The sequence below is a fragment of the Dermochelys coriacea genome, chromosome 5 (assembly GCF_009764565.3).
Source record: "Dermochelys coriacea isolate rDerCor1 chromosome 5, rDerCor1.pri.v4, whole genome shotgun sequence".
Lineage (NCBI taxonomy): Eukaryota > Metazoa > Chordata > Testudines > Dermochelyidae > Dermochelys > Dermochelys coriacea.
In genome coordinates, this window is record NC_050072.1 from 34,316,692 (window position 1) to 34,386,706 (window position 70,015).

Consider the following 70,015-nt stretch of genomic DNA (forward strand, 5'->3'; position numbering starts at 1 on the left):
TACCAGCAATTCAAACATGGGCCTGAAAATGCAGATAGCTTACATTCGCAGGAGGGGGACCACCCTTCTGAAACTTCACTGTTAATAGTCTCAAAACACAGGTATAGATTTTCAGAAGAGTGCATGACTGTCCTGTACTCTGAAGAGAGATTGTGCCCACCATTGCAGTAACAGCCTGTGCAAATGCCTCATTAAACATTCCTTTGGTCATTGGCATACTCAGTCATGATGTGAAATTTTCTAAAAATCCAGGCCATAAACATGGTTGTCAGAACATACCTCTTTTGTGCGAAAACACCAGAATTTTAGCACAATTGTTTTACCTGTTTTTTTTATCTAAATTTAAGAAACTATATAAATAGAACCTAAAACCAAAGGGCCTCCATATATTGACTAAGAAACCAAAATTATAGTCAGTAGGACTTAAAGAATGCTATGCATAATGAACGGTACAATATACTTAACAAAGCACCAGAATATAGTCCATGCCGTGATATAAAAAATCACCCTACATCATTATGCTACAAACATTTCCTATACACATTCATAAAGATATAAAGCTGTTAGTAGAATGGAAGCTATTTGAGGCTTGTAAAAGAAAACATGGTGGATTATTTTCATTCTGAACATATTTTTTTACTTAACCCAATATGACTGGTTTATATTAAAACATTCAAATATAGAAAAAGGTTCTAGGTTACAGACTGATAGTAATTGCATAAAAGCAAATTATTTTTTCATTACTTTTTAATGTAATTAAACATGTGAAAACAAATGTTTTGTGTAATATTCATTGTGTTCGAAAATACTGCTGGAGGTTGGTAATTCCTATGGACTTGATGTTTTTGTGGGTTTGAATCTGGTGTGGTTTTTTTTAATACCAATGTAAAATGTTCCTCAGTATTTTTCTGCTACTTTTTTAATTAAAATTCTGCACTGGCTTTTATTGTCTTAATTAGTGTTTATTGTATAGAGGTAACTTCTGAGAAGTTATTGTAGACACAAGCTTTCAGACACTAAAGTACATGGCTTTACTATGTTAGCTATCTTAGGCTACTGCTAGAGGGATAAATTCTAATATTATAGTTGCCCATAAAGAAGGAGTGATTTGTAGATGCACCACCCCAGAGGCTGTCCATAGAGGTGACAGTGACTTCTCTGTGGAGAAGTAAGTTACTGTCCCTGATCAAATATCCATTGAACTCAATAGGAATCTTTTATTTGACTTCATTGGCTAGCCAATGGATCAGATCTCTACCAGTAACAGACTACTTCTCCCTCCACCTTGCTCAGCTGCACTGGCCAGTGCATTCTGAGGCTAGAGCAAGTCCTGCCTGCTACCTACCTATATGCATGGGAGGGAAGCAGAAGCCCCAAAGACACTGCTCTATTCCTTTTGCTGTGACCCTCTGGTACTCCCTAACTTTCCTGTGTGCTGTAGTATGGGCAGGTGACTAATCTGCCATCAGAATTTATAATCCTTACAAAATAAACATACTCATCTCTCTTGGTTCAAATGTCTTTGAAAACATCTCTCTTCACCCATTAATTTCTCTCTCCCTTTGCCATAAATTTCTTAATTTCTCTCTCCCTTTGCCATTATTGGATGCATAAAAGCATTTTGGATACACTTCACTATGTCTCTCATCACTAGAGCTCTCAATCTCTATGCCACCGTCAGCTCCTGTTTCTCCACCCCCCATAGGCAGACTCTTGCTCTGGCCTATTGATTCTTTCTCTGTAACCTTACCTAAAATATCATCTTTTCCTTCCTGCATCTAAAACCCCATCTGCCATATAGTCATCTCTGCCTGGCTTCCCTGAACTTCATCTTGTTTGCCTTCACTCCACTGAAAGGGCATATGCCAAAATCTTCTTCCTTTGCTCACCAAATCCTTTCATTGTTTTCTCCTTACTCTCTACATCCAATTAAACTTCTCTCCTGCAATTTCAGGGCTTTACAAGCCCCCCTATATCTACATCTTTGCTCTTCCTTCTCCCTTCATGCCTACTTCCATGTCCATAGAAAACCAGACTGGGACTTAGGAGATCTGAGTTGTATTTCTGGCTCTGCAGTTGACCTGCTGGGTGACCTTGGGCAAGTCACTTCATCTCCCTGTGTCTCACTTTACTAATCTGTAAAATGGGGATAAGGATACTGACATCCCTTGTAAAGTGCTTTGAGATCTACTGATGAAAAGCACTGATAAAAGCTAGGTATTATTATAATTATTATTATAACTATATAAAAGTTCCTCCAAATTGTCCCATTTGGATTCTTTTTGTGATCTCATCTGCATCCCTTCTTCCATGATATTTCTTATATCTAAAATCTTCCTGTCTCACTGTCTTAGTTTCAAAGTATTCATACCATGCTAATCATCTAAGAGGTCAAGTTTCTGTTCTCTGACATCACTGCTGTGCTTTTCATTGATTCTTCCAGGAACTTCCTTATATGTAAGATCACACAGGAGACAGCAAGGTCAGCTACAGATACCTCACTTTACAAGGGCCCATAGGCAAATATTTAAGTATTATTACAACTTTTGACTAGACCAGGTTCTTACAACATAGGTCTTTGAGTTGTGATGAGCCCAATTACAATGTAGTTATCTTTGATTTTATTGTATGCTTGTAACATAAGCGGCTGTTTTTACTTTGTGAAATATTGTTTCATTAGGAAAAAATAGTTAGGAAAGAAATGACATATACATATTAGTGGACTTCTGTATTTTTAAACAAAATGTTCATTATCCAAGTTGGTTTCTGTTTTAAAACCCACTTTTTTTTTCTTTTTTTCTTTTTTTTCTTTTTTTTGCTATGCTACTCTCCAGAAATTCACCGGGCAGTGAATTCAAACTTTAAACAAGAATTTAAATAATTAAATCCAACGAGTTTATGAGACAGCTACAGGGGGTAAAAAAAAAAGAGAAAAGGAAATAGGCAAAAGAGGAGAGGTTTGGTTTGCAGAATTGATTTGACTTCAACCCCAAAGACAGCTGTAGTGTAACTATACAATACAGTTAAATGAACAGATGTGTGCACTATACCATACGTTCATAAAATAAATGGTAGTCTTTTTATATGCATGCCTGCTAAAGGAATAAGAATAGAAAATAACACATTTCCAGTCCAGGAAGGAATAAAATATCCAACCCATGCAGAGGGGTTGGTCTATAGATCTCCTTGTTTATTACTAGAGGTGAGAAAGTACAATTAATCAGCATCCAACAGTATGATCCTTAAATATAAAAGAGTAGTGGTTTGATAAAAAGATGGCTGTTGAACAACAATTTAACCAACTGTTCCTATTTTATATAAACAATAGTCTACCTTTTTAAAGATGTCTGACTTACATTTGGCAAGTTCCTACTGTGCTGGAATTGCACATACAAATGGTATGAATCATGAGAGAAATGGCACAAGAATGTTATTCTTCATGTATTGTGATAAGATGCTATTGCCACACTATAAGAAGATTGATGGCATCATACAGAAACATTGTCTGAAGAAGAAACACTACCCTGGCAAGAGGAGTTTTTCCCCTTCAAGACAGTTCTTTAGGGAAGATAATACTCCAAGATCCACACCTAGAAGACATGAAAATCTTTTAAAGAAGACCTCAACTCCCACTCCTTCTCTACACTCAGGGATAGAACCCTGAAATGACACACTCAGGCACTATGGAAATCTTACAAAGGGTGATGTCTTCCTTTATAACATAGGGATCTTTGAACTGGAACATGATACTGATATGGAAATCGTCCAAATGAGACCCACAACTTCATTAACATGAAGGGAATACCCTCTCATCAACAACAGGAAAAGTTTCAAAGAGGAACAAAATCTCCAAAGACATAAACATGTTTGAAGGGGATGTTTCAACAGTGATGGGGAGCTTTTGAAGGAGAAAGCAATGGCAAGCACTGTGAACTCTTGAAAAGGGGTCACCACTTAGCCATGTGCAGCCTTTGAAGAAGGCCCCAGACACATTGTGTAAAGCCTTTCAAGTGTTGCTACAGGTACAGTTAGAATTATAGACAGATATTGTGAAGGCTGGAAATGTTACTGTGTTTAGCTCTTGATTGGCCTACAAATACATGGCTGAGACAAGGGGCCAGTCCAGATCATCAGTTGATGCAAATTGGCATAACTTTGTTGAAGCCAATGAGGATCTGGCTATTGGGGAGAATCAGAGCCCAGAAAAACTAAAGTAGATTTTTAACTAAATCTATCTATAAAATACATCCTTCCTCCATTTCTCACCACTGAGATGTAGAGCAGAATCTTCTACTGAGACCATATTCAGCTGGTGTTATTGAGGCTGATTCCCTCCTTAGTTATAGCAATGTGATTAAGGAATAATTTCACTGAAGTAATTACTGCTATACCAAGGTAGGTGAGAGTAGAATCAGGAAAATCAGATGAACCAGATTAGTTTAAATCTAAATTAAAGACTCATTTTTTTGTATGTTATAGCACGTCTCCCATGCCAAATGCCTAGCAACCCTAGTCCCAGCACTCGGGCTGCAACCCAAGTCTGAATGTTTTCGTTGCAATTAAACAGCCCCTTAGCCCAAGCCACAGGTGTCTAATTGCAGCATAGACCTACCCACAGTGGTCTTGTAGCTGAAACACTCTCCCTCTCCCTCTAAGCACACAGGAAAGAGAAAAATCCACCACCACCATCTTGGGAGCAAAAGAATAATTAAATGGTCTGTCCCTCCAAGGTGGCAAAGAGGATAAAGGACCCTGCCTGATTTGCCCACTCTTTCTGAGCCTCAGCATCCTGTTGCAGGGGAGTGGGGATGACAGCAGGAGAGAAGTCCTGGTCCATTGAGCCTCAGTGTCAGTGGGTGACTGACTCCAAGGGAGGGTGGGAGGTTTTGCTGATTGCCTCAGCCATTCTCCCTTCCTAGCTACTTTGCACTTTTACAACCATGCCCCCAATGGAGTTTCTACTAAAGAAAAATAAATGGAAAAAAAACCCACTTTGGCCAAGGTAATATTCCTTCCTACTTGTTTTATATTACACAACCAAGTGTGTTAATGCTAAAACACCACACCATGCATGTAGAAGTATGAGTTAAAACAGCTGTAGCCACAGTGCAAGTGTTCTTGAACACTGAATTTTTCCAGTGTATCACAATTACAGAAACACCTGTGCCAAACAGCTTTCTTCTGATCCTCTATAAAAGTTCACACAAAACCCTCAAACTTTCTCATTTTGTACAGGTCTGTTGCCTGGAAGCCAGCTCAGTGCTTCTCAATATGGAATCTGGAGAACTGTTCGTTTTCATGCCTCAAAGAGAAAATGTGCAGGTGCAGTAGTAGGCATGTGATTTCATCAGTTGCTCACTTGCTTGTCCAAGGGCACTGCATAAGATTCTGTGGCTAAGATAATTTTTACAGTAAAACACTTTGGTACATAAATGTCTCTTGCAACAAAATACAAAAATAAAAAGCAGAAATATTGTGACAACAAATGCTATGGTATTTGCAGAAATATGTGTCCTAAATTCCTGGGGATATAACCTCTTCCACAAATATTTTCTATCTTATGTTTTGCTATGTATTATGTTTCTCTGTGCATATGACACTTATATGCCATGGCAAAAGCCTTGAGCATGAATAAGTTTGGATTGGTTTTTCCACCAAATGTATCCGATGAAGTGAGCTGTAGCTCACGAAAGCTTATGCTCTAATAAATTTGTTAGTCTCTAAGGTGCCACAAGTACTCCTTTTCCTTTTGCAAATACAGACTAACACAGCTGCTACTCTGAAACCTTTGGATTGGTTGTTATTCCACAAACGATAGTGCTTCGTGACCCTTAGGAACTGCTGGCCAAAGTCATTTAGATTATTTACAGGTAAAACTACCCAAAGTGTCTGTTTAAACAAGGTCAAAAGACAGTCTTCCCTTAGTGGACACTGCAGAAAGCATCGCTAACTATCTTTCAGACAGGGCTCCAAAAAAGGGAAAGGGAAAATTCAGAATTCAGCTTACAAGCTTAAGTGTTTGTCCCATAATTGGAGTCTGAAGATAAGCATGAAAGCTGAGGAGTATGTAATAATTATGCAGCCTCTCAAGACTCGGTTTTCCATAGCCATTTCTTGGTCTATGGAAATTTCTCCATAGCCAAAGTTGACAAAAGAACATTTTAATAATACAGTATATAATACTTAAAAGGGTCCAGATGTCTGATGTCTTAAAATGAGGAAAGCCTTCCACCATCTTTACTTACAAAGACCAGTGGAGAAAATCACTGAGTTGTTTCATTTTTTCCTACTGTTTGCTTAGCAGATAATAAATAATAGTACTGTAATAATATGGTAAGTAATGTACATAGGACATGCAATCTGGACTACTCAGACACACTCAGTAGTTACCACTTAAGGAAAATACCTAGTTGTCATTGTAGACATCACAGTAAAAACATCTGCTTCAATTGCATTGGTAGTCAAAAAAGTAAAGAAGATGTTAGATTATATCACAAAAGTGATAAAGAATAATACTGAAAATATCATAATGCCATTATGCAAATGAGTGGCATGCCCTTATGTTGAATATTGTGTTGTATTCTGGTTACGCCATCTCAGAAAGGATTTAGCAGAAATAGAAGGGCTCCAGAGACAGGTGACAAAACTGATTAGAAGCAGGGGAAGACTTCTGTCATTTAAAAAAATTAGGACTTTTTAGTTTAGCAATAAATAAAACCAGCCGTGATAACGCACATACAGTAAAATAATGAATGGTATAAAAGAGGTGAATTGGATGCTACTATTTGGCATGTGTGTTCGATCCCTTTCCCATACGATTTGTCTGCCTTATCTATTTAAACTGTAAGATCTTTGGGGCAGGGACTGTCTATTACTCCAAACTTGTAAAGTGACCAGAACAATGAGACCCTGATCTAGATTGGTCAGTAGGCACTACCATAACAAACATAATCAATAATAATAATTACTTTTCCCTGATACAAAACAAGGAGATAATTAAATTAAATTAAAAGGAAATACATTTAAAATTGTTAAAAGGAAACCGTTTTGTACCTAACACACTGTTAACCTGTGAATGTCACTATCACACAATGATATTGAGGCAAGGAGTTGAGTATGTTTTAAAAAAGATTTGAAATGTACTTTATTTTATGTTATAGGGTTTCTTGCACCATCCTCAGAGGCATCTGACAGTGGCCATCTGACAGTCTGAGGTAGGATTCTTTCTTGACTTCTCTATGCTGCCCCTGTGGAGCTCAAGAACAAAGAATGTGCTATCTGGTTATGAACTCCCCTGTTTATCATCTTGATGGTGGATGGATGCACTTGACATCTTCAGATGATGCTGCCATGATAGAGTGGCTACATCACTTACCCAATCCTCTAACTCGTTTGTGTCATCAGAAGCTGTATTCCAGAAAATGACTTAGACGATGGCTACACTATCCCACAGGGGTGTGAACAGCAGTGCACATCAAAGTGCTGTGCTGTAATTCACCTGTGTGGAGTCGGCAGTTGTGAGTGAAAAGGTGCCTAGTTTGTAATAATGTAGTCCTGTTTAAAGAGAATTACATTAATGCGAACTAGGAACTTTTTAGTTTGTGCCTATAGCCTGCACACAGGGGAGTTATAATGCAGCATTGTGGTGTGCACTGCTATTCACACCCCTGTAGTCCGAACTGTGAACTGCCAGACCATGTAAATAAGCCCTTAGAAGCATCTGGTACTGGTCAATGTCAGAGACAGATACTGGCTTTGCAGTGATACTGATAAGACCCAGTATAGCAATTTCTGTGTTCCTGTATATATAAATAAGATTCCCCCCCCCACCCCCCCAATTTTAATTATTTTAATCAGGGAAACAAGGGAAGGGAGCAGAAAAAAAGTCACAACTGGAAATACAGAGGATTTTAAATGTGTACATTTTGAAGTAGGCCTAATACAACCCAAACATCTGAGATGGGATGTCAATGGTGTGGTTTACCCACTGAGATCAAAGATTATACAAGCATCTTCCAGCTGTAGTATTTATGGTTCCAGTTTTAGTAGATAGAAAATATATTCCAACATCATAATCTTACATGCATTTGTTGTCTATTTCAAGTACTGGCACTTACTTTAGTATGTATATTGTGGCTACAGTGTGTGAATACATGTTGGCACTGATTCCCTACCAGACACAGAAAACCTGCCTCCAAGCTAATTTATAATCTGCACCTATGTCCATGATCTTTTTTATTAGTTTATTGAAAAATATCTTTATACGGCACATAGGAAAGATTCTGTGCTACTCTGTTCTTTCCCCTCCTGTTCTCCATAAGTTTGGCATTAACAAGTTGCATTTCATGTTCAGCTGTATGTGGTAATGAAATATAAAGATACTTCATATATCAGATGATAGGTCAAATCTTTCTCACTTTCCTCATGCAAGTAGTCCCATTGCTTTTATTTACACTTCTAGTATAAGGAAGGCAAGTAGGATTTACTCTCTGTGTAAAATTATTCTGCAGTATTGTAAAGCATCTCTCATCACAACAATATATGATACTCCATTAGCTCTGAAGTTGTTCATTTGTTCAAACTAAACCATGCAAAATGGTATCTTTTGTTTATACATGTGTATGTATAAAAGAAATCTGATTATGCAGCAGGTTTCATTGACTCCTACTTTGTATGATTCATTACTGCCAAACATCTCCTGCTCTTTAGATTTTCTGTGTTTAATGTATCCCACATCATTCTATCTAGTAAGGATTATGAAAATCCAGTTAACCACAATTTCCTTGACAATATTCTCCTCCCTTGTTTATAAATTATTGTGGAACACAGTTCTGTAAATGAATCACTGCTTTCAAGAACAGTCTACTCAGCTAACATAATCTTGGTCCTTGTGGTAGGCTTAGGTGGGTTGTTTTTGTATAATTATCACACAAGTATTCAGGAACCGGAATCTCTTAGAATGTTTATAAATATCATGAAGAATCATTATCAGAACTTGGAAAAATACTTTACACAGTCTGGAAAAGGTTTAGGCTGTGATATTTCTCCACCGTCTTCCATAGGAAAGGAAAGAATCTGTGTAATTAGAGATAGGTGTAAGCCACATAGTTCAGATCCAGGTCTGGGTACAAGTCTGAGGAGGTTCGGATTTAGAATTTGGGTTTGAGTCCATTTCTGCTTAAAATAATACAACCGACTAAAGAGTAAGGTTTGCATTGTTTGCAAGGTTTGGCACAAAGTGTGCAATTTTATTGTGAATCAATAGATGGTATTATTATAGATCACTTTACAAGTTCAGCTGGAGCAGAGAGGGAGTTAGTTCTTGGCTAAACGCTAGTTGTGTTGTAGTTCTGTTCAGAAGCTGTTGCATATCATCAGTCAAGTTTGTCCATTGCCCCAGTCTCTCTCATTTCTTAGGCGCTGGGATGCTGCTACCAGGATGCCCACAAAAATTTAAAAACATACATTGTGTCAGAAACACTGTAAGTGCAAAGTAGCCTAAGAAAGCACAGCTGATAGGTATATAGAGTTTACCAGAATCCAAATTCCCTAGGATGAACTAGGAAAGCATTATTCTTCCTGAAGATTGGAATATATTTAAGCAACACACAGTTACAGACCTTTATAATGCTGGGATTGGTGTGTCAGTAGAAGATTAAAGAGAGCTGAGGACATATAACAATAGATTCGAGGCTGGTCCTGCACAGGGAAATAAAAGGAATAACATCAACACACACGCACTCCTGCATGGCTGCATTGTACCTTGGCTTCAGGAACAGTCGGAAAGGGAGGTGTCATGCTGTTGCTAACTCCTTCAACAAGCAAGTGGATGAGGGAATGGTTATGGAGGAGTAAGGCGTAGGCAGAACCTTGACTGCGCCTCCCAAAACACAGCCAGCAGAGCTGGAAGGGTGTGGGAGGGATATAATCTGCACCAGGTAAAGATCTGGCACACATTTCTTCTTCCCCTTTGGAGTCGTAGTTCCTTTTCTGGGCTCCTCCTGTGGTGGCACATCTATATGGCTTCCTCTAATGAAGGTAATGAAGAAGGGCTCAATGAGACCAATGGTGAATATGTAACCCCCAAAAGCTAACCCAATATGTGCATGCTATACACTTTGGGGCAGACTTTCCAAAAAGGTCAGGGCCAGATTTTCAAGGGCTCAGTGCTCACAGTCAGGGCCAGATTTTTAAAACAGCTTTCAAAATACTTGACAATTTCATAGCACCTTGATGAAGACATCAATGAACACCACTGAATTTGGCCTCAAAACACAACTATGCTGTAAGATAAGTATTATTTTAGTGCACTTACAGAGAGGTAAATTGAGACAAGGAAAAATGAGGGGACTTGCTCAAAGTGGCTTGAAGTGACTTTGCTCAAGATGACACAAGCAATAGCAATCATGATTTTCTAATTCCCAGGCTATGCCTTAACATAGTTCCATCCTTTCCCTTGAGAATAAAGTCTAGAAATACAGTACAGGCTCTTTTATAGCAGTATTTTACCTATTAGTCTTCTTATAGCTGTATATTACCCATTGACAATAGATTCTTGAACAGATTCTCAAAGGGATTCTTGCAAGCTTTGTACAATTTATACTGTGCATTCATACAAATCAATATGTTGTATCTGTAGGTTTGGGGGAGAGAAATCCTTGTTCCTTGGTTTCATATTTCTGCATGACATCTGTATCCCCTTAAATCCAGCAGCAACTATGATGCCTAATGACTAGTAACAGGTATTTCCAGAAAGTGGCTGATCTGCGTACCTCAGGTTCCATCTTTCCTTGGATCAGGCTGGGAAAAGGAAACTACTGCAGGAAAGAAATGACCAATTGTAAGGTCTTCTGATAAAATAGTAGGAGGTGGAGCCAAAGAAATATTTGAATATGCTAATGTCAGCAAATGCAGTTTAAAGAAGGAATCAGCCCCAAGATCCTTAATATGATAGGAGTCACCATTGCCCAGCTTCCTATGGCCAAAAAACAGCAGAGAGATTCAATCCTAAATTATCTGTCAACCCTACAGTCCCTAAACCTGATTTTTCTTTGCTTACTTTACATCTTAGGATACAACTAAGTTAAATAATGCCATATTGCCTTCTGAGTGTTTTCTCAGGAAAATGGAACACACTTGATTCTCTCTCTCTATCAGCTTCAGACCCCAACTAAAACCTCTCCAGCGCATCATCAAAGATTTATAACCTATCCTGAAAAATGATCCCTCACTCTCATAGATCTTGGGAGACAGACCAATCCTTGCTTACAGACAGCCCCCCAACCTGAAGCAAATATTCACCAGCAACCACATACCACACAACAAAAACACTAATCCAGGAACCTATCCTTACAACAAAGCCCAATGCCAACTCTATCCATGTATTTATTCAAGTGACACCATCATAGGACCTAATCACATTAGACACGCCATCAGGGGCTCGTTCACCTGCACATCTACCAATGTGATATATGCCATCATGTGCCAGCAATGGCCCTCTGCTATGTACATTGGCCAAACCGGACAGTCTCTATGCAAAAGAATAAATGGACACAAATCTGACATCATGAATCATAACATTCAAAAACCAGTAGGAGAACACTTCAACCTCTCTGGCCACTCAGTAAAAGATGTAAGGGTGGCAATTTTGCAACAGAAAAGCTTAAAAAACAGACTCCAGCGAGAAACTGCTGAGCTTGAATTAATATGCAAACTAGATACCATTAAAAGAGACTGGGAGTGGCTGGATCATTACACATATTGAATCTATTTCCTTAAGTTAAGTATCCTCACCCTTCTTGTCAATTGTCTAAATGGGCCATCTTGATTATCACTACAAAAGTTTTTTTTCTCCTGCTGATAATAGCTCGTCTTAATTAATTAGCCTTTCACAGTTTGTATGGTAACTTCCAAGTTATCTGTATGTATATACATATATATATATGTTCCATTCTATGCATCCAATGAAGTGGGCTGTAGCCCACGAAAGCTTATGCTCTAATAAATTTCTTAGTCGCTAAGGTGCCACAAATACTCCTGTTCTTTTTGCGGATACAGACTTACATGGCTGCTACTCTGAAATCTCTCTAGACAGCCAGCAGAACTCAGGCTGCAGCAGCAGAAAGTCTGCCCAGAGAAGTTGTACACCATTAGTGGGCCAGCTAATGAAGCCCAGAAAGTGGTAGGCACTAACTAGGCTGGGGCAGGCCAAGTCACCTAAGAGATGCACCAGTTCAGCACATCTCTCTCAAAGTCTCAGCCATTGGGGTTCCTATGGACCCTAGCTGATTATAAAACTGTTCCTCTCTAACAAAACCCACAGGATATACATTACTGCCACCTGCCCACCACCTTTGTGAATTGCCTTTCTGGGGCAGGTATTTAATAAACAACAAAGGGTACGTCTACACTGCAATTGAAAACCTGCAGATAACTATTGTAAAGCACTTTGGATAAAAGCACCATAAAAAAAAAACAATAATCATTCACCTTTTTTTGTTCTACAAATAAAAGCACACAACTCATATTTTAATATCAGTAGTCTTACCTTTCTAATTCAATGGATGTGCCCTCCCTCCCCTGCCACGGCAGCCCCCAAGCTGGGGCTGGAAAGGAGGAGTTCTCTCCCTCTCTCTCCTGCCGTAGCAGGCCCTGAGCTGTGCCTGAGAAGGAGGTCCATCTCTCCCCAGCAGCCGCAGCCCTGGAGCTGGGGAAAGTCGCCTCTTTCTCTGGCCACCACAGCCCTGCACATCCCAAATTCCTCCCACCCACTCTTCTAACCCTACTGCCCCCTCCCACCTAGCCCCTATTCTCCCCAAGGCCACCACCTCGCTTACATGTGCATCTTCTCCAGGGTCCAGGCACCTAATTAGTAGAGCCACGCTTGCACTTCATTCTCTCGTGTGCAGCCACCCAGGTGCGCACCTTAGAGGGAACTATCCACGGACCACCTGAATGGAGCTTGTGGTCCACTGCTGGTCCACGGACCACAGTTTGAGAACTTCTGGACTAGACCATAATTAAACAGCCTCTTAACCCAAGCCCTGTGAGACTGAGTCAGCTGGCACGGGCCAGCCGCGGATTTTTAATTGTAGTGTTGACATACCCATAAGAGCCTCAGAGCTCTTACATCCTCCAACAGACATTTGTGGAAGCCAATGATGTACTAATAGCTGCTTTTACACAATGAGAGTATAAACACAGAGAATGAAATCCTATGTAATTCCACTATAGAACAGACCTGTAGTGACAGTCCTAGACCAGTTTGCATTGTTTAAACCTCATCTGTGATTTTCATTTTCCAAAACTGTGGGCATAATGCCAACTTCAAACCCTTTCCCTTAGGTTTTTAAACTCAGTAGTACTTGGTGCATGTACTATTTATGAGGCATGAAAATGATAAATGTTGCATCTTCCCTAATTCAAATCTCTGGTATTTTTTTCCTCCAATTTTTCCTAATTTTGGTGCCTGTGGAACAAGAAAGCACATTGGACTGATACATCAAGAAAATAAAACTACTAAGTGAGATCTTATTTGGAAGTGTCAGTGTTTCTGATTGATCCCCTTCTTAATGATAAAATATTTACTACACTAAAAAAGGATTTAGAAATATTTAGTTCAATAGCAGGCAGTGTAGGATTAGTGCTTAGATGCCCAGGAGACGGATGCCCTCATAATACCTAAAAGCGAGAGATTAGATTTGAAGATATTCTTTTCTCAGCTCTCTAGCTGGACACTGGTGCAGACATACAACACTCAGCCTTGCCAGTTTAACTAAAACAAATTTAGATTAAAAAGAGAGGAACTAGGACAATGTTTCCTCGCCAAATACAAATAACCACGTAGTTTTATACAGTACTGTGTAACTCTCCCTCAGAATCCCACTCCTGCCCATGCCTGTTATCATTCCTCCCTGTGTCAGTTGTATCTCTTCTAACATGGGGTTTGATCCTGGCCAGGGTTGGACTCCTAGATTTTAAGATCATCAGTGTAGGAAAAAGGATTTTGTTCCCTCTGTTTATGGTTCTATATAATTAATAAATAAAATCAGCATCATGCAATTATAATTATAATGCAATTCCACTCAAAGACTACAATATCACCCAGGTTATGTCCTGTGATAGAGTAACAAGAGATGTAGCTTTAAACAAAACAGGTTAAAAATGAGATTTATTTAATTTTAAGCAGTCCCAGGAGTTCCAGATTATTTTGTTGGTAAACTATTGTTTTCCTCAGAAGAACAAGGCACTTCACTTTCAGGACACAGTATTCCAAAGCTAACCATGTGTTTTTCAGGCATTAAATTTTGAGCCAAATAGCATGCTGAGTTTGACATTAAAATGTCTCGCGTACATATGGCCTAGATTTGTTACTTCTTCATCTTTGAATTATTACTTGCCTTTAAAACTGAAGAATGACATGTTTTAAAGATTTGTATTTTATTAGTGTAATGTATTAATAAAGTGTCCTTAAAGGTTTTGCTGAAATATTAGGCCTTAATTTCAGATCATTCCTTTGGTTTCAGACATTTTTCTGCTTTGTTCCAAATTTATGCCTGTGAAATGTAAGTGGAGATCTTCATTTGTGAATAAAGTCTTTTTAGAAAACAGGAAAGAATAGGTCATTTACACATCCCATTATGCTGTTCTTCTTTGTTTCTTGGTAAGCAAGCAAAATATAAATTGAAGATGTATAAAGAGAAGGATGTGATCTGATAGAATTCATTCTTGGTCCTCAAGAGGTCGCTCATTTTATGAATTCCCAGCAGATACAAAGAAGCTACTCATGGCTGTTAATATTACTTCAATAAACATATTTTCCAGATTTCCCCACACTTTCCCAGTACTTGTCTTGTTGCTCTTCATTGCCTCACAATGTATAATTGTTGAATTACTTTCTCAACTTTGCTCAGCTTCCCTCTTATAATTTGATCATCACCAACAGTATCTGGACAGTACCACTTTGTTTTGATTCCTGTTCTCATGCAGTATTTTACTGAGATCTAATTGTTCAGCTATTTCTTCTTCTTTTCCTTTTCCCAGCTAACTGGGGTTGGGTCACCCGATAGGCCTTTTCCAAGGACCATTGCTGGTCCAATGCTTGTTCCATATCCACTCCATTCCTCCATACACAGTCTATTCAATGTTTTCTTGGCCATCCTCTTGTCTTCCATCCATGAACTCTAGTCACAAATGCCTCCCTAACAGGATTCCTTTCATTCATCCTTTGTACATATCAGCTTTCTCTCTTGCAGTTTCTCCCTGAAACCACAGACCTCGGTCTCACTCCTGAGGACATCATTCCACTTGTGGTCCAGCATGTCTCTCAAGCAACTCATTTCAGTGGCTTTAAGTCTTTTCCAGTGCCTCTCTTTAGTTGCTTGTGTCTCTTATCTGTACAGTAGAGCTGGTTTTACTATAGTTTAGTATAGTTGTCCCTTAAGTAGTCTGGGCATTCGTTTATCGTAAATCATTCCACTTATCTTGCACCAGACTTCACCCATACTCAGTAGCCTTGCTTGCAATTCTCTGTAGATTTCTCCATTTGCCACTTACCTGCCCCCAAGGTACTTAAATACAGAAACCTAATTGTTCAGCTACCTGCCCTTGCAATTTCCTCTCTGAGAGAAAAAAAGTGCTTCAGTTTACATAGATGAAAATTAGACATGGAGAAAAGTTTTCTTGTCTCATCTGCACTGTAGATCACATTTCCACAAACTGGGCCTCTATTGCACATTCTGTTCTGATTCTATATGAAGCAGAGACCTGCAAAGACCTCACAGGATTAAGGCCTAGTTCAGGGTTGCCAACTGTCAAGATTTTATTATAAGTCTTATGATGTTTAGAGTTTTTCTTAAAACCCTCAGCTGCTAAAATCAAGAAATTGCATAAGAATCTCAGATTTTGGTTTAAAAAAAGGAAGTCTCTAGCCCTCCTAATTGTGCAGAATACATGACCTAAGTGCACCCTGGAGTCTCAGAAACCAGAAGGCAAGCAAAAAGAATGCAAAATGTATTATTTTTAAAATTCTCATGATTTTTAAGCCAGTCTCATAATTATGTGCATTCATGAATTATGAACACTTGGTGTTGACATTACTGAAGGGCCTTAAGGAAAGAGACCATTGCTAATGAGAGCAAATGTCTCAAGTCAGGTACTTAGTTATTTCCCTCACAAGGGAATTAGTGTGAATTAAAGAGCTGCCTTCTAGACAATAGTTATTACTATTGTTCTTATAATATTGGATCCTGATCTTGCCAAATATTACACAGCTATGTTGTCTTTGTTCATGCAAGTAGTCCCACTGAATGGCATTGTTAGTGTAAGCACATTCACCCAAGTGAAAGTGTGCAAGATTTAGCCTTTAATTTATTAATATTGGGTTATATTGTGACCTTTTCGTGCACAAACTGATGGTGCCCTCTGCGTCATGCTCTCCCCTGCTGTAGGGATTCTTCCATTATAGTGGGACCTGCAGGCAAAAAATGGGAAATATACAGGACTTGGGGCCAGTACCTTTCCCAGACCTGAAGATGAGCTCTGTGTAAGCTCAAAAGCTTGTCTTTCTCACAAACAGAAGCTGGTCCAATAAGAAATATGATCTCACCCATCTCGTCTCTCAATACAAAACTGTCTTTTTGACCCCAAAATAATGCATAGCAGGCTTGTTTCAGGAGCTTCTCAGATCACCATCACTGTACACCTCAGTACCAAGGTTACCTTCTGTGCCACTTAGCTAATATAATATAATCTCCTTGATTTGCGATGACAAATTCATTTCCTAAATGTAAATTACTGCTGTTTATGCAACAGCACTGATTTTTTAAAAAATAAGTTGTAGTCAAAATGCTGATGAACCACAAAGTTGTGTAATACATGAGTGATGATGCAGTAAATGTTGAAATAAAAATGTATTTCAAAACTTGGTGCATTATAAACAATTAATTTCAATACAAAGAAATTAGGAAATGAAAGAAAGATTCAAGATAGTTATGAGCTATCCTTTTTCAGGATATGAAATATAAAAGCTTACCTTAACAAGGTTACAGTTGTAAACACTCAAAAGATATGTTCATTAAACTTTGTCCATTGACACATTATCAACAATAGGAATGCATCATATTCAGTTCTCCCTACTGGAAATTCCATTTAAAACTGTTAAATCAGTTACTAGTGGTTCCACTGACAACTGGTTTTGGAACAGACCAATGGGTCTATTGATGTACAGGTTCTGAAGCTATTGATTCATAGGATTAGGTTGAAGGAATCAGTAGCTTCAGCATCTAAAGGCCAACAGAACCAGTGATGGAGTCTGTTGGAATTTTGGTTGGGTCTACCAAATCTAGGCCTAACACCAGAATGAAAGAGTAAGGAAATCTAAAGACTTCATGGTTGTTCTGCTTCACCAAAACTTTCTCGGTAAACTCCCTAAAAAATGAAAGATTTAAGACCAGGTGATAACTGTCAAGATTATCAGTATCAAGAGTTGATTTCTTCCCCTGAGTCTAACAATGCTTCAGAACCCAACGGGAGGAATTTATAATCTCCACCAACAACCAATCTAATGCCACCCCACTAGATTTTACCAAGCAAGAAGGGCATGAGTCTAAATCACAGGTAATAGTTCAAAACTCCTTAAACACCTCCAGGACTACCATGAACAAGTGCAGTCAAAACAGAAGTGGAGAAAAGATTGCATTTACCTTCCTCCCCTCCACACACACATATACACACCTGTGTACGTATCTGCAAGCATGAAGACTCAATCCAGTCTAAATCAAAGCAGCCTTGTCCGCAAAGTAGATGGAAACCCATAATTCTGTGTGCAAGCAGACAAACCAGGCTGTCCATCACCTGATTTTTTCTTCATAAATGCCACAGTGGAGAAGACACTTTTATTTGCCTCCATCACAACCATTACCTTAACATTTCAACAATTCTTTGGCACAATCAGTCTGATTCAAACCATAATGTCTGTTCTAGCCTCTTTCCGTCCCACTTCTTCTGTCACAGGTTTGTCTGTTCACCAAGATGATGTTTAAGAAAAATGAAAGAGAAGGTGGCATTTAGGCACTATCACATACACAATTCAGGACAATAGATGATGATAATGTCCCACTAAACTATCACTGGCTAAACAGCATTCTGAAATGCATCTGGTTCCATTAATCTCTAAAAGTAAACCATTATAATTAGTCCTATTCATGGATGGGAGCAAAAGTGAACTCAAACCTCACAATGAAATCCATCACAAGGCTGTAGTTCTCAAATAAACATACACCTCCAATCCAGTTGAAAAACAAGAGATTGTCACTCTGTTTATGCACTGAGACAGAAATAGTCCCATGGTTGCCATTATGACTATAACTTCATGAACTAGCCTAGAAAAATCATCATCTGGTTGGACATTGCTATCACCCAAGACAACCTGTGTCAGTAGTTGCAAACTATATTGGACAAGTCATTCAGTCCAACCAGTTTCACCAAGATGCAGTTCTGCAGTCTGTACACCAGTCAAATCCCCATTTTAACCTCATTCCAGAATCCACAGTGAAATGAACTGGAGTAGAAAATGATGTGTCTCCACAAATCCAATTAATCAGATATGCATTTTACATTGATTTAGACTACCAAGAAGAAAAAATAAGTAACAGCAAAAATTAGTTGAAATTTCACAGTAGTTATTTGTAAACTAATCCCGCACCACTTTAATCTTGGGTTGAGTTTCCAGCCCAGCTCCAGCAGCAATTGGCTGCCAACTGACAAATCTTTTGAAGTCTGCCACACAAAATGTTCCAGACCTTAAAAGTACAATACTCCCATGCAGCCCTCACAATTCTTAAAGCTCAATACATCAGGCTTGCTTGTCTGTAATTTTAAAATGATAAATTTGGGATTGTATCCCCATCTGAGGCCAAGCTCTGCTTGGCAGAGTTAAGAAGAGAATGGCAGATCCCCAATCCTAGAGCTGGGTGGGGGCCCTTTTGGATCCAACATAACTTAACCTGAGGGCAGCTCTAAATTACACTTGTTGGAATAGGTTTCAGAGTAGCAGCCGTGTTAGTCTGTATTCGCAAAAAGAAAAGGAGTACTTGTGGCACCTTAGAGACTAACAAATTTATTAGAGCATAAGCTTTCGTGAGCTACAGCTCACTTCATCGGATGCATTTGGTGGAAAAAAAACAGAGGAGAGATTTATATACACACACACAGAGAACATGAAACAATGTGGTTTATCATACACACTGTAAGGAGAGTGATCACTTAAGATAAGCCATCACCAACAGCAGGGGGGGGAAGGAGGAAAACCTTTCATGGTGACAAGCAGGTAGGCTAATTCCAGCAGTTAACAAGAATATCAGAGGAACAGTGGGGGGTGGGGTGGGAGGGAGAAATACCATGGGGAAATAGTTTTACTTTGTGTAATGACTCATCCATTCCCAGTCTCTATTCAAGCCTAAGTTAATTGTAGCCAGTTTGCAAATTAATTCCAATTCAGCAGTCTCTCGTTGGAGTCTGTTTTTTGAAGCTTTTTTGTTGAAGTATAGCCACTCTTAGGTCTGTGATCGAGTGACCAGAGAGATTGAAGTGTTCTCCAACTGGTTTTTGAATGTTATAATTCTTGACGTCTGATTTGTGTCCATTCATTCTTTTACGTAGAGACTGTCCAGTTTGGCCAATGTACATGGCAGAGGGGCATTGCTGGCACATGATGGCATATATCACATTGGTAGATGCGCAGGTGAACGAGCCTCTGATAGTGTGGCTGATGTGATTAGGCCCTCTGATGGTGTCCCCTGAATAGATATGTGGACACAGTTGGCAATGGGCTTTGTTGCAAGGATAGGTTCCTGGGTTAGTGGTTCTGTTGTGTGGTGTGTGGTTGCTGGTGAGTATTTGCTTCAGATTGGGGGGCTGTCTGTAAGCAAGGACTGGTCTGTCTCCCAAGATCTGAGAGAGCGATGGCTCGTCCTTCAGGATAGGTTGTAGATCCTTGATGATGCGTTGGAGGGGTTTTAGTTGGGGGCTGAAGGTGATGGCTAGTGGCGTTCTGTTGTTTTCTTTGTTGGGCCTGTCCTGTAGTAGGTGACTTCTGGGTACTCTTCTGGCTCTGTCAATCTGTTTCTTCACTTCAGCAGGTGGGTACTGTAGTTGTAGGAATGCATGATAGAGATCTTGTAGGTGTTTGTCTCTGTCTGAGGGGTTGGAGCAAATGCGGTTATATCGTAGCGCTTGGCTGTAGACAATGGATCGAGTGGTATGATCTGGATGAAAGCTAGAGGCATGTAGGTAGGAATAGCGGTCAGTAGGTTTCCGATATAGGGTGGTGTTTATGTGACCATCGCTTATTAGCACCGTAGTGTCCAGGAAGTGGATCTCTTGTGTGGACTGGTCCAGGCTGAGGTTGATGGTGGGATGGAAATTGTTGAAATCATGGTGGAATTCCTCTAGAGCTTCTTTTCCATGGGTCCAGATGATGAAGATGTCATCAATGTAGCGCAAGTAGAGTAGGGGCATTAGGGGACGAGAGCTGAGGAAGCGTTGTTCTAAGTCAGCCATAAAAATGTTGGCATACTGTGGGGCCATGCGGGTACCCATCGCAGTGCCGCTGATTTGAAGGTATACATTGTCACCAAATGTGAAATAGTTATGGGTCAGGACAAAGTCACAAAGTTCTGCCACCAGGTTAGCCGTGACAGTATCGGGGATACTGTTCCTGACGGCTTGTAGTCCATCTTTGTGTGGAATGTTGGTGTAGAGGGCTTCTACATCCATAGTGGCTAGGATGGTGTTTTTAGGAAGATCACCAATGGACTGTAGTTTCCTCAGGAAATCGGTGGTGTCTCGAAGATAGCTGGGAGTGCTGGTAACGAAGGGCCTGAGGAGGGAGTCTACATAGCCAGACAATCCTGCTGTCAGGGTGCCAATGCCTGAGATGATGGGGTGTCCAGGATTTCCAGGTTTATGGATCTTGGGTAGCAGATAGAATACCCCAGGTCGGGGCTCCAGGGGTGTGTCTGTGCGGATTTGTTCTTGTGCTTTTTCAGGGAGTTTCTTGAGCAAATGCTGTAGTTTCTTTTGGTAACTCTCAGTGGGATCAGAGGGTAATGGCTTGTAGAAAGTGGTGTTGGAGAGCTGCCTAGTAGCCTCTTGTTCATACTCTGACCTATTCATGATGACGACACCACCTCCTTTGTCAGCCTTTTTGATTATGATGTCAGAGTTGTTTCTGAGGCTGTGGATGGCACTGTGTTCTGCATGGCTGAGGTTATGGGGTAAGCGATGCTGCTTTTCCACAATTTCAGCTCGTGCACGTCGGCGGAAGCAGTCTATGTAGAAATCCAGGCTGCTGTTTCGACCTTCAGGAGGAGTCCACCCAGAATCCTTCTTTTTGTAGTGTTGGCAGGAAGGTCTCTGTGGGTTAATATGTTGGTCAGAGGTGTGTTGGAAATATTCCTTGAGTCTGAGACGTCGAAAATAGGATTCTAGGTCACCACAGAACTGTATCATGTTCGTGGGGGTGGAGGGGCAAAAGGAGAGGCCCCGAGATAGGACAGATTCTTCCGCTGGGCTAAGAGTATAGTTGGATAGATTAACAATATTGCTGGGTGGGTTACGGGAACCATTGTTGTGGCCCCTTGTGGCATATAGTAGTTTAGATAGCTTAGTGTCCTTTTTCTTTTGTAGAGAATCAAAGTGTGTTTTGTAAATGGCTTGTCTAGTTTTTGTAAAGTCCAGCCACGAGGAAGTTTGTGTGGAAGGTTGGTTCTTTATGAGAGTATCCAGTTTTGAGAGCTCATTCTTAATCTTTCCCTGTTTGCTGTAGAGGATGTTGATCAGGTGGTTCCGCAGTTTCCTTGAGAGTGTGTGGCACAAGCTGTCAGCATAGTCTGTGTGGTATGTAGATTGTAATGGATTTTTACCTTCAGTCCTTTCGGTATGATGTCCATCTGTTTGCATTTGGAGAGGAAGATGATGTCTGTCTGTATCTGTGCGAGTTTTTTCATGAAGTTGACAGATTTCCACTCTATACGGCTAAATTCAGTGCCTTGCATAATCACAGGTTTCAGAGTAGCAGCCGTGTTAGTCTGTATTCGCAAAAAGAAAAGGAGTACTTGTGGCACCTTAGAGACTAACAAATTTATTAGAGCATAAGCTTTCGTGAGCTACAGCTCACTTCATCGGATGCATTTGGTGGAAAAAACAGAGGAGAGATTTATATACACACACACAGAGAACATGAAACAATGGGTTTATCATACACACTGTAAGGAGAGTGATCACTTAAGATAAGCCATCACCAACAGCAGGGGGGGGAAGGAGGAAAACCTTTCATGGTGACAAGCAGGTAGGCTAATTCCAGCAGTTAACAAGAATATCAGAGGAACAGTGGGGGGTGGGGTGGGAGGGAGAAATACCATGGGGAAATAGTTTTACTTTGTGTAATGACTCATCCATTCCCAGTCTCTATTCAAGCCTAAATTAATTGTATCCAGTTTGCAAATTAATTCCAATTCAGCAGTCTCTCGTTGGAGTCTGTTTTTGAAGCTTTTTTGTTGAAGTATAGCCACTCTTAGGTCTGTGATCGAGTGACCAGAGAGATTGAAGTGTTCTCCAACTGGTTTTTGAATGTTATAATTCTTGACGTCTGATTTGTGTCCATTCATTCTTTTACGTAGAGACTGTCCAGTTTGGCCAATGTACATGGCAGAGGGGCATTGCTGGCACATGATGGCATATATCACATTGGTAGATGCGCAGGTGAACGAGCCTCTGATAGTGTCCTACCTACATGCCTCTAGCTTTCATCCAGATCATACCACTCGATCCATTGTCTACAGCCAAGCGCTACGATATAACCGCATTTGCTCCAACCCCTCAGACAGAGACAAACACCTACAAGATCTCTATCATGCATTCCTACAACTACAGTACCCACCTGCTGAAGTGAAGAAACAGATTGACAGAGCCAGAAGAGTACCCAGAAGTCACCTACTACAGGACAGGCCCAACAAAGAAAACAACAGAACGCCACTAGCCATCACCTTCAGCCCCCAACTAAAACCCCTCCAATGCATCATCAAGGATCTACAACCTATCCTGAAGGACGAGCCATCGCTCTCTCAGATCTTGGGAGACAGACCAGTCCTTGCTTACAGACAGCCCCCCAATCTGAAGCAAATACTCACCAGCAACCACACACCACACAACAGAACCACTAACCCAGGAACCTATCCTTGCAACAAAGCCCGTTGCCAACTCTGTCCACATATCTATTCAGGGGATACCATCATAGGGCCTAATCACATCAGCCACACTATCAGAGGCTCGTTCACCTGCGCATCTACCAATGTGATATATGCCATCATGTGCCAGCAATGCCCCTCTGCCATGTACATTGGCCAAACTGGACAGTCTCTACGTAAAAGAATGAATGGACACAAATCAGACGTCAAGAATTGTAACATTCAAAAACCAGTTGGAGAACACTTCAATCTCTCTGGTCACTCGATCACAGACCTAAGAGTGGCTATACTTCAACAAAAAAGCTTCAAAAACAGACTCCAACGAGAGACTGCTGAATTGGAATTAATTTGCAAACTGGATACAATTAACTTAGGCTTGAATAGAGACTGGGAATGGATGAGTCATTACACAAAGTAAAACTATTTCCCCATGGTATTTCTCCCTCCCACCCCACCCCCCACTGTTCCTCTGATATTCTTGTTAACTGCTGGAATTAGCCTACCTGCTTGTCACCATGAAAGGTTTTCCTCCTTCCCCCCCTGCTGTTGGTGATGGCTTATCTTAAGTGATCACTCTCCTTACAGTGTGTATGATAAACCCATTGTTTCATGTCCTCTGTGTGTGTGTATATAAATCTCTCCTCTGTTTTTTCCACCAAATGCATCCGATGAAGTGAGCTGTAGCTCACGAAAGCTTATGCTCTAATAAATTTGTTAGTCTCTAAGGTGCCACAAGTACTCCTTTTCTTTTTACTTGTTGGAATAGTCTCTTAGGGACTGCTCCACTTACCAGTGATTGCTCTTGCCACGCTCTTGACATGCCTCCTTTGTGTCTGATGGGCAGTGGGTGGGATAGAGTTGGCTATATTGGCTTTATCCCATCCAGGGATTCTCCTACACAAGTGGAATCCCCAGTTGCCTCTTTATGGCAGCTTTCCAGCTGCTTTGCACTACCTGACCAGCACTAAGGAGCCAAACAAGTTGTGGGGATCTGGGCTTCACTGTTTTGGGAGGCAGTTTTGGTCAGAAATGCCTGTCAGAGAATGCAGTTGTTGTCATTTACATTTTCAATTTTTCATTTAGTTTTACAGATTCAGATTCATCGTCAGTAACATTTTCATGCTGAGATTCAGTTGCAGTATTGCCATCCCCACTTATATCATCATCATTCCAGGAAGAGGATAGCAGTTCTCTTTCAGTGACATTGCCTGGCCAATATCCATTTCAGTTCCCTTTTATTTTCTGAACCATTTTAGATGAGAAACAGCAGAGCAATACCTTCTTCATTTCCCTTCACCCGCTATGTTGTCTTAATACTTTTCTCACAATGTTTTTTGTTTATTTATTTGTTTCCACTTCTCATTTTCTCTGTAATTTTGAACCTTTGGTCTAGGTGTAACAACCATTGAGACTTTTGTAGCTGGTTTCTTAATCTGTGGTGTTTTTCATCTAACTCTTCTTAAATCTGGTCTAATCAAATCAGATCTCCTTGTAACTGAAATTTAAGAAATAACTGCAGAGTTTTCCATGAGTTTGTTTGCCATACTGATTGATATGCGAAAAGAAAGTTTGTAATACACGGTCATAGGGTTCAATCCTAATTTTTCTCCTATGGCCTGCAGGGTTGCAGAATCTACAATGCTGCATAGGGACATAAGGTTCTGTTATTACTCTCTGAGTTACCAGTAAACCCCAGGAAGGGGGGTGAATTTGACCTTATACAACATGTGTAGATTTTATTTTACTAGAATGGGAATGCCACCTGCTCACGTGCCCTTTTAACTGTCTGCACAAAGCATTCTGCTAACCACACACACAGTCAACACAGTTGTTAAAGTTCTACACACCACCAGAGACTTCTTATATTTAAGGTCACAGGCAGTCTTCATAGCCAAATCACCTCCTTATTCTTCCCTTGGTTCCTGAATAGCCACATACACAACATGAGCCATCAGGCTAATAAAGGCCCTGTGGTGTCATCCAGATATGCTGAGCCTATGTGATAGAGTTTATTGCTAACATTACTTACTGCACATCTAAGAAAGGATGTGTTGTGCATACCGAATTCCTTTCTCCCTCCTAAGTGCTCCAAACCAACTGGATGCACTTTCCAAGTAGGATAGTTCCAGTGGCCTTGGTCAAGGATGGCAAATAGTTGCCAAATAGTTCTTGATTATGGATCTTGTACACTAGATTGGCAACTTTTTCCAAACCAGCCAAGCTATGAAGTTTTTTTGTTTCTTCTCTTCTCTTCTCTTCTCTTCTCTTCTCTTCTCTTCTCTTCTCTTCTCTTCTCTTCTCCCCGTTTTTCTTAGAAAAAACAAACAAACAAACAACAAAAACAACAACTGAACACAAAAAAACCCTTAGAAATTAAACATAAATAACTTTTTAAATGAGCATTGTGGTTGCACAATTAAACACTGAGAACTGAGGAAATGCCAAAGTTAAAACTGATCCTGCAACTTTAATCGTGGTCTATTGTATGTACACATTATGGTACATATGTACATACTTTACTTATGTGATTACATACTATTCAAATAATACACTATATTGTACATTTCTGTACAATAATTATACATATATGCCAATTCATAGTATTATGTGTACTAAATATTCTGCATACTTCACACAGGGTTCACGAAAGTAATTTCTGTAGAATGTTGACAGTAAACAGTACTTTTAAAACATATTACTGGTGAAATTTAACAATACAGTCCACAATGAATACATACAATACAATACAGTGGAAATATAGGGGCTTAGAATCAAGTTACAACATTAAGTCTTGCAATGACTACACCACAATCAGTGGAGCCTCATTAATATATCTTATGTAAATACATTTCTATTTGTTATATAATCAAATGTTTAATATCTTAACGTCCACATACTTTTTTTCTCTCAGCTTTAGGAAAAATAAGTTTTCAATGTACTTGTCCTTGTCTAGTTAGAAATATAATTATAAATTTCATATCAGTAGCATGCAAGTATAAATTCTGTACACAAATTCTCACTCATTAAAGAAACAAGTGAATTCTATGTTAAAGTACATCCAGTACTTGGAGAAAGTAATATTTGAACTATGTTAAGACAGTGTGAGACTAAGCATTATTTAGAGTCTATTTTAACCTGAAAAGGCCTGGCCAAACAAGAAATTATAAAAATGCACCCTTTCAGTATAACTCTTTTTGTGTATTTCTCCGAGAAGCAGCTTGTGAAATTTTATAGCTAATGAAAAAAGAAAAGGAGTACTTGTGGCACCTTAGAGACTAACAACTTTATTAGAGCATAAGCTTTCGTGAGCTACAGCTCACATCCGATGAAGTGAGCTGTAGCTCACGAAAGCTTATGCTCTAAAAAATTTGTTAGTCTCTAAGGTGCCACAAGTACTCCTTTTCTTTTTGCGAATACAGACTAACACGGCTGCTACTCTGAAACCTATAGCTAATGAAGACTGTGCAGAGGTGAATCTCTCTACAGTGAGAAAAATAAATTTCTATCAAGTGTATAGAATAATGGTGCTTAGAAAATTATTTACATACATATTTTTGAGAGAAGAGAACTTATTATGAAAAAGGGTAAATTTTCAGAAAGGCACTCTCCCTTTTGCAAAAGCAATTTTCAAAGAAGCCAGCCAGGGGTGGAAAGCTGACTGGCTTTGTCTCCTGTCAGGAAGAGAAGGCACCCAGCTGAGCACAGCTACCTACTGATTTTGTGGCAGAGCAAAGTCAACCAGTCTAGAAATCTCCATCTGGAAAACGGAGTGTACTTGAGTCCTCTTCCTCCCCTCCCTGGAATTCTTGGTGTAGATGTGGCAGAAAATGCCCCCATATGTGCCCACTCTCAAATCCAGACCCCTCCCAAAGACTACTTTTTCTGAGTGAAGTCCCAGACTCTCACCCACACCCACAAAAACTGCCTCCCAAAACATCTGCTTCTGCTAGGAGAAAGGGCCTAGAGGTGGGCCCTTTCTCACTAGAAGATGAAGACTGCTACTTTGTGAGGAGAGTGGGCCTTGGGAGAAAGCAAGAGAAAATCCCAAGATATTAATAAAATGAATACTGACTGGCCACGACAATAAATGACAAAAATAGTTTATTCAATAGTACATGTTACACAAAGTGAATCTCAAGAACTATTTTGTCCCTCAAGCAGTATTTTACTGCTACTGCCCTCAGAGCCAGGCCAGTCAATATTTACATAATATTTTTGATATATAGATAGATTTTGTTACAGCCACACATGTCCTACATATATCAGAGATGGGCCCACGTTGCAAGAGTGTATTTGAATATAGAGCTAAATCTGAACTTCTCTAAAGTTTGATAGGTTTGTATGTAGCATTTTAACTTAATTATATTTTAGTTTTATTTGGAGACTGGGGCCAGCTGCAAAGTTTAGATCCAAATCCAAAAACATAAATTAAAATTTATAAATTTCTTGGAAGAAGATAGTTTTTAAGACTGACAGTGTGAGAAAAGCAGTCTTTTTGTGTCCTGACAATTCAGTTATCGAGTGGCCCTATTGTGCCTTTTCTGTAATTTATATTTACTTGTTGGCACAGCAAAAAAAGGGGGGAAAGTGGTGAATAGAGGCAAACAGATAAATGAAAAAAGCCTTTTGATTAAACAATGCACTCCTGACATTTAGCTATGTACAGACCCAATATTTAACATTTTAAAAAGACAATACAATAAAAGAAACAGCAGCTGTTTCTATGTGATGTCAAAAAACAGGTGGGATACAAGTCTCCATACCAGCGCAATCATATTGATCTCCTGATGATGCACATATGAGGCACATATGCAATCATTATTGACCCATCATGGGACTCATTTCCAGGAATATGGCCAGATAATGCCCCAATATAATAACAAACACTGTCTAGAATCAGTATAAACATTTTATCTGACAGATCAATAAAAATCCAAGGTGAAGCTGAAAAAAACCAGCATGTGTCTGTATCACAAAACAAATAGTGTGCTCCCTATTCACAAGGGCAACAGAGGCAGCAGCAATTTGTGTTTCCCACACTGCCCTGCCAATGACCCCAACCCTGACCTGGAGGGGCCACCCTCACTTTGGTGAGAGGCCATTCAGTCTTGGGTCTGCCCCTGGTGCCGAACTGCTTAATTATGTGTGCCGAGGTGGTTTTAGGTGGACTACTGTGTCCACTGGGATTAAGCTGAGACCCCCCCCCAAAATTCATTTCATGGATCCGAGGCACACTAGTGAAAGGTTAGCAGAACTCAGCTCACCGCGACAGACATAGTCCTGAGAGAGAGACTCCTTGTGTCTTTATGAATGGTAGGAATGGGGAATGGATGGACCCCCGTGAAACGTTCCAGACCTATGAAAGTTTCACGTCTCCTGGAAGTTCTGTATTATTTCCTAACTACACAGGGATGGAATAAGGTTAAAGTTGTACCTGGATTTTTCGCAGCTGTTTAACAAGGCTGATTCCGGGGGTGAGGGTTATACCCATATTTTTGTTCCCTGTGCCTTGTTGCGGGAAGCTGAGAGAAACCACGCTTTTCAAAGCATGTTACAACACAAGAATCAAAGCCATCTCCCTTCAATAGGAAATCTAGCTTTTGAAATCCGCCGTTTATCGGGGCTCCTGAATAAGGGGTTTAAGGGGTGTTTGCTATTAATTGTTAATGTAGTCTGCCATTAGAGGGCACTAAACAACCCTGCATTAATGCTGATTCAGAAAGAGAGAGAGAGAAAGAGGGAGAGTGACACCGATTTGGGGAAAGATTAAAAAGGGTTGTGGAGTCCCAAAAAGCTTCTGAAGCGATCAAAATGCCCCAGAGCTGCTCACGGTGATGATCATAATAATAACAACACAAATTGTAGCGAGGTCAGTTATTTACCAGTCTGCTTCTTAATGTGTGTGACTGCAGGTGGTGCAATGGGACATTGTGATTCATGCTCACTTTCAAAGCAGGACCCAGGCCCGGGTCTGAGGCACCCAAACAACTGTCTTCTAATATTAGCACGGCTGTATTTCTGGATCTATTATAGTCTGTCCAGACAGATCCCATTGTAATGGGATCTTTTATTAAAAGATTAGCACTATCTCCTGCAGTTGGTGGAAAAAAATCTGTTATCACTGAGTTATTTGCAGTTGTGGGGAGGGGGAAGTAGGGGAAAAGCCTGCAGAATAAAAGCTGGGGCGGGGGGGGGGAGGTTAAGGGCACTGGGAAAGGGGTGGGGAGGAATCGGTAGAATTTACGCATGAATCCCAATGATCTGGCAATATCCAAGAATTTTTGTCTGCGTACTTTGCTGTCTGTTGTGCTTTGGTGGCTCGGAGCAGCGAAAGAATCGAAATTAAAAAGGCAGCTTTTGAATAAACAATACCGTTTTCCGTTAAGTAATCATTTTGTATAAAAGGAAATATCGCCTACTCAGTTTCATTCAGCGGTGCCAAAAAATGTTATAAATGAGAGACCGCCAACTTTCTAAGGGGAAGAATAATGCCAGACTGTGCTTAGTAAACTAGTGCTCTAGAAGTTCATTATCGATGTTGCAACCTTTTTTATTCTGAAAGGAGACCGCCTACGTCGCCCCCATTCCGGTCTATACTCCAGGCGCTCCCAGTGAAAAGATTGTCACTTGGGTAAAACCCCAGGTATTAAACTTTTGTTTGTTTTTGACCAGTCCCGGAGCGGGAGGTGTGTGTGCGCCAGACACCTAACTACTGTTTGAGGTGTTGGGGTGGATTTCTTATTAATCACAACCAGAGAGTGGGCATGTCACCCACCCACCCAACAACAACAACAAAAACAACAAAATCATCTTTCCCGAGAGACTTCATCACCTTTTGCTGAGCCCCAGAACTTCTAACAAGAAGCGAAAACATTTCCACATGCTGATCAGGTTGTACTTTTGTTTTCAAGTTCCTTTGGCCATGATGTGGGGGGCTAGGGGAAAGGATCGCGCCTCTCCTTCCCCGGTCAAGTGACATGGCTCTTGCTTTAGTCCTATGAATTGTGTTAAAGCCCCTAGCTCCTCTGCGTGCGCGCCTCCTGGTATTAATGACACGAGTGGATAGTTCTTTCCTCTCTCTCTCTAAGCTCCAGTTACCATTCTGGTTTTTTCCCCTCCTTCCTGTTACTACGCAAAGAACTCCAGTGATTCCCTCTTGCAGATTTGATGTGAGACTGTGTGTGCGTGAGTGTGTGTGTGAGAGAGAGAGAGTGAGCGTGTGTGTGTGTGAGAGAGAGAGAGAATGTGTATATGCACCTAAAACAGATAGTTGGAAAGGGTTTCCAGAAGGTGGAAAATGTCACCTGATTCACAGTGAACTTTTTAAATCTCCCCACCCCCGAACACACACACACATTAGGAGACCGCCCACCGCAGACAGCTAAGACCCCCTTATAGATTTAAAGAGAGACTGCTTTGAGAGGCTGACGTTCATTCAATAGAGCGATCATAAGCAGACTGACTAGTGCTCTCTTTCTCTCTCTCTTTCTCTCTCTCTTCCTCTCTGCTCCACTTGATATTGTTTCTGTCTCTTTCACTCGCTGGTATACTGAGGATGTTAAATCAGAGAATCCACCCGGGCATGCTTTTATTCCTGATGCTTCTATGCCACTTCATGGAAGATCACACAGGACTGGGTAAGATGAGATTGTTTATTTGTAGATGTGTTTTATTTTCTATATTTTTCTCTATGTTTAGCTTTCTCCTGTTGAACGTCTCTGTACAAGGGACCAGCTTTAGGAATAGGACCGCAAGTTAACTATAAATGGGACCGCTTTGCACAAATGTATAGAGCTGACATTTAGAGATATTTTTGATCGGCCCCTCAAACTGCTATGCATAGTACAGAGGAGCGATGATGATGATGATGATGACGATGATTGTTATTTATTATGATTATGCAGCATGAATGAACAGCAGCCCCACACAGCAACTTGATTTAGTCCCACTGTCTAAATAGGTGCTCAAAGTTTTTGTTGCAGTGTAGCTTAGATTTTCCTCTTGACTGCTTGGCTGCAAGGATGGTGGGGATGGGGAGTTCCACGATCACAAACGACATTTTCAGACACTAATATTAGTCATTTTCCGGCTATCCTTTCAATATTTGGACACCCCCACCCCCTGTGCACATACACATTTGTGAGTGAATTTTGCTGGGCTGTGAATTCTGCTGCAACTGGAGAATGTGTTTAAACACATGTCCCAGGCGAACAAAACAAACAGAAAATGTAATAGCTGTCTTTTCCACGAGTGATTACTGAGGGTTTTTTTCTTGATGCCGCTCCGACAACAACCTGAACGAGTTAGATTGATGGTTTTTACTGAATATTTTTTCGCTGAGCTGGATGTATACGTTAACCTTGTGAAGGCGCTCAAAACTGACTTCTATCGTTCTTTTGATCCATAAAAACTGATTTTCAAAAGGGTGTTGTTTATTCAATTATTGCTTTGGGGGGGAGCTATCCTCCCCCTCCACTGTCTCCCCATATATATCGATCTGAGAGGTCGATCCTGCACTTCTCACTCCGGGAAAATTCCCATTGGAGTAAGGAAACCGGATCGAGCCCCTGCTGGATTAGAATCAATTGCTATTAGAAGTCACACTGGTTATTCACGAGAGGCTCATCCCAACCAAAACTCTCCAACTAAAAAAGGGGCAGTTGCTTGGACTAATGTTCTTGGCTTGAATCCATCAACAGCAGAGATACAAGTAAAACAAATCTCTATCCGATTTACGTGCAGTGTACTTCCCTATGAAACTGTGTCGGAAGAGACAATACCTATAGCTTTTGGTTTATAAACTCTCTAGTGGTCTCCTATTTCTGTGCCCCGGCATTTTGTTTACTTTGGTCACCCTTCTTTGGATCGCAGCTAACTTACTTCAGCAAAGAAAAGACATTTCTTAAGGGAAGCAGCAACATTTCGAGATTTCGAAAGACTTTGCTAACAGGCGAATGTTACCAGTTCTTGCAGATTGTAAAATGGCCTGGATTGAAACTCTGGGCAGCTCTAAAATAATGTTGTACAGAATTTTTGAAGAAGGGAAAAAAAGTATTTGCGAACGTGTTTTTCTTTTACCCCTGGTTTTTAATGCACATCCTTGTCAAACCTCTGTCACGCGCATGCAAGTCCCCATGGTCTACATATGGAATAAATACCTCCGAAAACTGCCTTGCCCTGTTCCGATCAGGTTATTTAAACTGCGCTGCCTATTGCTCCAGAGTAGCTGCAGGTTATGAAATGGGACAAATAAGAGTAAACAGTCTAGTAAAAGTCAATGCAAGCCGCACGTGTTGTGTCTGGGTCACTGGTAACTGACATTGATATGGCTGGGTCTCTCTCTCCCTCTCGCTCTTGCAGCTGGGAATTGTTGGCTCCGGCAGGCAAAGAACGGCCGCTGCCAGGTCCTATATAAGACTGATCTGAGCAAGGAGGAGTGCTGCAAAACGGGCCGGCTAACCACTTCATGGACTGAAGAAGACGTTAACGACAACACGCTTTTTAAGTGGATGATTTTTAACGGTGGTGCCCCAAACTGTATCCCATGCAAAGGTGCGTTTGAAAAGTGCTCAGAAACCGTATGTGCAGGGGCTGGCGGTGGCCGGGATGGAGTCAGCAGGGGCAGCAGTGTTTCCCTATGCCACTCTCCAATTTGGATTTTAAAGCTCGTCCCATAAAGTAACTGCCCTGACTTGGACACTGTATTATTGAGAAGGGGAAGGGATCTAGCCTCTGCATGGTGAAATAGATGTGTGTGTGCAAACCAGCAGTTTGATCTTCCTTTTTGGTGGATCTCTCTCAGGACCCCACATTTTGTTTTCTGGATGGGGGGGGGAGGGAACTTGTTCGCTCCCTTTGTGCCTTGGGGGTTTGTCGCGGTGTTTGTGTAAACACCATTAATCCGAAGTCTGATGAGCAGACGAGGTATTAAAATGTTGCCTCTTTCTTTCCACCCCCCCCCCCCCTTCCCTTTAGAAACGTGTGAGAACGTGGACTGTGGAGCTGGGAAGAAATGCAAAATGAACAAGAAGAACAAACCTCGGTGTGTTTGTGCTCCGGATTGCTCTAATGTCACTTGGAAGGGTCCTGTGTGTGGCTTAGATGGGAAAACCTACAGGAACGAGTGTGCTCTCCTCAAAGCCAGATGTAAAGAGCAACCCGAACTTGAAGTCCAATATCAGGGCAAATGCAAAAGTAGGTTTACAAATCTAACCAAGTCCCCCGAATACCACAGGGTGTGTCTGAATGTAGGGAGGAGAAGCTGACGTGCTTTTCCACAATAACAAGATGATGTTTCAAATACTAAGGGACAAACACTAAACCACGTTCAACCGACAAGAACATAGCTGCACTGAGAATCCCCCACAGTCATGAAACACTGTGTTCACACCAGCTTCCCTGAGATGTGAAGGTTTTCCCCAATGGCCTTTTTATGAGGAAAGCTGCTGAAGACTTTGATTGTGTCATTTAATTGTTTCACATGTTCACTCCCTGTATGAGGCATTGGATCTCCCGTTAATCATTGTATGTTTCCGTCTTTATTTCAGAGACTTGCAGGGATGTTTTATGTCCAGGCAGTTCCACGTGTGTGGTTGATCAAACTAATAATGCCTACTGTGTGACATGTAATCGGATTTGCCCGGAGCCTACTTCCCCTGAACAGTATCTCTGTGGGAATGATGGAATAACATATGCTAGTGCTTGCCACCTGAGAAAGGCTACCTGCCTACTGGGCAGATCCATTGGATTAGCCTACGAGGGAAAATGTATCAGTAGGTATCATTCTTTGGGGGTGCTTATGGGGGAAGAGGAATAGTTCTTCATAACTAATTGTTTCACAATTTTGTAGAGGGGTTTCTGGATGCAGATTATTTCCTAGAACTGAATGTGTTGTGCAGTCCTGCAGTTTTTACTCAAGCAAAGGGGGAAATTTTGCTTGAGGGACACCTGCAAGATTTTTAAAAAGAAAAGGAGGACTTGTGGCACCTTAGAGATTAACAAATATGCTCAAATAAATTTGTTAGTCTCTAAGATGCCACAAGTCCTCCTTTTCTTTTTGCGAATACAGACTAACATCGCTGCTACTCAGAAACCTGCAAGATTTTGGGCCCCAAGAGGGGACAGAGGGTTCAATCCTTGATATCAATGTGATTTTTTACTCTGTTTTCAGTGGGAGCTGGAGTCAGATCCTCAAATGTTTTATGATATGACAACAGAGTAACACAATCTCAACATTCAGCTGAACTGGTTTCTTGGAAACATTTGTCTTCAAGAGATATTGGCAAATGTTATTTAATGTCAATCAGATACATCTGATAACTTTTCCCTTAGAAAAAAATCTTGTAGTGATTGGGGAGTGCTGTTGTGGATTAAGATAAGAAAATAACCTCAAAACAACCTGGTATTTTATATGAATTGTTATTCTTAACAATGTTTGTCACCACAATATGTTTGTTTTTATCATACACATTTCAGGTAACTTCATGTCTGAAAAATTATCTTTACAAGTTAAAGATCTCAAATCTAGTTCCATTGTGATAGCATGTGGTGAATTAATATTTTAATGACATAAACAACTATTTTATAAGGATTAGCTTGAAAAATAATCAATTTAGAAATGTTTAATTAATTGGCCAATTATAGACCTCCCATTTAAGACACTGGGGAGAGGGGGTTCCCACTGATTTCAATCAGAGAAGGTCAGGACCTGGTCATTTACAATATACAAATTTAATTCCACCTGCCTGAGGCCAAATTCTGCTTGCTTTGCTCCTCCATACCCACCTCCCCCCACACACAGACCCACTGATTTCCAAAAGCACTATGTGCTTGAGTAAAGTGAGAAGGATTTTACCCATACATTTCATATTCATTTTCCTATGAGTTCTTGATATATGAGAAGAGAGATTCTGCTTTACTCGTTTCTGGTATCTTGTATTTTTAGAAGCCAAATCCTGTGAAGATATCCAGTGCAGTGTCGGGAAGAAATGTTTGTGGGATTTTAAGGTTGGCAGAGGTCGATGTGCCATCTGTGATGAGCTATGCCCTGAAAGCAAGTCAGATGAAGCAGTCTGTGCCAGCGATAACACTACTTACCCAAGTGAGTGTGCCATGAAAGAAGCAGCCTGCTCCATGGGTGTGCTTTTAGAAGTAAAGCACTCTGGATCTTGCAACTGTAAGTGAGATTTTAAACCTTGCAGACATTTAAGGCTTCTGAAGGCAATCCCTAGGTAATGAAGACTTATGCCTTTAAAAATGAGAATTTCATTTAAAGATTTTTCCCTTAGAAATATATATATATAATATATATTATACACATTGTGGGATTGGTAAATTGCAACAGATAGTCAACGGTCTGTGGCTTGGACATTTTCAAGATACCTGTTTTTTGAGGAAAAGTCATGTTATCAGCCAGGGGTTGCCCTAAGAGCATCATACTAGCTATTTTTCCTAATTTGTGTGTGCTTCGCTGTTTGCTTTATTAACACTTGGATATATCCTAACTCCATCCAAAAAACCAAGCTTACTGTTAGCACATGGGCTGCTGTCTTAGAGCAGTTGCCTCTACTAACTCTGAATGAAGGACACAACCTAGAACACAAGAGCGCTTTTTATCTGATTTCAGGAATCTGCCAATAAAACCTGAGCCATTGATTCTTCAGAACTTTCTGCAGTTATGACTTCATAGCTTATGTATAAAAAACCATATTACATAACAGCAGATGCCAAAGAGCATCTCACTACAAGTCACGTAAAATGCAACGCTGTATTATGGCTGTTCAGAGGGCTTTGAAAACATGCACTGAGCTGCTTCTGCGCTGTTGTTGTCCTTATTTAAACAACAGCTCCCCTGTATTCCCCCATCTAGCCATTAATGAAGACCCTGAGGAAGAAGAGGAAGATGAAGACCCGGACTACAACTTTCCTATATCTTCCATTCTAGAGTGGTAAAACCTCCATCACTATTGGAACAGCCATTGGGCAAGAAATCAATGTCCATACTGTAAATAAGTGTATGCTTATTTATTTTGGGGAGAAAGAAAAGTATACATATAGTTGAGTCTTGTAGACATTTATTTATACTGTGTCATGTTTTATAATTTATACATAAAATGTCTGGTTGACTGTACACCTTGTTTTTTGAAGAAATTTATTCGTTACGGGAAGAGCAGTGTTATTTATTGTGAGGTCTCTTGCTTGTAAAGTAAAGCTTTTTTTTTTTGTAAACTATAAAAGTCCATTCCTTAGAGCTTACCTATATGACTCTCATCTCTTCTTTTCACTGCTGTTAACTCCTCTCCACTTTCACAAACTTGCATGTCAGTTTCTGTTATGTTTATTTATTGGATTTTCTTCTTGCCCCTTCTGTACATAAATGATCCCTCGGGTTTTTGTTTACAAGGAATCTTGACTGACCAAAAGGCGCTGATTTAAATATACTTTCTGGGTGCAGTGAGGCAATCTTTAAGGACATCTCTTCCACTTAACTTTTGTCTGCTTCTAAGCACTTCATGTACTGACATGCTCTCAATGTGCTGAGCATTTATACTGTACTATAAGAATTCTGGACCCAAATAAATTGAATTATGAAGGTTGTTAATAACTACATGGCTAACAATAATGAGAAAAATGTTCTTATTCTTTTTTATTTTTTGTAACTTACCATAAATGCTTTAACAGGTGGGTCCTTTAAGATGCTCCTGCAATACCACTTTTTAAAGTTCTTTTAAACTGTCACTAAAAGGTATATCAAAGCTTTATCAGTTCAAGTTTCTTGCTTTTCATAATACTTTTTTTTCTGATGCAATTTTATATTTTCAAACATGGTGAGTTAAATATAAATTCATTTAAATATATAGTTTTGTACTTTTCTACCATGTAAATGTGCAATGTATATAAAAGTTATAATGTGTATTTGTAAATAAATGATGAGTGAACACAATAGAAAAAAATTAATTTTCCCTGTGTGCAGACCTCAATTACTGGTTGTAAAGGGTTTGGGGAGATTTGTCCCTGTTATACACAGTGGTAGTGATGGTATTAGGGGAAAGGGAATTGTGAATGTTATTGAGATGAAGTGGAGTTGTTCAAGGATACAGCTTTCAACTGAAAATCAGTATCCACAACTCTTATAATTCCAGCTTGCTAAATACATTTTCTTGATCACTGTCACCAGTGCATTGACAAGAAATAATTGTAAATCCATATACGCTTCTGAATGAGAATAGATATAAACCTTTTTTCCTTCTCTCTATGGTAATGAAATAGGTTTGTCATTAATTGAACCTCTTTCATTTGCATCTTTCAGGGATGGTTTGACTATCTGTTTACATTCCTGCTAAGTTTCAGATCCATGCCATGTTATTAGGGCACTGGGTTGAAGCTCCATCACTAGTCAAGTGATGGAGCTTGTGTTTGTGACAAACACAAACACTCAAAGGTGTTCAAGTTAACCAAACAAAAGTTAAAGAGAAGAACCAGAACAAAATCACAGAACATGGGGGAAAAAATGCAACTGACATAGTATCTCTGGAAGGTGATTTGCTTTCAGAAGTAAAGTTCACTGGGGGATTTCCTTTAATGAGATAATATAGTATCTTATCCTCCTGGTGGATATCCATAAAATGTCTATATTCAGAACACTGTAAACTTTATTCAGTGAACTGAGCAGGAAAAAACAACAATGGTAATTTCCACTAGTATTGCATGGACCAGAATCCATTTTTCAAGTAACTTCACTGGGCTATATTGTGCTCTCAACTAAGGCCCCATTCTAAGCACATGCTTAAGTGCCTTGCTGAATAGGAATATATTTTAGCACGTGTTTAAGCAATTTTCTGAATCGGGGACTGAGAGAATAATTTGGCTCAATGGTTTTAAGTCTTCACTGTCCAAATACAATCACAACTAAGAGCCAGTTCCTGATCTCATTGCTCACTCCAATAGTCCCCTATATTCCATAATATTTTAGCTCTACAATTTCCCTCTGTTAGGATTAATTTAGAGAATAATTTTCATTTGTTTGGGACATATCAATTATTCCTTTTGTAAATTAAGAAATAAAAATGATGGGTTTTTGGTTTTACTTAATGTAGAATTTAAAAATAATAGCAGATATTTCCCCCCTCCACTTTATCCAGACAAATAGTTCTTTCAGAAGATGAAGGCTGCAGCAGGGTGCTAGTAAGATGAGCAGGTTTTTGCTTCACTGAAGATAATATCACCTGGAATAGAAAAGCAGGAGGGAGGGAACTCAATCAGAAACAATGTCTGACTAAGAAGAGAAAGGCAAAAGGCCTAATCACTAAAGAAGAAAAATATAAAGCTATATCTCATACTTTTTTGCCTGACATGTGGACACCTTAGTCATGTAATGATGTAATCAAACTCTTACACCTGTAACCTCTCAAGGAAAAAAAAAAGCTTGATAATATAAGGAGAAGTAAATGTTTAAAATAGATACCTAGAATGATCAGAGACGAGAAAGGAAATTCTCTGGAAATTCAGTTAAAGTGCATCCTACTTCACCTCTGACAAGAAGACAAAATAAAAAGGCTATATTCTTATTTTAGTTTTAAACAAAAATTTTGACTGAACATAATCAGAGAGAGTGTAGTCTACTGGTTACAGTAATCAAGCAGAAGTCTGGACTTCTTGATTCTAGTTTCATCTTTTCCATTGACTCACAAAGTAACTGTGGGAAAGTCACTTGAGGTGTTTGGCCCAGGAGAAAGTTCATTATAAGTATCAGGCACCCATGTTTGTTTTTGTGTGCAGGTGTATATGTGTGGGACTGTAAGTGTGAGTGCTTTTGCTAAACATGAAATATATTTCTTATATCTACATGCATAGGATAAATTCAAGAACCATATAATATAGTTGCACCTTTTGCTTCTTTCCTTGCACTTTGCTCACTAATCTACCTCAGCCAGATATTCCAAATCTCTCAAAAAATTTCAAACAGCTGCCATGCTTTTTTCAATTATAAAATAATCTGAAATGAAAATGCTTCCTTCTTTCCCTCCACATGGGAATCAGGTGAAATTAAATTTCTATATATATGCTGTATTCTAGACCATGACATTTTAACATATCATGAATAACCAAGGCTAGAAACATCAGTACATTATCACTTTGAAGAGATGGGAGTCCATGCTTTCTGCTGAAACATAACATTTGTTTGAAAACCTGCACGTTCACAAGATATCAGACCTTAATTTCATAACTCCCTGATGTAAAGAGGCAGTCATTACATTTGTATTTTGATATTTCTGTAATTCAGAGGCCCGCTTTCACCTGATCACTAAGACTGCTTTTGCAAGTAGACGGATATGAAAAAAAATAATACTAGTAAACACTTTTAAAACTCTGAATTTTCTAAAATAACATTTCTTCCATACATAAATGCATAATGGTGTTTGATGCTAAGAAGGCCTTGTTAGCACTCATTTGGGATGACCTGAATAACTCATGGCTTCTCCTCTCCTGACTAATATGGCCAATCATGGGCAGTGGGTATCAAAGGCCGGGGGACGCTGAGCCTCCCCAAACAACCTTGTGTGACCCCACCCATGCTCCGCCTCCATGCTCCCTCCTGCTTCCCAGCGCTCTGCAGCTCTTCCCCCTGTGGTGCTCGGTACTCCGGGGCTGCGGGTTGTGTCACCCGCCTCTTCCCCCTGTGGTGCTCGGTGCTCCAGGGCTGGGGGGCTCTGGGCTCCGGTGGTGGAAAGAGGGCAGGAGGGGTGCAGCCTTGGGCACAAGGGTCGGGATGGGCTGGAGGCTAGCCTCCCTGAGCCTGCGGTTCATCCACCACCCATGTGGCCAATAAAGCTTTTCTAACATCACATACTGGAGAGATCAGGCATGAAACCGAAGGTGTATTTAAGTCATGCAAGGTCATGATGTTCAACTCTGAGATTGATTTGGGGTGAAAGCCATGTAGCATAGCTAATTTTCTTGTAATTTATAATTATCTTGTTTTGATTTCCTAATCTTCAAATGGATTACTTGAATTTTGCCATAAGATTGAAGAACACTCCCAAATGTGTCAGAAGACAGAAAACTGAGGGGAGTTTTGGACTTCGATGCTAAAAAGTTGGAAGATAATCAGTTTTTTAAAAATGGCTACAATTTTCAAAATGTGAGTGCCTAAAATTAGGCTTCTTAATTCATATATTCATATTTTCATGTATGAAGAGCACCTAAATCTCCCATTGACTCTAGTGGGATTTGTAGATATTCAGCATTTTTATTGAGGTATTTAAATGGGGATTCAGAAATCTCCCCACTGTATTTTCCACTGAATGCATCTGATGAAGTGAGCTGTAGCTCATGAAAGCTTATGCTCAAATAAATTTGTTAGTCTCTAAGGTGCCACAAGTCCTCCTTCTCTTTTTGCAGACACAGACTAACACGGCTGCTATTCTGAAACCTAATTTAGGTGTGAAATGTTTGGCCTAAATTCTCTTCCAGGTAATTCAGGAAATACCAGACATTGAATGGAAGATGCATCGCAAGGCAGCATGTTAAGAAATCACTGTTCTCTTGTGAAGTCAGATTTAGCACCAAACACCGTATCACATGGCAGGATCTAATCCTTAGCTTGAATGGTCAATTTACTCTTAATTTGGCCGATTATATTCATAAGCACAATTTTAATTTGTTTCCCATTAGGATCCAAATGGACCTCTTAGCACCGTGGAATGTTGTATTCAAACAAACATTGCTTCCATCAGTCTTCCGCTGAACTTCATGTAGGCAAATTTATTCTAAATTTCAATCACTATTTATTTAAGAGGCACCTGGAACCAGAAGAATGCCACTTAGGAAAGGATAGCAGTGTAAAAACATTCCATTTAATGGCTTCAAAGATACTAAAATATGCCACCATTTGACTTCTGAATTAGAAACATTGCTAACAGAGGTCACAGGGCAAGATATGTAGCTAAGCAGGTCCTTAGACAGATGGCAGAGCACAAAGGTGAGACTGATGACAGTATAGTATTCTGACAATGAAAACAAGCTTTCAGACACAGAGGGAAGATCACATGTTCAAATATTCCAGCAGACAAAGATGTTGTTACTCTATGTCAAATTTAAGGGAAAAGTACTGTGAGTATCACTTGGAGGGAAAGTCTCTTCCTCAAACCCACATGTGACAACATGGTGTCTAAATGAGAAACTGTTAGTTAAACTGAAGTGCAATATGAATGAGGGTTAAAAATAAAAGCAATGTTAACTCCTGAGTCTTGGGGACTCCAAGATCAAGGAGAAATAACTAACTGATAATAAACAATTCTTAATAGAAAAATGTGCATGCACCGTTCCACAAGAGCACCTGAATACAAATAAAAGGATGAAGTATGGACTTTCACAGAGAAACATAAAGTGTTCTTTCTTTTACATTTCTTTTCCTTCGTTAGTTTAGGGACCTAGTCCTGCATTCTTATATAGTCCATTGTCCCACTGGTTTCCCTCTGAGTTTTTGATGAGCAAGGAATGCAGGATCCAGCCAGTCCTAATACATGCATTGTTATGCATACTGTTAATGGAACATTTAAATTCAAACACAAAATACAATTTGTATTTTAAAATATAAACAAATAAATAAAGGCAAAGAAACTGTCAAGGTTCCTTCCCCACTCTGAACTCTAGGGTAAAGATGTGGGGACCTGCATGAAAAACCCCCTAAGCTTATTTTTACCAGCTTAGATTAAAACTTCCCCAAGGTACAAACTATTTTACCTTTTGCCCCTGGACTTTATTGCTGCCATCACCAAGCGTCTAACATAGATATATAACAGGGAAAGAGCTCTCTTGGAAATATCTTTCCCCCCCAAAAAAATCCTCCCAAGCCCTACACCCCCTTTCCTGGGGAAGGCTTGATAAAAATCCTCATCAATTTGCATAGGTGAACACAGACCCAAACCCTTGGATCTTAAGAACAATGAAAAAGCAATCAGGTTCTTAAAAGAAGAATTTTAATTGAAGAAAAAGTAAAAGAATCACTTCTGTAAAATCAGGATGGTAAATACCTTACAGGGTAATCAGATTCAAAACATAGAGAATCCCTCTAGGCAAAACCTTAAGTTACAAAAAGACACAAAAACAGGAATATACATTCCATTCAGCACAACTTATTTTATCAGCCATTTAAACAAAACAGAATCTAACGCATATCTAACTAGATTGCTTATTAACCCTTTACAGGAGTTCTGACCTGCATTCCTGCTCTGGTCCCGGCAAAGGCAACACACAGACAGAGAGAACCTTTGTTTCTCCCTCCCTCCAGCTTTGAAAGTATCTTGTCTCCTCATTGGTCATTTTGGTCAGGTGCCAGCGAGGTTATCCTAGCTTCTTAATCCTTTACAGGTGAAAGAGTTTTTCCTCTGGCCAGGAGGGATTTAAAGGTGTTTACTCGTCCCTTTATATTTATGACAGAAACCAAGTAGTGGAAATAAGTAATTTAAAATAAGGAAGTTGTTCAATTTTACAAATTTGTTAAGTCTTATAAGAAAATAATTGTGGAAGAGACAATAATGAATGAGACCTAAACTGGTCAGGACACCAAGGAGAGCAAAAGAAAACAAGTAGAGACACTTTGAGAAATAACGGATAAAGTTTCACACAATACTTTTCAGCTGATAGATGGTTTAAGCAGGGCAACTGAAAATTCTATTTTACACACTGGCCTCATCAAAACTGCAATACTCATGAAATGGATGGAATAAAGAAGGAGCCAAGTTACAAACTGTTGCACATGGAGTAACGGGATTTTGTACTTAATTTTGTAGTGAATTTATACTACAACCATGTCATCTGCTTAAGACTTCAAAACTGAATGTTTCATCATTTCTTCTTTTGGAATTGACTTAAAATTATTAACATTCTTACTCAGTTTATCAGAAGGGGGGAGGGACTACCATAAATTGCACATGCCATTCCAATCTTCAAAGAAATAAATTAATTTAATTCTAGTCATGCCAATTTCCTACTTTTTAAACATTTTAAATATTGGATTGATTTAGTCCTTAAGTTCTGCAAGCAGAGCCCGGATTGAGATCTGTGGCAGTGGAAAGTTTGTCCTAAATAGGTGACTCAGTGACTCAACCTGCCTGCAATCCTATTCCAGGGTGTGAGGTGGAGCAGGTATCCCAAAGTTTGGTGGCCAATCAAAGCCCACCAAGTGTGTAAAACTGGTAGGGTAGATGGGGCAGAACAGTATGTCTGGGAGCTGTGATGATTCATTTAATATCCCAGGCATTCTCAGCTGCAATTGAAAGCTGTGTTCCACTGAGTGTAATATAGCAAATTGCATCCACGTGCGTCCGCTGGGGTGAATCAAACCAAGGCCCAGACCAGAAGTCTGTATCTAAACCCTCACTCCCAACTTGCGCAAAGTGCTTTATCTGGATCTGAAGCGTGCTGTTTGGAGCTATCTCTATAGAGGGCCTTATGTGGCAACCCAAATCTTTACCCCCCAAACCTGAGGAATGGCTGCATCTAGATCTGGACTTTACAGCCCATGTCCATTTCTTGTTTACATTTTGCTTAGTTATAAAGGAAATCTATATATAATAAAATTAATCTGTCTGGAGACATGCTCAGTTGCATTTTGAGCTCATCAGCATGGATACTGTAAATCAAAAATAATTTAAAAAGCATAGTCTTTATCTTATTATTGAAAAAATATGTGGTGCACATGCTGCAGGACCCATTCCTGAGGCAAACACTATTTTTGTTTTTAAATACATTACCAGCCCGCCTGTTTATAATTTGGTGGCACATTACAGTGCTTTGTTAGAACTAAAAGGTCAGGTATATATCCTTAGGAATTTAAAGGCATTAGATGTTTGAGGCCAAATCCTGCCCACCTTACTCACTGGAGTAGCCCTAAGGAGTATATTGTACAGTACCTAGAGCACACCCTTCTGAACAATTAGTTGAAGATAATAGACACCCTTCTTAGAAGGATGTTCTCATACTGTCTCTTCTCTCAGCCAAATAAGAAAGTGGCATAAGGGGAAAAAATGAGGACAGGAGAGGGACCTGAAAATCAGAGTGTGGGGGAGACAAAGAAATAGAGAAGTAGTAGAAAAGATAGTGTGACAAGGGCAAAGAAAAAGAGGAAAAGGGAAGAAAGGTCAAACGGGAGAGCAGGAAAAAGAGATTAAAAACGTACAAGCTGCATGTAAAGAGCTGCAGAGGAAGCTACAATTTTTATTGTTCCCAGAAAAGATGTGAACAATGCTAAATACTCTTGAGTGCCATCTACTGGCACATTTGCTATTAGTTAACTATATTGGCTAGACTGCAGCTGGACTGGACTGGTATTAGGATGCCAAAGTTCTCTTACTGGCCTTCTGGGTGTTCTTGGGCAAATTATATCACCTCTGTGTGCCATAGTTTCTCCATCTGTAAAATGAGGGTGGGTCATGATATTGAACTTCTTTTATACAGTGCTTTGAGATCTATTGATGAAAAGTGCTGTATAAAAAACTAGGTATTATTAATTATATATATATATCCACTGTACAGCACTCTAGTAACGAAAAGTTAAAAAAAAGAAAGAAGCAGGAGAGAGAGAAGAAAAAAAGGCAAGAGCAGAAGAGGAAGAAGGTGGGAGGGGAGAAAAGAACAATAGGAGTTAAGGAAGAGGAGGGGAATTGATTAGGATATAAGTGGTTAATCGCTAAGGACAACACAATTTCCACTGTATATTCCTCTGTTTGTTTTATTGTTTATGTGTGGGGAACAGTAGTGTCTCCAGAGCTATATTTTTGGCACACAATAACTGTGAACACCTTTGTGTAAGATTAATAAATTTAAGGAGCGTATCCAACATATGAATAAGCAAGAAATGGAGGGCCATATTTTTCAATACCCATTTTAAACATGTAATTATCCCACAGTGAGAATACAAGACAAGGGTAACATCTGCACAAAGCAATATCTGTGTGGGTATTTGTGCTTGAAAATCTGACCCACATCTACCAGAGAAGGCTTCTGGTGAAGGTTGAACGCATGGAGTTCGGAATAGAGTGGGATGGGTTTTGTTCTGCTGCTGTATTTACTGGCTGATGTGTTAGCTTTATTGTGAGTGATATCTCTTTAGGGATTGTGAGTTTAATTATTGTCAGGTGTCAATTTTTTCAAAAGCACCTATGTTTCTTAGGAGCCTAAATCCCATTTTCAAAGGTGACTTAGGCATGGATGGCCAGATTTTTAAAGCTATTTACGCACCTAAAGATGCAGCTAGGCACCTAGTGGGATTTTCAAAAGTGCTTAGGAACCTATCTGCATAGTTAGGCACCTAAATACCTTTAAATATCTGGCCCTTAGGCTTTCAATGACACATCAATTCCTAAATTCCTTCTTAAGTCACTTTTGAAAATGGTACTTAGACTCCTAAGTCACTTAAGCAGTTTTGAATACTTTACCTAACGAACCTAGAGCTCAAGCATGTTTATATTAAAACTAAATAGTAAATAGATATAATATTGACTCATTTCTAATATCCTATATCTGACCATTACAGTCACAAATTAGAGTATGCATAGACCACCAATAAAATGTTCTTGTCCTTTTTTCTACTGAAACATTTTGTGATGTGTAGCATGTCACCTCAGTAAAGTGACAGGCATATCAAAAGCTGATTTTTGGTTGTGACATGTCACTGTTTCTAACTTATTAGTTACTTACATTGAAATACCAGGATTGATTATTGATTTAGGTATATCATCCATATTTTTGCTGTCACAAGTAGAAATAAACCTGCATGGATATGAATAATCCATGGTTTATGGACTGTAACTTCCCCAGAGAGTATCAGATATCCACCTGATGTCCCTGAGCACTGGATTTTGCATTTAGATCTCTGAGTTAGCAGATGTGTACAATCACATATAGGCGGACAGTCCCCTATTGGCAAGGCATGTGAGGAGGCTCATGAGCATTGTTCATTCCAGCAAGTTCATAGGATATATTGCACTCATAAAATTTTCTACAGATCTACTAGTGCCAGGATGTCTATAACTAGTGCTCTGCACAGAGTCAAACAAAACAGTTTTAGTTAATCAGGTACCATCACAAATAGATATGTATGTCTGTTTCAACGTACCCCGTTAAGAGCAGTGCAGCTACAATTTAGGACAGAGGCTTCTGATCCTCAAAGACATACATTTTAATGCAGATCTGTAGTAATCCTATTACAAATACATCTTATACAACTAAAAGAAAAGGAGGACTTGTGGCACCTTAGAGACTAACAAATTTATTTGAGCATAAGCTTTCGTGAGCTATAGCTCACTTCTGTCTTATTCAACGGTATCGAAAACACCGAGAAGCTCCATATTTCAAACTAATGCTAAAAGAGCATTGTAACAGCCAATTTTCTCAGTATCGTCAAAACACAAGTGCTCAGAAATCATGAGTCAAGCTCCAGAAATCGTGAAATTGACTTCAAAATAATAAGATTTTTAAAAATAAAAAATTTTGGGTTATTTTGATTGCCTTCTTGGGTTTTGGTGCAGAGTTGGCTTTAAGGTTCATGTTGTCAAGCTTGTCTCCACAATCATGACTGCTGGAACCTTTTATTCTTTTTTTAAATGAAAGCTGAGATTCTCACCTAATCATATCATTCCATGAGCTGGTGTTTTAAGGAAAAACAACACATATAATAGACTTGTGATAAAATTGTGAGAGTTGGTAACACTAACTGCTATGTCTGTGTAGAGACCACTATCTCTGTAAAAGTGTTGCGGCTCTATGAAACCAAGGTTTGCCTACACTTAAAAGTTCTTCTGCTTTAATTATGCAGCATAATTAAAGTGGCAACTCCCAACTCTAATGTAGTCAGCTGTATATATCAGTATGAAGTGCTTATAAAGTTATAGCTTATTAAGCTATAATTAAGCTAATAAACTATGCCAGTATAAAGTGCCTTCTATCAGTATTACTGAATCAGTATTACTGAATTACTTTTACCTAAGTGTAGACCAGACCTGTGTTCAATATTTTCTGAGTCCTGCAGGAACCACAAAACCCAAGATGACATTTGGGATTTGCTATTTCTGAAGACCAAGAAGCCAGGGATGCTTATAAAGTTTTAACAGCTTTGTTTTCTACTACAGTAGCAAATCATATATCAGCATATCAATAGACTTTTACTGTAGTCTCACAAAATAGTCCGCAAAATGTAACAGATCAAACACAAAATCTGTTCACCCAGTCTCTGTCTTGATGATTGTGATTATGAAAATGTTTATGATATTTTATATAAAATATATATAAATGACCCAGAGAAGGGGAAGAGTTGAATTTGCAGTGACATTTTGATATTCTCAAAAGTCTTTTTGTAACAAGCAGCAAAGTTCTCAGGTTCAAATATTTGCAGTTGCACATGCAAAAATGCATGCCTAATTTGCAAATGAAAATTGAGTAATTAAACATTCAGTTAGACACACAAATAGCAATTTGCATGTGCAATTACCTGATTTGCACACTCAGCCGCAGTGACTTATCATGCTATTTAGGTGCAAAACAATATGCACGTAATCTGGAAATCAGGTCCTTAAAACTTTACTAGTGTGCACAGGACTTCTTTGAAATTGTGAATCCTGATATCCTGTGAATTGTGATATCCAGGAATAAATTCCCATCCCAAACCACCTTTAAATATATGCTGAAATATATCATAATAACAGAAAACAAAGCACTGGAATTGATGCAATTCCACTATACAAGGATAGGAGTGGCCAGATAGAAAAATGGGGCATGCAGGGATTGAATTCATTGCCTTGAGTGTGGGGGGACTGGGCAGCCCAGAAGATCTGTATTGCGTGCATTGTCTGTTTCTTCTCCGAAGGCAGTGGAACCTGCTTCGGAGTTGTTCCACAATCAGTAAGTAGCCTTAAGATAAGAATTCCTTTTCCTCCTGCTCACTAAGTATGCATCCTCTCACTGTCCACCCCAGCTACTTGGGCTGGACACTGGGAAGTGTACTTGGGCCTAAATTCCACAAATATAAATGAATCTAGAATGGTAACCAAAAGCGGTGTAGTGGGTGTTCATGACCCACTAATGGGTGAGGGTGCTATGGAATCTTCAGGTTTGGCATATGATTAAAGTGACAACACTGTATTTTATCAGTATGCTGACTGTGTGAGATACTTATTTTTATGTTTAGGTGTTGACTGCATAACTTATGAGTGATGGAATGAAATGACTCAAAGCCACAAATGAGTTGTACATGATATATGCATGTTAATTTTCCAGCAAATGCATAGGCAACTGTTCCATACTTTATTAACACTGTACTAGGGAGATTCTTCTTGGAAAATCAGAAGGTGGAATCAGGGTGGGGGAGAACAAGTATATTAATATACTCAATTAATACACTAATAGCTTATTATTTGTATAACAAAAAGTGAACTTGTTATTAGTACACTTGGAAACACAATTCATATCAATGGTGATGGCCATTGATAGAGATCCCTTCCACAAAAGGAGTTTAAAGGAAACTACTTTTCACAATTCTGGAGTTTATCCTGGCTAGAACATTCAAAATGGGAGGTTTACCAGAGCCATTCAAACCAGCTCATTTTATGCTGTTATTATTAAGCAATTCCATCGTGGTGTTCTGAATAACAAACCACATCAATCCAATTCCTGTGGTTTACAGAATCACCGGATTTCTTCTAGAGTATTACACTTCTCTAATACATGATCACCTAGAATAAGAATGGTACTGTGTTTTAACCAACAGGACTGCTGCATGCATAAGGAGAGAAAAGAAGAGAACAGCAAGGGGAGAGGAAAAGAAATGAAGGGCTATAGGATACACTTCATGGGGACCTGATAATATTATGTTAACCACAACAGCATAGCTCATAGTCTAAAATGTCACCCAAAATATGGAATGTGGTTATTGACATTTCCTCTCCTGTGTGTCACTGATCTGCTTCATCTTTTGTGAGCATGATTTCTCTGACCTTTCTCCACAAAACATAACTAAATCAAAGGACACTTTTTAAGAAGAGTCATAGCAAACTTTTACAAGCTTAAGCCAAATATCAAGAACTATCAGTGCAGAAAGGAGGGGAAGAGACAATGTATAACGATAAATTACATTAGACTAGTCCAATGGACTAACAGTGTTAGCAGATGAGTAAACTGAGTTAAAATCTCAAACGATACTAAGGCTTTGTCTTCACTGCCAAAAAGATATGGTTTTAGCACAGGATAACTAATGTATGTTAGCTGTCCTGCTCTAAAATCTGAATGCAGAAAAGGCAATGTAGTTTTTACTGTGAGGTAGCTAAACAAAGTCAATATTATGATCACACCCAGGGTTGACCACACTGTATGTGATGTCAACCCCACACAGGAGTCGAAGGGGTTAATGGAGGCCAGATGGGCCAATTAACCTAGTAAACTGAAGAAGAAGGGGAAGGCCCTAACTAAAGGAACAAGCTCACCTGTGCAGGAACAGGCAGAGCCTGTATAAAGCCAGGTAGCTGGCTGCACACTAGAGGCTACAGTCACTCCCTGAGTGGAGGGAGTTGGTAGGCTGGCAAACCCAGAGTGGAGGAAGCCCAGTAGGTAGGAAGAAGCTTAGGGAAACAGCAGCAAGGGGTAGGACAGTACAGAGATCCTGGCTGCTTGTTATAGGGTCCCTGGACTGGGATCCAGTGTAAAGGGTGGGCCTGGGTTCCCCCACCAGCTACTGAGAAGTGGCAAGGGCGTTGGAGACACCAGCCAGACAATGGGTATGGAAAGACTGTGATCTGGCCAGAGGGCCAAGCCACAAAAAGGAGACTGCAGTTCCTGGAGTGGAGGGGTTGCATGGCAAGACAGGATGGGGGAAGACACCACCAGAGGGGGAGTGCAAGCTTGGCAGAGCTAATTCAACAGAGCTACACCAGGATGGCCAGCAGGAGGTGCCGCTAGCGGTGAATGGACCCTGTGACTCACACCTTGCTACCTCATGGCAACAACTACAATGTCATGTCTCTATTTACAGCAAGATAGCTAATGTATATTAGTTATCCCACTCTAAAAAACAACACACTTTCCCTCCTCCGTCCCCGCCTAGAGATGGCATAGTCTAGTAGTCTGATAGTATGTCTTCACTATAGAGTTACCCTTCCTGCTTCTCCATGTGGGCACCAATGATACTGCCAAGAATGACCTTGAGCGGATAACTGCAGACTACGTGGCTCTGGGAAGAAGGATAAAGGAGTTTAAGGTGCAAATGGTCTTCTCGTCCATCCTCCCCGTGCAAGGAAATGGCCTGGGTAGAGACTGTTGAATCGTGGAAGTCAATGAATGGCTACGCAGGTGGTGTCGGAGAGAAGGCTTTGGATTCTTTGACCATGGGATGTTCCAAGAAGGAGGAGTGCTAGGCAAAGACGGGCTCCACCTAACGAAGAAAGGGAAGAGCATCTTCGCAAGCCTAGTGAGGAGGGCTTTAAACTAGGTTCACCAGGGGAATGAGACCAAAGCCCTGAAGTAAGTGGGGAAGTGGGATACCGGGAGGAAGCACGAGCAGGAGCGTGCAAGAGGGGAGGGTTCCTGCCTCATACTGAGAAAGAGGGATGATCAGCGAGTTATCTCAAGTGCCTATACACAAATGCAAGAAGCCTGGGAAACAAGCAGAAAGAACTGGAAGTCCTGGCACAGTCAAGGAATTATGATGTGATTGGAATAATGGAGACTTGGTGGGATAACTCACATGACTGGAGTACTGTCATGGATGGATATAAACTGTTCAGGAAGGACAGGCAGGGCAGAAAAGGTGGGAGAGGTGCATTGTTTGTAAGAGAGCAGTATGACTGCTCAGAGCTCAAGTATGAAACTGCAGAAAAACCTGAGAGTCTCTGGATTAAGTTTAGAAGCATGAGCAACAAGGGTGATGTCGTGGTGGGAGTCTGCTATAGACCACCAGACCAGGGGGATGAGGTGGACGAGGCTTTCTTCTGGCAACTCACGGAAGTTACTAGATTGTAGGCCCTGGTTCTCATGGGAGATTTCAATCACCCTGATATCTCCTGGGAGAGCAATACAGCGGTGCAGAGACAATCCAGGAAGTTTTTGGAAAGTGTAGGGGACAATTTTCTGGTGCAAGTGCTGGAGGAACCAACTAGGGGCAGAGCTCTTCTTGACCTGCTGCTCACAAACCGGGAAGAATTAGTAGGGGAAGCAAAAGTGGATGGGAACCTGGGAGGCAGTGACCATGAGATGGTCGAGTTCAGGATCCCGACACAGGGAAGAAAGGAGAGGAGCAGAATACGGACCCTGGACTTCAGAAAAGCAGACTTTGACTCCCTCAGGGAACTGATGGGCAGGATCCCCTGGGAGAATAACATGAGGGGGAAAGGAGTCCATGAGAGCTGGCTGTATTTTAAAGAATTCTTATTGAGGTTACAGGGACAAACCATCCCGATGTGTAGAAAGAATAGTAAATATGGCAGGTGACCAGCTTGGCTTAACAGTGAAATCCTTCTGATCTTAAACACAAAAAAGAAGCTTACAAGAAGTGGAAGATTGGACAAATGACCAGGGAAGAGTATAAAAATATTGCTCGGGCATGCAGGAGTGAAATCAGGAAGGCCAAATCACACCTGGAGTTGCAGCTAGCAAGAGATGTTAAGAGTAACAAGAAGGGTTTCTTCAGGTATGTTAGCAACAAGAAGAAAGTCAAGGAAAGTGTGGGCCTCTTACTGAATGAGGGAGGCAACCTAGTGACAGAGGATGTTGAAAAAGCTAATGTACTCAGTGCTTTTTTTGCCTCTGTCTTCACGAACAAGGTCAGCTCCCAGACTACTGCACTGGGCAGCACAGCATGGGGAGGAGATGACCAACCCTCTGTGGAGAAAGAAGTGGTTCGGGACTATTTAGAAAAGCTGGACGAGCACAAGTCCATGGGGCAGGATGCGCTGCATCCAAGAGTGCTAAAGGAGTTGGCAGATGTGATTGCAAAACCATTGGCCATTATCTTTGAAAACTCATGGTGATCGGGGGAAGTCCCGGACAACTGGAAACAGACTAATGTAGTGCCCATCTTTAAAAAAGGGAAGAAGGAGGATCCTGAGAACTACAGGCCAGTCAGGCTCACCTCAGTCCATGGAAAAATCATGGAGTAGGTCCTCAAGAAATCAATTCTGAAGAACTTAGAGGAGAGGAAAGTGATCAGGAACAGTCAGCATGGATTCACCAAGGGCAAGTCATGCCTGACTAATCTAATCGCTTTCTATGACGAGATAACTGGTTCTGTGGATGAAAGAAAAGCAGAGGACATGTTGTTCCTTGACTTTAGCAAAGCTTTTGACACGGTCTCCCACAGTATTCTTGCTAGCAAGTTAAAGTAGTATGGGCTGGATGAATGGACTGTAAGATGGATAGAAAGTTGGCTAGATTGTCGGGCTCAATGGGTAGTGATCAATGGCTCCATGTCTAGTTGGCAGCCGGTATCAAGTGGAGTGCCCCAACGGTCGGTCCTCGGGCCAGTTTTGTTCAATATCTTCATAAATGATTTGGAGGATGGTGTGGATTGCACCCTCAGCAAGTTTGCAGATGACACTAAATTGGGAGGAGAGGTAGATATGCTGGAGGGTAGGGATAGGATACAGAGGGACCTAGACAAATTAGAGGATTGGGCAAAAGAAATCTGATGAGGTTCAACAAGGACAAGTGCAGAGTCCTGCACTAAGGACAGAAGAATCCCATGCACCGCTACAGACTAGGGACCAAAATGCTAGGCAGCAGTTCTGCAGAAAAGGACCTAGGGGTTACAGTGGACAAGAAGCTGGATATGAGTCAACAATGTGCCTGTGTTGCCTAGAAGGCCAATGGCATTTTGGGATGTATAAGTGGGGCACTGCCGGCAGATTAAGGGACATGATCGTTCCCCTCTATTCGACATTGGTGAGGCCTCATCTGGAGTACTGTGTCCAGTTTTGGGCCCCACACTATAAGAAGGATGTGGAAAAATTGGAAAACATCCAGCGGAGGGCAACAAAAATGATTAGGGGACTGGAACACATGACTTATGAGGAGAGGCTGAGAGAACTGGGATTGTTTAGTCTGCGGAAGAGAAGAATGAGGGGGGATTTGATAGCTGCTTTCAACTACCTGAAAGGGGGTTCCAAAGAGGATGATCTAGACTGTTCTCAGTGGTAGCAGATGACAGAACAAGGAGTAATGGTCTCAAGTTGCAGTGGGGGAGATGTAGGTTGGATATTAGGAAAAACTTTTTCACTAGGAGGGTGGTGAAACACTGGAATGCGTTATCTAGGCAGGTGGTGGAATTTCTTTCCTTAGAAGTTTTTAAGGTCAGGCTTGAGAAAGCCCTGGCTGGGATGATTTAGTTGGGGATTGGTCCTGCTTTGAGCAGGGGGTCGGACTAGATGACCTCCTGAGGTCCCTTCCAACCCTGATATTGTATGATTCTATGATTCTATGGGTGATCTGCACCTGGGTCTGAGCACCCAGAATAGCCTAGCCCAGGTGTGACCAGCCACACAGCAAAGCCCTATTTGAGTTTCTATGTCCTCACTGGTGCTGTGCTTCCCCATATGTGTTGCTAGGACTTCTGGGGACATATCCCATGGTGCTTTGTGCTGTAGTAAGTTGAGACACTCTATGATTCTTTCCCAATTAATTGTAGAAGAACTTGTCTGTCCTTCTGGGCACATGGGGGGAATTGTGGGAAGGCATGAGAGGATGAGGATTATTTAGCCTGCATCCTGATTGCAAAGTGGATGGGTTACCAGCCTGAGTAGTGGAATCAAGGCTGTAACCCATATCCTCAGCTTTGCCAGCTAGCCCCGGGTGACAGCACCATTAAAATTCGGCGAGAGGTTATTGTGAGTGTGTGGGAGGTGAGTTAAAGGCAACACCTGGGTGAGAGCCCAGGTTACTCTGCAGTGAAGACATATAGTGAAAGTGCCATAGAAGTGCTGAGTTTTCTGCACTTCAAGGAAGATGGTTGGTCAGTTAAAAATGTCAACAGACATAGCACAGGCTGAAGAATGAGATATCCTTCAGGTTGAATTAATCCTAGGAGCACAGAATACAAAATTGGGGCTATAGCAGCCTCTTTGTATAAGGCAATGGCTCTCAACCTTTCCTGACTACTGTACCCCTTTCAGGAGTCTGATTTGTCTTGTGTACCCCCAAGTTTCACCTCACTTAACAACTACTTGCTTACAAAATAAGACATAAAAATACAGAATGTATATAAGGAGCGAGGGCGGTGTGGATACTAGTCTAATAGGTTATACTGGCTGTAGAATGACTGTGCCTAATAGGGTACAAAATGTGAGCAAGGCCAAACAGCAAAAAATAAGATGTTTATACACCAATGCGAGGAGCCTAGGTAACAAAATGGAAGAACTAGAGCTACTGGTGCAGGAAGTGAAACCAGATATTATAGGGATAACACAAACATGGTGGAATAGTAGTCATGACTGGACTACAGGTATTGAAGGGTATGTGCTCTTTAGGAAAGACAGAAACAAAGGTAAAAGGGGTGGAGTAGCATTGTATATCAATGATGAGGTAGAATGTAAAGAAATAAGAAGCGATGCAATGGATAAGACAGAGTCTATCTGGGCAAAAATTACATTGGGGAAGAAAACTAGTAAAGCCTCTCCTACGATAGTGCTTGGGGTGTGCTATAGACCTCCGGGATCTAATTTGGATATGGATAGAGCCCTTTTTAATGTCTTTAATAAAGTAAATACTAATGGAAACTGCGTGATCATGGGAGACTTTAACTTCCCAGATATAGATTGGAGGACCAGTGCTAGTAATAATAATAGGGCTCAGATTTTCCTAGATGCGATAGCTGATGGATTCCTTCATCAAGTAGTTGCTGAACCGACTAGAGGGGATGCCATTTTAGATTTAATTTTGGTGAGTAGCGAGGACCTCATAGAAGAAATGGTTGTAGGGGACAATCTTGGCTCAAGTGATCATGAGCTAATTCAGTTCAAACTAAATGGAAGGATTAACAAAAATAAATCTGCAACTAGGGTTTTTGATTTCAAAAGGGCTGACTTTCAAAAATTAAGGAAATTAGTTAGGGAAGTGGATTGGACTGAAGAACTTATGGATCTAAAGGTAGAGGAGGCCTGGGATTACTTTAAATCAAAACTGCAGAAGCTATCGGAAGCCTGTATCCCAAGAAAGAGGAAAAAATTCATAGGAAGGAGTTGTAGACCAAGCTGGATGAGCAAGCATCTTAGAGAGGTGATTAAGAAGAAGCAGAAAGCATATAGGGAGTGGAAGATGGGAGGGATCAGCAAGGAAAGCTACCTAATTGACGTCAGAACATGTAGGGATCAAGTGAGACAGGCTAAAAGTCGAGAAGAGTTGGACCTTGCAAAGGGAATTAAAACCAATAGTAAAAGGTTCTATAGCCATATAAATAAGAAGAAAACTAAGAAGGAAGAAGTGGGGCCGCTTAACACTGAGGATGGAGTGGAGGTTAAAGATAATCTAGGCATGGCCCAATATCTAAACAAATACTTTGCCTCAGTCTTTAATAAGGCTAAAGAGGATCTTGGGGATAATGGTAGCATGACAAATGGGAAGGAGGATATAGAGGTAGATATTACCATATCTGAGGTAGAAGCGAAACTGAAACAGCTTAATGGGACTAAATCGGGGGGCCCAGATAATCTTCATCCAAGAATATTAAAGGAATTGGCACCTGAAATTGCAAGCCCATTAGCAAGAATTTTTAATGAATCTGTAAACTCAGGAATAGTACTGAATGATTGGAGAATTGCTAATATAGTTCCTATTTTTAAGAAAGGGGAAAAAAGTGATCCGGGTAACTACAGGCCAGTTAGTTTGACATCTGTAGTATGCAAGGTCCTGGAAAAAATTTTGAAGGAGAAATTAGTTAAGGACATTGAAATCAATGGTAAATGGAACAAAATACAACATGGTTTTACAAAAGGTAGATCGTGCCAAACCAACCTGCCAATCTGTTACCTTTTTTGAAAAGGTAACAGATTTTTTAGATAAAGGAAATGCAGTGGATCTAATTTACCTAGATTTCAGTAAGGCATTTGATACCGTGCCACATGGGGAATTATTAGTTAAATTGGAGAAGATGGGGATCAATATGAACATCAAAAGGTGGATAAGGAATTGGTTAAAGGGGAGACTGCAACGGGTCCTACTGAAAGGCGAACTGTCAGGTTGGAGGGAGGTTACCAGTGGAGTTCCTCAGGGATCGGTTTTGGGACCAATCTTATTTAATCTTTTTATTACTGACCTTGGCACAAAAAGTGGGAGTGTGCTAATAAAGTTTGCAGATGATACAAAACTGGGAGGTATTGCCAATTCGGAGAAGGATCGGGATATTATACAGGAGGATCTGGATTACCTTGTAAACTGGAGTAATAGTAATAGGATGAAATTTAATAGTGAGAAGTGTAAGGTTATGCATTTAGGGATTAATAACAAGAATTTTAGTTATAAGTTGGGGACGCATCAATTAGAAGTAACGGAAGAGGAGAAGGACCTTGGAGTATTGGTTGATCATAGGATGACTATGAGCTGCCAATGTGATATGGCTGTGAAAAAAGCTAATGCGGTTTTGGGATGCATCAGGAGAGGCATTTCCAGTAGGGATAAGGAGGTTTTAGTACCGTTATACAAGGCACTGGTGAGACCTCACCTAGAATACTGTGTGCAGTTCTGGTCTCCCATGTTTAAAAAGGATGAATTCAAACTGGAGCAGGTACAGAGAAGGGCTACTAGGATGATCCGAGGAATGGAAAACTTGTCTTATGAAAGGAGACTTAAGGAGCTTGGCTTGTTTAGCCTAACTAAAAGAAGGTTGAGGGGAGATATGATTGCTCTCTATAAATATATCAGAGGGATAAATATAGGAGAGGGAGAGGAATTATTTAAGCTCAGCACCAATGTGGACACAAGAACAAATGGGTATAAACTGGCCACCAGGAAGTTTAGACTTGAAATCAGACGAAGGTTTTTAACCATCAGAGGAGTGAAGTTTTGGAATAGCCTTCCAAGGGAAGCAGTGGGGGCAAAAGATCTATCTGGTTTTAAGATTCTACTCGATAAGTTTATGGAGGAGATGGTATGATGGGATAATGGGATTTTGGTAAGTAATTGATCTTTAAATATTCAGGATAAATAGGCCAAATCCCCTGAGATGGGATATTAGATGGATGGGATCTGAGTTACTATAGAAAATTCTTTCCTGGGTATCTGGCTGGTGAATCTTGCCCATATGCTCAGGGTTAGCTGATTGCCATATTTGGGGTTGGGAAGGAATTTTCCTCCAGGGCAGATTGGAGAGGCCCTGGAGGTTTTTCGCCTTCCTCTGTAGCATGGGGCATGGTTGACTTGAGGGAGGCTTCTCTGCTCCTTGAAGTCTTTGAACCATGATTTAAGGACTTCAATAGCTCAGACATGGGTGAGGTTTTTCATAGGAGTGGGTGGGTGAGATTCTGTGGCCTGCGCTGTGCAGGAGGTCGGACTAGATGATCAGAATGGTCCCTTCTGACCTTAGTATCTATGAATCTATGAATCTATGATTGTATTATGTATATAGAAAATGGGTTTAGCCTTTCCAAATGGAGCTACAATATGAGGCCCTCCTAGAAAAGATGAAGTGATACGAAGGAAACCAGCATATTTCCACAGTTCATTGTTGAATTTGTGAGGTTAGTTTTAGAATTAAGATCCACTAAGATTTATTTATTAATCCATTGGAACTAACTGAAAGAAGGCATTTGCTGTAACTGTCTCTGGAGTCTGGATATTGCCTCCAAACAAAAACCTAATTGTTTTCCTGCTGGATGGAGGAGACACTAGGCACATAGATCTCTCCCCTTCTGCTGGGAGGTGGAGTCAATGGCCTTTGTGGCACTATCCCCATCTCCTCCAGATCCTGTGGAGAATGTTCCATAGGCCCTAGGAAAATACAGCCAGTGGCTGTATTTTCGTTTCCATGGAGCCCACACCCATCCCTACAGCTGGCCAAAACTTTGTCATGAAAACTTTTTTTAAAGAAAAATGGCTTTTGGATTAAATGAATTTTTTTCAATAAATTTTCATTTTTGTCTACATTTTTGGGTTTCTTACAAAAAGCTATTCCCCCCACCCCCAAACAAGTAAGATTTTAATAGCTGACAGCTATATGTTTTTGGTGTTTCAGTTGTTGGAAACTGAGAATGTTTGGGGGGGGTTGATTTTTGACAAAACCCTAAAAATTCTGCACAAAAATTTCAAACACACAAGAAAAAAACTAATTCTCTTCAACATTTTTCATGGAAAACAAAATACTTTTTCAGCCAGCTCTACCCTCCCTTTCTGGAAGGCTGATGGGGTATGGGAAGTCCATGGTAGTCCTTCTGCAGTTAAGACCTAATGACAGGATGGGATGTCAGGGGGCCAAAGTTATTCCAAAACTATAGGGCTTTCACACAGAGAGTACCTTCAGGATCTGCACACGCTCCTGGATATCTGTGGACACACGCTGCAGCCTATTCTGCAGAATGAGAAAAAAATCCTCCCTCCCCTCAATGGAATGATAGGCAGATATTTTGCAAGGGAATCCTTCCGAGATTTCTTCCCCATGACTCCTCTCTTGCTAATTTCACTGTAGGAACGCAGGATGACTTGTGCCAAAGAAAGGGCTGCTGGTGATTTGTTGAAAAGGGAAAGAATAATACCAAACTAAGAACTCAATTGGACTAGGGTAACATAAACTTGCGAATAATAAAATTCCTAAGAAAGTCTGTGTTTAGAGCTTATTTTTGCATAGGGGTATTTCAGCTTTAGCTGATATTGGATATTGCAGACATCCAAACACTAAATCTTTTCTTTGCTGACCCAGGGGTAAAGACTGTTTTACATAATTCAGGTGGCTAACATATCAAATGGCAGAAATGTAGGCTAGAGAAATCTGAGAAATCTACACCCAGAAGTCAGATTTTTGAAAGCTTTAGTAAAAAAGTCTTCAAGTCCCATGAAGTTGATATGTAGATGAGACACTAAGAAAGACCATAATACCCAGTGATTACCTCCCAACATGTTACTTACCAGCACAATAGCCTGCAAGTAACACTCATTCACTAAATCTGGCTTTCTGTGGAATTCATCCTCTTGTCCCTGGTCTTCTCATTGAAAAGCCATCTTTGCAAAACCTTGTGGGCATTCAAGGAAAGGGAAAGCTCGATACAGAAGTCCTAATTGTGATGGAAGATTTTGAATCTGGTGAGGTGACAGACAAATCACAGTAAAGTTAGGAACTGACCCATGAATTTTCCCCTTTTGGGGAGACCTTTAAAGGAGAAAGTTATAATGATGGAGATGGTTATAAAGATTATTATTCCAGGCAGAGCTCAAAGTAGAGGAAAAGGAAGTTTCTTACTTTAATCCTGAAATTCCTAATTAGCAGTAAATCAGTAGGGGATAAATAAAGCTGAATATGAATCCCAGAAACTCTGTTTTGTTGGTGAGTTAACCATTTTCCTTGTTGATAAAACTAGCATGTTCATTAGATAACCTTGGGATCTGTTGATTTTGCGGATGGACTTTATAATTTTGCAATTAGCAGACTTTTTTCTAAGTTAGAGACTGAACACTTATAGCCACAGTATATCAGGTTTCAGCACTTTGAAATAGATGTAACATGGGAATGTAAAATGAGAATTCTTATGCATTTTTCCTATACTATGTGACATTGGTCGCACTTGTGTATTATGAATCTCAGAATTTGTGAATAAAGGAGATACTTCAATTATTGCAAAACTCTGGTATTTATTTCATAATAACAGGGGGGAAAAGTTTGTTTTTAATGGTGACCTTTTTCTTTAAAAAGCCACCTGTGAATGGATATAAATTGATTCCCATATCTAAAGATCAGAACCAACTAGGGAAATTAAAATTATAGGATTTTTTTCTGGAGGTCTGTGTTATCTTTTAGAATTCTCATGACTCTCTCTGTAGTCCAAACTCATGAGAACTTAAATATAGTGTCCATTTTATTAAGAAATGTATTCTTATATTTCATCACGTGTTCCCTTTTCTCAAGGCAATCACCTCTCCTGCAAAAAAGGAAACATCTAATAGCATTTCCTTCGGTGAACTCCAACAAAAGGGAGCAAGGAATAACAGACGTAAAGATTCATGGGCATTAAACTAAAACCATATGGAAACCTGGGCAAACAATTCGTGCAGGAAAATTACAATGTAAAAATTAATTTTTATGGATTACTATGAATTGTTGGAAACACCAAAAAGCTCTGAAAATTATTCGTTACATGTTATTGTTACAGAGCTACTGTTCAGGAAAAGCTAAAACAGCCATTATTTTGTCAGGCCTGCTCTGAAACTAAGCGTCTGGGAAATGCACTGGGCAAGCTAAATGATAAGCTAAAAAAAACAAAACACCACAGCCCTCCCCCTCTCCCCCTTGCCCCCCAACACAAAATTCTTTTATCCCTATGTAATGTTTCTCATAACAATTTTTGTGGCCACTGAAATATGTACATCTTACCAGGGCAATTTTATTACAGCAGTGTGATATTTTAACTCTTCTCTTTCCCAATATAAAACTGATATACAACTATAATGGGAAATGAAAAGTAGGAAGGACATTCAAACATAAATAAAAATGCAAAGCAGCAAATGTGAGCGTAACAGTGACATTTTAGTATGTTGTATATGAAGAAAAAATAAATTTGTAACTTAAATTACTGTATTAGAGTTGTCTGTTTCTTCCACTATACTTAGATGGCATAAGAACAAAAAAATAAATGAGAATAGTAATTTCAATGAGATGGGTTGGTTGTTTGTAATTAAATTATCTGAAATGATGGGAAGAGTACACAGACACAATAGGGATTGCACAAATTTCTTTGTTGAAGTTTCCCTCATTTAAACCTGTTTCTCCCTCCTTCCTGGAAAAAAAGATAATTTCCCTGAAATAAATATTTCCCCCTTTTGAAACAATGACTTAAACAAAAGATAATAGGTTAAATAAGACTTTCAGAGTAAATACGGGGGGGGAATAATAAATACATACGTAAAATTAGCAGGGGACAAAGATTATGTAATTCCACAACCTAATGAATCTGTCACCTGAGTGACTGCTCCACTGAGAAGCAGAAGAGAAAAAGTACAAGTTGAACCTCTCTAACGCGGCACTCCCTGGTGCGGCAACATCCGTGGTCTGGCATAGGCGCTGACTCCCGGGGTGGAGCACCCATGGGGAAAAATTAGTGGGTGCAGAGCATCCACCGGCGCCAGCTCCCCCCTCTGCCCCTCTCCCCCATGCCTCTGTTGCGCCGGCAGCCCCACACTTACCAACTCCTCCTACTCCCTCCCAGTGCTATCAGAGCACTGTGAACAGCTGATTCATGGCGTTCGAGCTACGGGAGAGAGTGGAAGGACCTGGGGCCAGCAACTGGGACCCCAGGTGGCAGCGGGGCTCCGGGGTGGGGGGGCCACGCTGGACGCAAAGCCTGGGGGTGCTGCAGCACCTCCTGCAGTCCTACTTCTAGCACCTATGGAGACCCGCTGACATTGTGCATTGATCTCCCATGTTTGGCAAATTCTCTGGTTCGGCACCAGTCAGGTCCAGAGGGTGCCGACTAGAGAGGTTCAACCTGTAATGAGTATATAACCTCTCATAATTTACAAGTTAAAGTCTTGCTTTGACAACACATGAATCAATTATATCCTCCCTGATTTAGTCTTGACATGTTAATGTTTGAATCAAAAGAGGCAAGTGTGAATAACTTAACTGTTTATATTGGCTAAAACTGAACTCAGATAGGATGCCCTGATATACTGATCTGGAAAAAAAAGATTTATATGGATCTTCCATTTTCTGTTTCAGATTAAATGTGAGTTTAAATGGTTGTAGTTGTGTTGCAATACTAATGTCTTTGCTGAAATTAAATTTGATAAACTATCTTAGTTAAGAAAAATGTAACAGAAAGTTACCCTAAGTAGCCAACTGTTTTCATATATGATGTATCTTGAAAACAATAGTTCAGTTTCATTTAACAGGGAATTAATGTCACTTTTGCTTTGCCAGTGCTTCCTGTTGCCATTGAGTAGTCTATTCTTCTGTATGGCAGAGTCCTGCAGTTGAATGACTGATAGTGTCAAAGGGCTATTAATATGCTAAGCCTTTTAGTGGCATGGGATAGCTCCATCCTGTTCTCTCCAACCGTTGCATAGTGTGCTGTAACTCATCACTTGATTTGAAGAATTTAATGTCTGATTTTGGTATTAATTTAATCTATAGGCTCCAAAAGTAAGGAAATTATTTTTACTCTATAGAACTAATGACAATTTAGTGTTCCAAAGTAATTTCACATAAACTTAAATACAATAAATTGATAATTTCACTCCATTTTTATATTATTTTGTATATCATGTTCACAAACCTACCTATGAGATAGAAACTGCATAGCTACTAGAATGATAATCCCATCAGTAACTTTTTATGCTAATACATGATTCAGTTTAATTACAAAACAGATTTCAGGCCTTCAGAGAGAGAAACTACACTGAAGTGTATGAGTGAGCAGTTCACTTTTTTCTGATCTTCATTTTTGTGATGAATTAAATACAGGTTACAGAATATCACTTGGAGGAAAAAGTGTAGAAATTACATCATAAATGACACTGTGATCAAACACCTGCAATATAACAAAATATGATTTTAACAGGTAGCTTTTTTTAAAACTAAACCCTGTAAAGATGAACTTAAAATATCCTTTAACATAATCTCAAGAGTTTTGGGAAGTACTCATTTTATCGACCATTTAATAAACAGCTGAGGGTCCTAATCTCTCAAGATTTACATCCTTCATAGTTGATTTTTCAGATACATTGGAAAGTGATACAACACAAGCCTCCTATTTAACATTCATGAAATTAGCAGTCCCACCTGGAATTTTTTTATTAAAAGATTTTTGACCAGTAAAAAGAGAGGCTACAAAAATCTAGAGGGGGTCTAAGAAGGAGCAAAAATTGGAAGATTAATTTCAAATAAGCAAACCACAAGCACTGATTTACAAAAGCAATGAACAGCAAATCTTGGGGAAAGTGTGATGTGCAAATTAAAGCTACTCTTGGCAAGATTCCAAATGTATGGAATATATTCATATAGCATGAAACCTGATCTTTGGACTATTTTTTGGTAAGGTTTAAGTATTCTTTTACCAATGTATGAAGCAAAACCAGATTTTTAAAAATGTTTCCTTACTGAAGCTCTGCAAACTTCTCATTAGAAACTTTCTAAATTCTATTTAGAAAATATTCAGTTCACAAATAAGATTTTTGATATTTTTTCTTTTTCTTTCAGTACTAGGGATAGTTGCATGAAAACAGTATTTCTATTCTTCAAGAATTCATCAACCATTGTCCTACAGGAGTCCTAGTCTCTTTGTGACATCATAATTCTCTTTGCAAAAACTAATTGTGACACCACAAACATAGACTGCAACTTCAAATGTAGTTAATCTGGTGAAAGTCACTGTCACAATTTAAAATATGTGAGGCTGGATTTTAGTAAAAGATTCTGATTGCCCCTGCTTGGATACACCAGGAAGCAGCATACCAATGCAGGAAGGAAGCAGCCATAACGATAGTGTTTACAATCCCTGAGCTGCTGGATAGGGAATCAAAAGCACAGCCCAAATGCAAGCAGTTCTCCAAATGTGGGATTGCCAAGGTATTTCCCTTATGACCCTCTTTCCCTCAGAAGTCTAAGCTGAGAGGAGAATGCACCCTACTCTTCTACATAGGAGAAGTTGCAGAGTTGACAACAGTCACAATATTTGATGATTTACTTAAATTCCAGCTTCTGGAAACATGTGATTAGGAGAAAATATCAGTTTTCATTAATATAAAAAAAGTTTCTAGCCCTCATGGTTGTGAAGAAAAGCTTCAAACTGCAAAGTGCAAGTGCACCCAAAAGGCTCAAAAGGAAGAAAGCTAATAAAATGAACCCAGAAATTTATCATTTAAAAAATCTCAAGCTTTTAAAACTAATCTAAATGTAAAGTAATGAACATTGGAAAAAATAACCCCAACTATACGTACAATATGATGGGGGCTAATTTAGCTACAACTAATCAGGAGAAAGATCTTGGAGTCATCGTGGATAGTTCTCTGAAGACATCCATGCAGCGTGTAGTGGCAGTCAAAAAAGCAAATGGGATGTTAGGAATCATTAAAAAAGAGATAGAAAATAAGACAGAGAATATCTTATTGCCCTTGTATAAATCCATGATACACCCACATCTTGAATACTGCATACAGATGTGGTCCCCTCATCACAAAAAAGATATACTGGCATTGGAAAAGGTTCAGAAAAGAGCAACTAAAATGATTAGGGGTTTGGAATGGGTCCCATATGAGGAGTGATTAAAGAGGCTAGGACTTTTCAGCTTGGAAAAGAGGAGACTAAGGCAGGATATGATAGAGATATATAAAATCATGAGTGGTGCGGAGAAAGTGAATAAGAAAAAGTTATTTACTGGTTCCCATAATATAAGAACTAGGGGGCACCAAATGAAATTAATGGGCAGCAGGTTTAAAACAAATAAAAGGAAGTTCTTCACTCAGCACACAGTCAACCTGTGGAACTCCTTGCCTGAGGAGGTTGTGAAGGCTAGGACTATAACAGGGTTTAAAAGAGAACTGGATAAATTCGTGGAGGTTAAGTCCATTAATGGCTATTAACCAGGATGGGTAAGGAATGGTGTCCCTAGCCACCTTTTGTCAGAGGGTGGAGTTGGATGGCAGGAGGGAGATCACTTGATCATTACCTGTTAGGTTCACGCCCTCTGGGGCACCTGGCATTGGCCACTGTCGGTAGACAGGATACTGGGCTGGATGGACCTTTGGTCTGACCCAATATGGCTATTCTTATGTTCTTGTGTTCTTAATCTCATGAAATTGTGGACCCTGACTCCAGATTTTTAAATATTTGGGGTTGACAAAAAGGGGTCTGTCACATTTAAATATGTTCTTTCCAGTACTCCTAGATATATTGGTCCAAATCCTAGCCCACACTACAGACTCCCTTTCAACTAGATAGGTAGCTGGGGATTTTCCTTGCATGTGGGAACCTAAACTGTTATGCACCACCCTCTTCCAAGACACCCCAGTGTAGGAAATATGTTGGGGACATGCTGATGGTGTGAGTGGCTGAGGATGTGGCTGCATTGTGCTGCATTCCATGATGTCTGGATTCCCCTAGAACCAACATGTGGGGAATCAAAACTGGCACTTTCTTCAGCCTGATCCACAAGAAGGAGCAAAATAGCTTGCAACAGATGGCTTGCTTAACCAGGAAAGAAAGCAAACATATCTATCTTAAAACATCTTCTGTAAGCAGTGCAGCAAGATTGTCAGTTTCTTAGTTCATGATCCTATTTCTGAGTTTGGTTGGGCTCAGGTGGAGAGATACAATGAGCCTTGATATTTCTCCCCTTCCTATGAAACTGAAAGATGGCATATTCAAAACTCAGAAAAGGAAATATTTTCCACCAATAATTAGACTGTGGAACTCACTGGATGTTGTTGAAGCCAAGAATTTAGCAGGTTTCAGAGTAGCAGCTGTGTTAGTCTGTATTCGCAAAAAGAAAAGGAGTACTTGTGGCACCTTAGAGACTAACAAATTTATTAGAGCATAAGCTTTCGTGAGCTACAGCTCACTTCATCGGATGCATCCGATGAAGTGAGCTGTAGCTCACGAAAGCTTATGCTCTAATAAATTTGTTAGTCTCTAAGGTGCCACAAGTACTCCTTTTCTTTTTAAGAATTTAGCAAGATTCAAAGATGGATTGGACATTTATATGAATAATAAGAATATCCAGAGTTAAAATAGTTAATGCTAGAAAAATATATTGGAAGGGAGATAAAACCTACTGTTTCCCATCTTAAATAACAGAGAGTAGGATGAGACCTTCATGCTGGGAACAAAATATCCAACACCTGCCTATTATGAGGTTTTTTTAACTTCCCTCTGAAGCATCAGGTGCCAGCCACCATTGGAGCCACGATGCTAAAATAGGTAGACCCTGAGTCTGATCCTATATAGTAATTCCTATGTCCCTATATATTTGCTTTAATAAGACCCTAGTTCACTCTTTCTCCACCTACCTTTGTGTGGGGTAAGGCCACTGCATTACAAGTGCTTTTTGTTATATATCTTTATTATTCTTCTACTAATCCCTCCAAAATCATTAATGCCATTTCTCTCAGCAAGATCAACCAAATAAATCAAATCTGTAGTTTGCAGTCCAAGCTATGCTGGGGTATGTTGAGTCAAAAAAGTTAAGAACATATTGAAACAATTGATAGGAAACATTTGACATATCATTGGCAAGATTCTCTGGTGCATTGAGGCTACTTTGTGCTGCATCCTGGCTCTAAAACATGCTTACATGGCTCAATAAGGATCAGAGCAGTGTAAGGGTGAACATCCAGTGATATAAACTAGACAAACAAAAACTGGTGCAAAGATATGATTAGTGTACACATTTAAATAAATGATTAGTTAATCAAGGAGTCTTTTCTGTTATTTATTTTCTAAATACTCAACTTTTTTATTATTTATTTACATCTGCTTTATATGATATAGAAAAATCTGCTTTTATGACAGTCTCATGGATCATCTGAAACCTCTTAAAACATAAAGCTTTATAAAAATGGATGCTGGCTTACATATGTACATATATATAGGGCATTTTCCTAACTTTGGATAATATGGAAATTTGGAGTTTGGAAAACTAGTGTTATCTGTACTACTATTATGTGAAATTACTCTATGGCACTGTGTTTGTAATAATATTATTTTATTCATGAACTCAGAATCCCTCTTTTTCATATCCAACTGTGTTCTCTTACAACCAATGCCCTATTTCCCAAACCACTTGTCATCTCACGGGCCAAGTTTAGTTTTGATGATATACTCTTAAGAGCATCAGCAGAGATTCTAAAGATGGATGAACTAAAGAGGTTCCATTTAATTTGGGACTTAAAATTGGTAGACAAGGCTCTAATCAAATAGCAGTTTTTTCAATATTGGATAGAAACATTTCCTGAAGTCTCAATTTCAAATGAAAGACTAGGCAAGGGCTTCTTCTCAGAAAAGATGGTGATCAGATAACATTATCTATCAAGGTGTTTCTGACCTGGGCTGCTTACAGCACTAGAACCAATATGAATTGCTCTCCTTTTATTGCTCTGAGACATCCAAAATGGCTCAGTCAGGGGCACCAAAATCTTCCAAAAATATGAGAAAGAAGATGGCTATAAAAATTCAGACTAAAATGTGCTTTGCCTCCTGCTTCAAGTAAAGATGAAGCAGAAATTACCCGACAGATGTTTAAGTTGTGTACCCCCATCCAAATAAACAATACAAAAAAGACTAACTGATCTCTGCTGACGTCAAACAATAAAAGCAGTTTCTCAGCACTGGCAAGCTAGACGAGCCTGACGGTTTTTATTGTAAATCCCAGTGGCCTGACGTCACTCACTGGGATGGTGCGTGTGGAAGGAGTTCTCTCTCCACCATGGCAGCAATATTCGCCTGAAAGGGATTTTTAAAGCCCCGTAGGTTATGTCACTTGTGCCAGTGGTGGATGGTGAGATCTCTCAGGATGGCAGTTATAGAAGCCTGAGAGAAGTGAGCTGCCATCTCAGCAGCCTCCCATCGCTCATTCTGATGGTAGTGGGTCAGTTGGGATTCCTTGGTGGCCTCCAGAGAAATAGTTTAAAAGATTTTGGGTCACATGTCAGTGTATCACTTGACAACAGTGGGTATAAAAAGTGTGTGTGTGGGAGGGGTAGAGGTTGCTTTTGTTTTTAATTTTTAGTTCACAAGGATGGAAGTGCAGGGGATAAAGGGAGTTTTTCTGTAAGTCTGTTTGCATGTGAAACTTACAGTGGAGTTGAGGTTGTCTGGTTTTAATTTTTTTTCCTCCTGTATGAGCTGTGGTGTTTTATTGAAGACAAAAGGGAAAAAATTAAAAGCAGACAACTCCAGCTCTGTTGTAAATTTCACATGCAATCAAACAGACTTGAAGAAAGCTGTCCCTTTCCCCACCAACCTGGCTATCATTTGAGGATTGCACTTAGATACACCATATCCTCCCACACCTCACATTTTTATATTCACTGATCTTTTAAGATAGAAATTGGCTTCTGAAGCAAAATCCTCCATTAAATAGTATCTTGGCATGCAGACTTTAGAAGGGTTTACAATAGGGGGAAAGATTTTGCTCCACTGCAAACACTTGCAAAAAAAACTGCAAGTAGAATTGTGGCTGACGTTTCATCAGTGAGAGAAAGTTTGCTGGCTACAAAATGGAACCAAAGAAGTCACGCTTTTAAAATAAAGCCCCAAACCTCAAATACTTATGCACGTGAGTAACTTTTCAAATGTGAGTAGACCCATTAAGTTGGGACTTCTCACATGCTTGCAGGATCAGGGCCTAAGTCTGGATGGCCACTTAAACTACAGTTTCCATATATAAAAGCAGTTGAACAAACAAATAAAAACAGAGCTAATACTGCCTGTTAACTGTCATCACTGTGATTGGTTTACTTGTATGTTGTATCCTTTCCCCCCAGTCTTCTTCTATTACTTCTATTCTATTATTCTATGTCTCTTTAGATGATACGTTCTTTGAGACAAGGCTATGTCTTCCTACATGTTTGCACACTGTACAGCACAAACATTAAATAATAGTAATTTAGGTAACATCAGTAGAACTTTGCTTTATATTGGTTACTCTGCTATTTGCACCAATGAACTCTCTGTGTCAGACTGATCTACTTTGAAGCGGAGTAAAATCATCTGTATGGATCTTATTCCTACAGGAAAGGAATAATAATAAAAAGTTAAATTTTCTTCTTGAGTACTTACAACATGGGTGCAACAACCAATGAAATACATGGGACTTGCTCACACATATTTAAAGGGAAAATATTACCCTAAATCTTTATAGAAAACAACAGGTACCATGAAGATAAATATTACTCAGCAAAATTAGTGCTGCCATGCAGACTGTTTCAGTCTTGACGGAATGTTTTTCATAGTACAGCTGTGATAGTAGACCAGCCTGTAGCCAGCATTATACATGAAATGTTTAAGTCTTCTTTAGGGTGTGGACGTTCCCAAAGTAATTCCTGTTTTGCTGCTGTGTCAAAAATCAAGACTATGGCTGAATTCTCTTTTTGGATGCATGAAACACATAAATTTTCTAAGGAGTTAACTTAGGTCTGGACTGCACATAGAAGTCGCATCAGTTTAACTAAAGGAATGATGTTGCACCGATTTAGTTAAAGTGGTGCAACTTTATGTGTGGATACACATCATCAGCTAAACCAAGGTAAACCTGTTTGAAAATGATGAAAGAGTGTCCACAATAAACTGCACCAATTTAATTAAATCAGTGCAATATCATATCTTTAATTAAGCAGGTGCAATTTCTATTTACAGCCCAGACCTATGTTAAGGATTTGTTATGGCTCAATCATTTGACTTAAGCAATGCAAAAAAAAAATTATGAAATTTTTTTGACGAGCTCTAACCTCAATACACCCCAGGGCAACAGCATTGCAAAACTCTGGATCTGACTCTAGGATACTACTGGATCCAGCCAATTTTTGACAACCATCCCTTAAATTATAATTGCTAAACAGAGATCAAGTATAGCTGCTCCTACTGCACCAGTAAAATTAGT

At 39.9% G+C, this 70,015-nt stretch overlaps 1 protein-coding gene across 2 annotated transcripts; it reads left to right on the plus strand.

The window, feature by feature from the left end:
* The first annotated feature begins 29,843 nt into the window (after positions 1-29,843).
* FST (follistatin) lies at positions 29,844-37,756 on the plus strand. Of its 2 annotated transcripts, none has more exons than XM_043515152.1 (6): positions 29,844-30,883; positions 32,607-32,798; positions 33,222-33,440; positions 33,794-34,018; positions 35,191-35,421; positions 35,872-37,756. In XM_043515152.1, coding segments are annotated over exons 1-6 (951 nt in total). In that variant the 5' UTR covers positions 29,844-30,801; the 3' UTR covers positions 35,874-37,756. The 2 variants fall into 2 exon arrangements, with proteins under 2 accessions (XP_043371087.1, XP_038258795.1); XM_038402867.2 differs by having other exon boundaries at positions 29,854-30,883; positions 36,115-37,755.
* The last annotated feature ends 32,259 nt before the right edge of the window (positions 37,757-70,015 follow it).

What these genes read in the sequence shown, in the direction of transcription:
- FST (XM_038402867.2), top strand. Translation starts at nt 30,802, where the DNA reads ATGTTAAATCAGAGAATCCACCCGGGCATGCTTTTATTCCTGATGCTT. An exon ending in AAACTGTATCCCATGCAAAG is followed by an intron (nt 32,799 to 33,221) that starts GTGCGTTTGAAA and finishes CCTTCCCTTTAG; the next exon opens with AAACGTGTGAGAACGTGGAC. An exon ending in GCACTCTGGATCTTGCAACT is followed by an intron (nt 35,422 to 36,114) that starts GTAAGTGAGATT and finishes TCCCCCATCTAG; the next exon opens with CCATTAATGAAGACCCTGAG.